The 57,600-nt window shown below is 43.9% G+C and overlaps 1 protein-coding gene across 2 annotated transcripts; it reads right to left on the bottom strand.

Annotated features, from left to right (window-relative positions):
• On the bottom strand, window positions 3,346–22,549 carry LZTFL1 (leucine zipper transcription factor like 1). Of its 2 annotated transcripts, XR_310978.3 has the most exons (11): window positions 22,392–22,549; window positions 17,759–17,883; window positions 15,547–15,741; window positions 12,094–12,154; window positions 10,986–11,057; window positions 9,870–9,935; window positions 9,710–9,787; window positions 7,557–7,733; window positions 6,701–6,804; window positions 5,353–5,433; window positions 3,346–4,270 (listed from the first exon to the last, which is right to left on the bottom strand). XR_310978.3 is itself a non-coding variant. In XM_005696047.3 (10 exons), the coding sequence occupies exons 1-10, from the start codon at window positions 22,392–22,394 to the stop codon at window positions 5,415–5,417; spliced, it is 900 nt and encodes a 299-aa protein (XP_005696104.1). In that variant the 5' UTR covers window positions 22,395–22,549; the 3' UTR covers window positions 4,991–5,414. The 2 variants fall into 2 exon arrangements, 1 of the variants encoding a protein (XP_005696104.1); XM_005696047.3 differs by lacking the exon at window positions 3,346–4,270 and having other exon boundaries at window positions 4,991–5,433.

The following is a 57,600-nucleotide window of genomic DNA, read 5'->3' as shown; positions in this document are numbered from 1 at the left end:
CCGGAACTCCATCACCTCCATAGCTTTGTTCATAGTGATGCTTCCTAAGGTCCACTTGACTAGGCATCCCAGGATGTCTGGCTCTAGGTAAGTGATCATACCATCATGATTATCTGGGTCATGAAGATCTCTTTTTACAGTTCTTCTGTGTATTCTTGCCACCTCTTCTTAATATCTTCTGCTTCTGTTAGGTCCCTACCATTTCTGTCCTTTATTGAGCCCTTCTTTGCATGAAATGTTCCCTTGGTATCTCTAATTTTCTTGACGCGATCTCTAGTCTTTCCCATTCTATTGTTTTCCTCTATTTCTTTGCGCTGATTACCGAGGAAGGCTTTCTTATCTCTCCTTGCTATTCTCTAGAACTCTGCATTCAAATGGGTATGTCTTTCCTGTTCTCCTTTGCCTTTTGCTTCTCTTCTTTTCACAGCTGTTTGTACTTCTTCAGAGTTTTGCTCAAAAGTCAGCTTCTCCGGAGGCCTCAGAGATAAGCTTAGCTAACAGGTCAACCACCACCCCACGTTTTATGCCCTTCTTGCCTGCTTTATGCTATCTCCTTGGCCCTTATCACCATTTAGCATACAATGTGAGTTTCTGGTTTATCAGGTTTGATTCGTCAATTTACTTAGAGGTAATTACTGATTGCCCTTCTGTGCTGGGTGTGCCCTGCTCTAGGTACTGGGCAGGCACGAGTAAACAGGACAACCCAGACCCCAGCTCTCTGGGACGGGCATTCTGGTAAGAACACATGCTGTGGCTTCTCCAGCTCAAGAAAAACAGTCTCTCTGCTTGATCCCCCTTTTCCTTCGGGCCTCTACCCTGTTTCTACTTTATTTTCTAGGAAAACTCATCAAGAGATGTCTATGCCCACTCCTGTCTGCAGACTCTCTCCTCCCACTGGTGCTAACAGGCTCCCGCTCCAGGCCAGCCACTGCCGCTCTGACAAACTGTCCAGGTCACCGATGGGCCCTTGTGGCTGACCTGGGCGGCCCGTTCTCAGGCCTCCCTCCCCTGGCCACCCAGCAGAGTCTGAGCCAGGTGGTCACTCTGTCCTCCTGGGGGCCTTGCAGGCTTGCTGCCAAGGCGGCACTGTCTTCTGGTTCTCCTCCTTGCTCTCCTCTGCTTATTCCTCCTCTCTCCACGATCCGTGATACTGGAGGGCCCTGGGGCTTCTCATCTACACCCACCTCTGTATCTTTCGTAATTGTGTTTTAAAAGCCACCTCTACATTTGTAGCTCACGATGGGTGTAGCTTCAGCCCCGACCACACCTGAATGTTTGGACTTGTATGTCTACCACCTACCCAAATCCCCATTTGGAAGTCAGGGAAGGGAGGCATCTCAAATTTGTCCAAAGAGAGTGTCTAATCTTCAACTCCCATGTGAAGTGCAGTAAATACTGGCTAAGGTATTCTAAGGTTTAGTTGGGTAGATAAACAAAATTGTGAGATAGCCTATGATGGAGTACGACTCAATAACAATAGTAATGAACTATCGATACACATACCAATATGGATAATCTTAAATACGTTTTGCTGAGCTAAAGAAGCCAGGCACAGAGGACGACACACTATGTGAGATCATATGAAAATTCTAGAAAAGGCAAATCGAATCTATCATGACAGACAGCACATCAGTGGCTTCCCAGGGCCCAGGGTGGAGAAGACCATCTGTAGAGGGGCGGGAAGGAACTTGTAGGTGATGAAAATGTCTGTATCTTAACTGTGGTAGTGCATACACAGGTGACTCCATCAACCAAAATCCATCCAACAGGACCTTAAAATGCATCAATGTTATTACTGTAAAGTTTACCTTAAAAAGGTGATTAAAAGTAAGATGGCTTATTTGTTTGGAATATATAATGACCTAAGTGGACTCTGGAGCAGCTCTGAAGATGTTAGAGTACCGAAACACAGGGCAAGAGTGTATTGTGGCAGGAGTGTAAACTGGTGCGGCCACGGCAGAAAACAACAGAGCGGGGCCTCAGAAAGCTAAGGACAGAACCGCCCAGTGACCCAACAGTTCCACTCCAGGGTACGTATCTGGAAAAAAGCAAAAAGACTAATTCAAAAAGATGCATGCATCCAATGTTCATCCAACATTCACAGCAGCACTATTTACAACAGCTAAGACATGGAAGCAACCCAAGGATCCATCAACAGACAAATGGAGAAAACCGCGCACAAAACCCTCAGAATGGGAGAAAAGATTTGCAAACGACGTGACCAACAGGGATTAATCTCCAAAATTTACAAACATCTCACATGGCTCAATGCCAAGAAGAAAACAAACCACCCAATCAAAACAGCGGGCAACATTTCTCCAAAGAAGATACACAGGTGGCCAAGACGCACAGGAAAAGATGCTCAACGTCATTAATTATTAGATGGTCAGAATGGCCATCCTCAAAAAGTCTACAAACAATAAATGTTGGAGAGTGGGTGGAGAGAAGGGAACGCTTCTACACTGTTGGGGGCAGTATGATTGGTACAGCCACGCTGGAGATTCCTTGGAAAAAAAAAAGCCACCGTCAGATCCAGCAGTCCCACTACGGGACGTGTATCTGGAGCAAACCATGGTTCTGAAAGGATACGTGCAGCCCAGTGTTCATTGCAGCACTGTTTACAACGGCCAAGACATGGCAGCGGCCTAATGTCCACTGACAGAGGAGTGGGTAACGAAGCTGTGGCATGCGTACACAGCCATTAAAAAAGAATGAAATGCTGCCATCTGCAGCGACAGGCATGGACCTGGAGATGATTATACTAAGTGAGGTCAATCAGACAAAGGCAAGTATCACATGGTATCACTTATATGTGGTATCTAAAGAAATGATCCAAATGAACTTACCAAGCAGAAAGAGACTCAGACTTAGCCAACAGACTTGTGACTCCAGTGGGGAGGTGGGGAGGGAGAAGGATGGACTGGGAGTTGGGGGTTAGTAGACGCCAACTATCACCTTTAGAACAGATAAGCAAGACCCTACCGTATAGCACAGGGAACTGTATGCAGTCTCCTGGGATAAGCCGTCACGGAAAAGAGCACAAAAAAGTACTGCATGTGTGTGGCTGAGTCACCTTTCTGTATAACAGAAATTAGCACAACACTGTAAACAACTATACTTCAACATTAATGAATAAATAAGTAAACATCTCTATCAACTCTTTTCAACTCATCAGAGTGGAATAATAAATAGCAAAGGTTTTATCACACAGGATAACAAGTTCAATGTAGAGCAGTATTTTCCTTATGAGTTATATAAGCCATAAACAAATGATCATTAAACACTAATATGACTCAAAATGGATCATGAGGAAAAAATGAACACTTAAATTCTGAGCAGAGGAAATTAGTAACAAAAACCCTTTACAGTTTATTTTTGTCCATAAAGGTCTGAGTCGTAATTTAGCAGGAGCCTTGAGTATTTACGCTAAACTAAAGCTGCATTGTGGCAGCCACTGTGCACAGCTCGTAGAGCTGTGATTGAAAGTTCACTCAGGGCTTGAGGCAGCCTTCTTACAAATGCAAAATACAACAACTAAAAAGGCTTTCTTGGTTAAATGAGATAAGTCTTAAGACCAGGAAAATGTTAAAAAAAAACACATTTCACTACTGCATTTTGCTAAGCACATGAGTTACACACAGTGACACAACCAGGCAAAAAAGTATTTATATGGTGAAGAATCATCATGTTAATTTATGTCAAAAAATGTCATGTTTGTTTATCTTAATGCAGGGCATAGTTAGGTTTTACAGGATCATAAAGACTTTTGATTTATTATTGAACTGGATATACAGAATATTTCAAAGTTGCTATCAAAAAAGAAAAAAATACTAAGTTGAAATTCTACCTAGCGACATAGGTTTTTCAACATAACTTTCTTCCCTATGCATCAAACTAAGGCAAGAAGAAAATATACGGTTTTTAAAAGATACCAAGCCATTAAAAAAAAAGTCTCTCTCTGAATTTAATAGAATCTCCTGGCCCACTAAATAATGGAATAGTTTTTGGGGAGAGAATGAATTCTGGCCTGAAGTAGTATGGTGTGTGACTGGAATCCTCAGTGGAAGCTCGAGAAGGACACAGAACCCCAGGAGCGGCCTGCATAGCGGGGACGGTGAGGCGCAGCCATGCAGGAGTGCTGACTCACGGCCGGCTCCTTCCCCCTCGCTTCTCCCATCCTGCCACCTCTTAAACACTGCCTTCTGTGTTCTTTTTGGGGGGAGTTATCTTACCCTTTATCATTTGTTCCTTCAGTATTTTAATATAAAACCTACAAGAAAAACAACAAATTCAAGGCTAGTATTAAAAGCTTGAAAAAAAATAACAAACCTTTTCCTCGAATCAGTAAACTCTTCTTGGTGAATAGAATCTTGTGGAAGTGGGAATGATTACTTTCTAAATACTGTGTTATAAGCAAGTACTTTACTTCTGAAGCATTAATGCCTTATGAACTTTATTTTTGTTTATCCTTATAGTATATTGATGCATCATCCAAGTACAGATACCAGATACCTAATTTCTAATGATTTATCCCAAAACAAACACAAGAAAAGCAGGCCAACGGAAATATAATCAAAACCTCTTGAAAATGAAGTTACTGTACATGTACCTAAATAAACTATAATCAAAAGCTGAATCTCAAGTCTAGTAACTGATTCTATGTTGAATAGAGATCTTTTAAAAAGTGTTCTCATTCAACATATAATTTAATAGAATATTCTGTAAACTGAAGTGTAAAGATTACATTTATTCTGAGCCCAGATACTTTCTCAACTGTAGAAGTACAAGGATGCCTCTGCCTTCTTCATCAGTAATATAGATTTATGAAAACGTATGCTGCAAAAAATGTCTGACTGAAGGAGTTAATCAAATCCTCACGTTCACTGTTAACTTTCATTATAATTGGTAAAAATGATGCCTATAACAGATGGCATTCACATTTTCAACAAATTTATATTTTTTGTTGATCACATAGAGAAAACAATTTACATTTCATTTTTTAAAATAAGGTTTATTTATAATAAACTATCTTTAATAATTCTATATTTTTATTCTAGGGAATGCATAACTGTAGACAAAGCTAGCTTTAACACGTATTGAAAAGGTGTACTCTTTATATTAACACAAAACGTTAAGTCTTTCTTTACTATAAAGAATTCTCACTGTCTTTGAACTAAGAATCTGGAGCACTCGCAGAGAGGAGTTTGGGATGACCAGCCAGAATCAGTCAGGAGGTTTTCTCTCTTCTCAATTAGGTAACTGAAATAGGAACTCTAGCTCTAAATATCATAAGCAAAGTCTAAATCTTCGAAAAATAAAGAGGGAATATAACAAACTGCTTCAAATACATGCCTGAGGTGAGAAAGGGCTTGTACTTTCATATTGTGGCAGCTTCCAGATGAAATCATCAGTTTTTAATCTTCAGGTTCATATCTGGAAAGAGATATGTATTTAATTAAGAGCATAATGTCAATTGTTGTACCAAGTGAGTCTACCTGAAACACTTCCAGTGATTAAGCCAGTAATGTTGCATCCTTCATCTAAAATCACCGCTGTGGTACAAGTCAGATTTGTTCAAGGCATGATGGGGGTGAGCTGGAGGATTCCTGGACCAGAGAACGGACCAGATAACCACTGACATACCATCAGGCTCTAAGTCTCTACCATGTGTGGCATCTACACCCATGTCAGCTTAGTAGATTCTTATTTAATCGAAGGCCTGATGGACACAAACAGCTGATATGACCTTGTGAGTACAAGGTTAACCAATCCCCTTCTCTAAGGAGAAGTTTGAGCTGGGATTCACTTTTCAGCTCTGGTACCCTGGAACTCTGATAAAAGTAAAATGTCAGCTGAGTTTCCAGGCAGAACCACTGATGGCAGAAATGACCCTGATTAGAAGACTCCATCTGGACCACAAGAACTGTGGCCAACCATACATCCACGGCAGAAATCAGCGCTTCGGCTTCGCCGTGTGCAGTGAGTTCCTGGACACATCCCCGCCAGAGTGTCACGCAGCTGTGCCAGAGACAGCGTTCCTACATGGGGCATGGACTTCTAAGGCACGCGGGCTCTGGCATCCACACACGGACCTCACTTGGTAGCACCTGGATTGTCACGTGGGGGCTTCTCTGGTGACCCAGATGGTAAAGAATCTACCTGCCAATGCAGGAGGTACAAGAGACTCAGGTTCGATCCCGGGGTTGGGAAGCTCCCGTGGAGAAGGAAGCAGAAACCCACTCCAGTATTCTTGCCTGGAAAATTCCGTGGACAAAGGAGCCTGGCAGGCTACAGTCCACAGGGTCACAAAGAGTCAGACACAACTGAGCAATTAAACAACAAAAGTGTCACGTGGGAGCACAGTGTGAGCAGGCCCTGGACTGCAGCAAGGACACCACTGAGCAGCAACGCCTGGCGCTGCCCTGTCCAGCATCCTGCTGAGAGAATGCGGGGCGAAGGCAGCCCAGTGTGGCCCTGAGTGACCCCAAGGGTCCAGCTGAACCTGAAAAGAAACCCAAGGGGGTGTGGCGAGTGAGGCCTGGCAGGAGCCCCTTTGCCCTCCCCACACAAGGCCGCTGGACTGGAAGACAAAGCAACTCCCCACGGGTCTGGCCTCTCCGGACACGAGATCAGACTTAATGGAGGACAGACGCCAACCCGGCAGGGGGACAACCCAAGGGGCAGGATCAGCACAGCTTACTTTGCCAGTCTTTTCCTCAGGTCTTTGATTTGGTCATTCTTCTTGGTAAGAATCTCCTTCATGTTTCGAAACGCTGCTGTTTGTTGGAATTTCTTCTCTAATTCCTACAAAGGGAAAAATTTCAGTCCACTAATAAGAAATAGTTAAGGAAAGAAAGAACACATTTGATGAAAATATACAGTTTTGCCCTAATGTACTAATATTCTGCTTATTTTCTAATTCATTTTTAATGTATTTATATAAAATTAAGACTATTGAAACTTTAAAAATACATTCTTTCAAGTGAGAAGCCAATAAAATGGTAACATTTCCCAAGTACAATATTAACAAATAACTCAAACATACTATGCCACAGAGATAGGAAATCTATTTGAAACAGTTAATTCATTTTTAGGTAAAATAGACATGCTCTTCTTTCTAAATCCCAAAGTAGTGCCAGTATTTTAAGAAGAGGATTTTAAATTTAATTACAGTTTAGCTTGTATATTCATAAGAGTCTAATCCCTAAAGTGAAAAGAACAGTTCTTGGCATACTGCTTGTAAATTAAGAAACAGGGACAGACCCCTTCAGGCAAACACCCGCCAAGCCTCTGCCGACTGTGAGCGGGATGGTCAAGAAGAGCAATGCAGGGGTGCCGGGTGCTGGGTGTGCACGTGTACCAGGAGGAGCACAGGCTTTCCATCACCTCAGGCACTCTGGTGTCAAAGAGCAAACTTTCTACCAAAAGGGGTCAGTCTTTTAGAACACAAAGTGCCTAACACCTTGAGAAAAAATAAAGAAAATCTGCAGCTATCCGCATTTCCCTCAGTCACATGGCATTCATCGCTCAGGCCCATGTGGACAGACAAAGCTGACCTTCTCAGCCATGCTCAGCTGCTCCTGGACCCTCAGGAGGTCGTGCTTGGCCGTCGCTAGATTCTCTTCCAGGGATTTCTGGTTTTCTGTCTGGTCATTAAGTGTCTTCTGAAACTCACTCTTCAAAGCAGCAACTGTGTTTTCCAAGTCACTCAAGTCCTGGGCCTTTATAAAATCCTGTGAAAAATACATACATCTGCATAAGTTCACGCTGACACCCTAAATAGCAATGGCTTCAGACGCAACACCTCAGCGATGAAAAGAGGGGAGGCTGTGTGATGCGCGTGCACGCCAGCCTCCCCCGCCGCTGCAGTCCCGGAGGGTCACTCGGCACCCAGTGCCTGGTCACTACACACACGCACGGCCACTCAGCGGTCACGGATTTCCAAGTATGTCAAATATGATTTATGAGCTGTTGGGACTCCAAAGGGAGAACGAGAGAGGTGAGATCCTAAATTTGACAAGGCTGTGTTTCCCAGAGTTGGGGTGACATGTTTCACAATATTATAAGAGCCTCATTAATGCTTATTGAGTATATGGCTTGCTACATTTATAAGACTAAATCTTTTACCTTAATTTGAGATACACATATTCATACACTTTGTCTGTGTAACATAAGCAGTTGGATCTTCTCTCTACTTGGATCATGTTTTCTACCAGGTACCATTTATAATGTAAAGAAGAGTAATATTAATAAGACAAGAAAATGGTCTCTAATTGCTAACTACGAAGATGGAGCACTACTATCAACAAAAGAAAAATTCCTTATTTCTGAAATCTGGTCTTGAAATGATTTTACTTCACTGTATCTCTGTACACATTTTGCTTTTGCCAAATCTTAAAACAGTAAAATTGGAGCAAAGTCTTCAATGGCTTATAAAACAAATTTATCATCCAAAAATGCAACTGTTTTACAGAGTATTCAGCTGTTTTATAAATTTATGGTCCTTGGTATATGATGATTGAAAATCATATATATTTCCTTTCATTTTAGCCATGTAAGAAGTATCCTTTTATTTTAAACAAGTATCTATAGATGAAATAATGTAATGCCTGAAATTCGTTTCACAAAAACATGGGGGAGACGAGAAGAATCTAGAGGTTAGCATCAAATAGGCTGGCCACGCCGTGGCGACTGAGTGGGAAAGCTGAGTGGCGAGTGCCTGGCTTACATTACACTATTCTTCTATTCTTATACATGTTCGAAAGTTTCCACAGAAAAGGGGTAGCCAACGTCTAATGAAGCAGGTTCGGGGATTATTTGGTAGACATTTACAATGGCACTAAACCCACTAGGAAAGTCAGTGCTGCAATGAAGATTCAGTCAAACAGCCCTGCTGATGGGGTCCTACTACAGCATCTCATCTCGGTGCAAAGGCCACACGAGGCAGAACTGTGCCCACGATGACTTCCAGGGTGGCGCGGGACTCGGGCACTCCACTCAGACAAACCTGCAGAACTTTACCACTGAATTTCACTGTTTCACCCAAGCTCTGCTAGATACAGATGGATCTGAAGATGCACAACTAATAAATTCATTTCATTTTATCATACTCCCAAAGGGAAAATTTAACTAAAAATAAGTTCTGTATAATAAAACCCAAATTCAAATCCCTGGTGGCACAGTGGTGAAGAACCCACCTGTCAAAGCAGGAGGCCTGGGGTTTGATCCCTGGGTCGGGAAGATCCCCTGGAAGAGGAGATGGCAGCCCACTCTGTATTCTTGCCTGGGAAAGCCCATGGACAGAGGAGCCTGGCGGGCTACAGCCCATGGGATTGCAAAGCATTGGACAGGACTTAGTGCTAAACCACAACAATAAATCCAATTAGCTAAGAATCTTTCCATTCTCTCTTTCCTATTGGAACTGGAATAGGAAAGGGAAAGGGAAAAAACTTAAAAAAAAAATTAAGCAAATCTGAGATGCCCATGTGCTCTGGGACACGTGGAGCACGTGAGCCATGCATGTCCCCCTCTGCCCTGAGCAGGCGCTCACGCAGCCTTTCCTGGACAAGTCTGTCTCGATGCGGGGCAGCAGTGGCGGCCTCTTTCTCAGGGAGTGGCTGGTGGTGGGGCATGATAGTAACTAAGACTTCATATAAGTTTCTAACTTGATTCTATCTGGAAAATGTGAAAAAGCTAAGACTGATTTCACCTTTTGATTCCCGTGCTCAAGCTGTAAATCTTGCAGTGCTCTCTCCAGCTTTGACTTCTCATCCAATGCATCTGTTGCCTAAAATCAAGAGTAAACAGAAAACATTCAATATCCAATCTGTAAGGAATGCTTTCAATAATTTTAAGTATTTCTCAGTTACCTGGGATTCAATGGTCTTCAGTCTTGACTTCAATTTCTCATTCTCTTCTTGAAGTCTTATAATTTCCTTTGTGAGTAGATTCAAGTTTTACTATGTTAGCCAAAGTACTTTTCATCCTTGAAATTACTTGTTTCACTCATACTTTTAATTTTTAAGTTACATAGAAACTCCAGAGTCTGCATGCCCTGGCTACTGGCAACATCCCAGCTTCACCCAGCCCACCAGCCTCAACATCTATTAGTCACCTCTGGCTCTAAGACTTCTAGTTCCTTCTTTCACAGTCTCTCAGACGTTTTTCAGCCCTCTGTTCTCAGCCTTTTCCCAAAGTCCCCTCCTCTGCCATCTCTCACCTAGCTGATCCTGAAACTCTTGGTCTATTCTTGGCCTACACAGCACGAAACCTGCACTTATCCTCAAAGCACAGCCGCCACCATTCCATACCCTGTGTCCAGCCCCCAACGGCCCCTATGAGCGGAGACCCACGGCCCTGGCTCGTCAGCAGCCCCGCCACGAGCACCGCCTGCCAGTGCGGTCTCGGCACGCTCTGCCGCACACACCACCGCCCGGCGGAGCCTGCGCTCTGCTCCCAGGCACGCCAGCCTCCGCCCTGCCTCGGGCTGCTGCCCACTCTGCTCCCCTGCTGCTCGTGCCCCTTCTCTTCTGACAATTCACTGCGCCTTCGCCTTTCAGCCCAACTTGGCACCACCGTACCCAGCAGCCAGTCCTCCTCGACTCTCATCCACATGGCACTATGTCTTCTCTGCCACCCTGTGGTACAAAGGTTAGCAGTTTCCTGTCTCCGTTTCTAGAATGTTAGTTATCCCTTCCCAACGAGACTGTAAGGTCTTGAGGGCAAAAGGCCAGGTATTACTTTTCTTTTTATGTAACAACATCTAGCATAACGTTGAAAACACAAGAGTCAAGAAAAATAGCTGTATGTTGGTAATCATTTTTTATAAACCTCTTACTAAGAACCATTAAGGACAACTACTTTGACGGACTAATCACCCTCAGTGGACAGAAGCCGGGCCTTCCACCCGGTCTCCAGCTGGAGCTGCGCAGGCGGCCAGCACACACCCTGAGAGCTGCCGCTCCTCACGGTGACGGCGACATTACCTTGTTCAGGAGTTCTGCCGCACCACCTTCGTGAAGTGGAGCGAGTTTTGGCTTCATGCTGTCTATGATGGACTGAAACAAAACAAACCGAACTGAAATCACCACCAAATAAAGCGCGTGTAAGCACTGAACCCTTGTCCTTTCTAAGTGGCAGACACTGTGCAAACCTACCAATGGGATGTCAGCTAGACCTTTACTGGTTTGCTTCTCTACCACGCACCGGTGCTTAGGACAGAGCCTGGCCCACAGGGCCCAACGAAAGTTAGATAAAAATGAAACCCATCCTCCTTGTATCTTAAACAAACAAACAAAACAAACAGGTGGAAGAGAAAGGTGGGAGGGACGGTAGTCAAAGCCAGAGCAGATAAAGATCCTAGTACCTAGGAACTGAGGTGTTAATACCGTGGGGGCTGGAAGCGAGATTTCTGCACAAACCCCCCAAACTGCAATAATGATGAGGATTTAGGTAAACTACATTGCAAATGACTAACTTGATACAACTTGATACATACATTCTACAGTATGTATTAAAGCAAAAGAATTCATGCCTCTGAACCAGGAACTTCTGAGCTAGAAATAAGTTCCAAAGGAACAATCAGAAAACTCCTATGTCTGTGTACATTCATGGGTTCATCTCGGCAGGGCTTTACTACACAATGCCAGAGCATTCACGGTACGTGCACACAATGGAAGGGTCACCGTAGATAATAAGACTGATTAAAAAGAGAAGTAGGTAATGACTAATGCTGTCTCAACTCGAGAGACCAGGAGAACGAGGCTCAGCCGTCTCAAGGTCACCCGCTCAAGGTCACCCGGCTGGGGAGCGGCAGTGCCAGGATGCTGCAACGAAGCCTGCACAAGTGAGAGGCAGGTGGGCCGAAGGGGCGTTGTGAGCGTGCACATGCTTGTGTGTGAGGCAGCAGACAGAAGCAAGCTCTTCACAGTAACGTCCAAAGCTTTTCTTTTGCCTAAAAATCCACAAGGCAACTTTTGAATTCTGGTCTTGAGCTGAATGCTTTTCCTTGAGAGTTCTCCCTTCAGCCTCTGAATGTTCGAAGCAATTTGAGGAGGCTAAACAGTGGCTATTAAGATATGGACCCAAAATTACCTTTTTACTTGAAGATGTAAATTCTGCTTTTTCAAATTCTGCAACTTGCTCTAATAATTCTCTTGAAGATAAAAAGAAAATATGAAAAAATAATTGTTTAAAACAGATTTGTATCATATGCACAAGACAAATAAAAGCACTGGTATCAACCTATTACATGCCAGAGACAACAGGGCAAGATGAACAAAACTTCGTCACATCAAATATGGTACTAGTTACTAAAGGCAGAAGAACTAAGTTCCATGCACTCAACTCTGAATCCCCATAGCACCTGGTATTTTGTACTTACTGAGTGTACAATATAATTGCCAGAACTAAACTACAATGGTAATACAACATGTCTGAAGTTTGTAGTTAACACTGTATTTTTGAAGTACTAAAGGGAAATTGAAGAAAGTAGGGAAAACCACTAGACCATTCAGATATGACCTAAATCAAATCCCTTACGATTATACAGTAGAAGTGAAAAACAGATTTAAGGGACTAGATCTGATAGCCAGAGTGCCTGATGAGCTATGGATGGAGGTTCATGACACTGTACAGGAGACAGGGATCAAGACCATCCCCAAGAAAAAGAAATGCAAAAAAAGCCAAATGGCTGTCTGAGGAGGCCTTACAAATAGCTGTGAAAATAAGAGAAGTGAAAAGCAAAGGAGAAAAGGAAAGATATTTCCATTTGAATGCAAGTTCCAAAGAATAGCAAGGAGAGACAACAAAGCCCTCCTCAGTGATCAGTGCAAAGAAATAGAGGAAAACAATAGAATGGGAAAGACTAGAGATCTCTTTAAGAAAATTAGAGATATCAAGGGAAAATTTCATGCAAAGAAGGGCTCGATAAAGGACAGAAATGGTAGGGACCTAACAGAAGCAGATTTTAAGAGGTGTCAAGAATACACAGAAGAACTATACAAAAATGATCTTCCCAGCCTGGATAACCACAATGGTGTGCTCACTCACCTAGAGCCAGACATCCTGGAATGTGAAGTCAAGTGGACCTTAGGAAGCATCACTATGAACAAAGCTAGTGGAGGTGACAGAATTCCAGCTGAGCTGTTTCAAATCCTGAAAGATGATGCTGTGAAAGTGCTGCACTCAATATGCCAGCAAGTTTAGAAAAATCAGCAGTGGCCACAGGACTGGAAAAGGTCAGTTTTCATTCCAATCCCAAAAAAAGGCAATGCCAAAGAATGCTCAAACTGCCACACAACTGCACTCATCTCACATGCTAGTAAAGTAATGCTCAAAATTCTCCAAGCCAGGCTTCAGCAATACGTGAACTAGGAAATTCCAGACGTTCAAGCTGGTTTTAGGCAAGGCAGAGGAAACAGAGATTAAATTGCCAACATCCATTGGATCATCGAAAAAGCAACAGAGTTTCAGAAAAGCACCTATTTCTGCTTTATTGACTATGCCAAAGCCTTTGACTGTGTGGATCACAACAAACTGTGGAAAATTCTGAGAGATGGGAATACCAGACCACCTGACCTGCCTCTTGAGAAATCTATGCAGGTCAGGAAGCAACAGTTAGAACTGGACATGGAACAACAGACTGCTTCCAAATATGAAAAGGAACACGTCAAGGCTGTATATTGTCACCCTGCTATTTAACTTAAATGCAGAGAACATCATGAGGAAAGCTGGGCTGGAGGAAGCACAAGCTGGAATCAAGATTGCCAGGAGAAATATCAATAACCTCAGATATGCAGATGACACCACCCTTATGGCAGAAAGCGAAGAACTAAAGAGCCTCTTGATGAAAGTGAAAGAGGAGAGTGAAAAAGTTGGCTTAAAATTCAACATTCAAAAAATCTAAGATCAAGGCATCTGGTCCCATCACTTCATGGCAAATAGATGGAGAAACAGTGGAAACAGTGGCTGACTTTATTTTTTTGGGCTCCCAAATCACTGCAGATGGTGACTGCAGCCATGAAATTAAAAGACTCTTGCTCCTTGGAAAGAAAGTTATGACCAACCTAGACAGCATATTAAAAAGCAGAGACATTACTTTGCCAACAAAGGTCCATCTCATCAAAGCTCTTTTTCCAGTAGTCATGTATGGATGTGAGAGTTGGACTATAAAGAAAGCTGAGCACTGAGGAATTGATGCTTTTTTCTTTTTTTGAATTGATGCTTTTGAACTGTGGTGTTGGAGAAGACTCTTGAGAGTCCCTTGGACAGGAAGGAGATCCTACCAGTCCATCCTAAACAAGATCAGTCCTGAGTGTTCATTGTAAGGATTGATGTTGAAGCTGAAACTCCAATACTGTGGCCACCTGATGGGAAGAACTGACTCATTTGAAAAGACCCTGATGTTGGGAAAGACTGAAGGCAGGAGGAGAAGGGGACGACAGAGGATGAGATGGTTGGATGGCATCACCGACTCAATGGAGATGAGTTTGAGTAGACTCCGGGAGTTGATGATGGACGGGGAGGCCTGGTGTGCTGCGGTTCATGGGTTCGCAAAGTCGGACACAAATGAGCGACTGAACTGAAAGGGAAACTGCTCTAATATAACATACACTGTTATCTGGTAGAGATTCAAGGAAAACTGGTTTTAATAGAATAGCCTGGGGAAAATGGAATTAGTTCACATCTACTGAGTCTGGTAAATTCTCAAGGAAGACGGATGGTTTCCACCTGAACATTCCCTCTTATTTGCAGAAGTACACGGATGCTTACTATACAAAAGCTTTTACAGTGAATGGTAGTTAACTACTCTTTTAAGCTTCTTAACGTCAATTTCTCAAAGTTTTCTCATCAATTACCTACTGACAGTTGGTGAAGCTGGACGGTTTCCTCCCTTACCCGAGGCCACAGTCAGTGACGCTCAGCACGGACTGTGAGCCGTGCTGCCTCTGTGGTTAGCAAATGGCCCCCGGGCTCCAGGTCAGTCTTTCCAGATGTCTGGCATGACTTTTCACAGAATGAGTATCAATTTCACTGATTTTACCATGTTTTTAAAAAATAAGGGAGCTTTTTGATGTTGTTCAGATTACGAAACTTTCTGCGAAAACTTTCCCTGTTCTAAAGAGTGGTACATAATTTTAATGCAATTAATAAAAGTACACTTCCCATACTACTAAGTGTGATTTGATGGCAGTTGAATTAATTTTTCAAATCTGTTTCATAACTGCTACTTCTTAGCTGACCTATCTCTAAAAACTTAGTACAATATTGATCAGGCTAACCAGAGCTGCTGTGAGGAATAATTGCTAATCACCTTCAGAGCAGTCTCATAGACCTCGAGGCCTTTATCACAGTGGAAGCAGGGCACTCTGAAGAGGACTCTGAGTGGCACCTAAGAGATGACTCATTAGCTGGATGCGTTGCTGTCAGGCTGCCCAAATTTTCTCGCACACTATGCTCAAGAAAAACAGTAGCAGAGACAGGCATGTGCTCTCAACTTCATGCTCGGGCCTCTATGGTCACAACTGCGGAAACAGATATTATTACCTGTTTTCAAGTTCAGAGATGTCTGTCTGCAGCTTGAGGTACCACTTCTCGGCTTGTGAGAAAAGCTGCCGCAGAAGCAGCACGTTGGTGTAGGCCGTGTTGATGAGCTCAGACTCCACCTCGCTGTGGACCACAGCCTGCAGCCCATTCAGCACCTCAGAGACCTCATCGACGGTGAAGGTCTCCTCCACAAGCCTGAAAAACAACCACGACCCCAAACCTCTGCGTAAACAACAGAAACCATTTACAACGAAAAACAAAACTGAGAAGCCCCCAGCGTGTCATAGGAGGGATGAAAAGGTTACAGTGAAAGTCTCTCTGGGAACTATCTTCTTTATTCGTAAAACAGTTTGAAAATAATTTAGATTCAATTAGTTTTTGATGTCTGGTTAAATGATTAAACTGCGGCTCGCTCCTCAAATGTGCACATCCTTTCATACAAGTTATGTGCTCAGAAATAAGCCCCGAACTACCTAATTTTTCTTCAGCTTTTCACTGAAAATTAGCTTTATCACATTTAATTATTTCATAAGTCACCTAAAAGGTGTTAATTCCTCCCTTTCTTTGTATTAGTTGTCTAGCATTTCAAAGACCTTACAGGCTATTCACAAGTTAGTAAACACCTATAAGAAAATTAGTGCTAACTATGTATTGCTTTTCTTAGCATCTTGAGACCTGAAAGAAAACACCCCGGAACTTAATTAAAGCTCCATAAAAGTGAACATCATCAAAAGTATTAAAACCTCACTCTTTCACAGAGAATGTCTGGGTTGGAAGGGATCTCCAAAGGCATTTGCTTCAATCCCCTCACTTCGCAGATGCAACAAAGGCTCAGGAGGTGGAGGTGACACGCCCAGCGTCCCACTGGGGTGTGACTCAACCCCACAGTCACTTCCAGTAATCTCGGAAACATGCCCAACAACTGAACCCTTGAGAAAGCATCCTTGCAGGCCTCCTACTGTCAGTGAGAGGCTTACAGGAACAGTCCTCTCCACTCCCTGCCTCCACCCCCAAGGTCCTTTATCCTTCAGACACCCAGTGGATGGAGAGCTACAGCCCTGATGCTAGTCATCCTCTCCCTTACTCCAAAAGGAAGGACATGTTGTGTCCAGAAGGACACAACGCAGGGAGCCCCACCAAACTTCTCTCACAGTTATACTCAAGGTAATATTATTTGCTCTAGCAAGCTTTAATGTTTTGTTTACCAAGCAGAATTTAACAACTCTTTAAAACCCAGAAGTTTAAGTCCCTATTAAAAATATCAACAATCTTCCTGTATTCTTTAATAGAACAAACTAAATCTGCTTAAAAATATGTTGCTTTTTGAGCAACCCAAGTTCATTACTATGAACAGCAATTAAGGTGCTCCAAACTCCAATGCGTAAAGTAAATAAAGCAGCACCTTCTTTGGCTATCTCACAGCCTCACCAACCAAGACTGTGGCGTACAGCTGCTGTGAGTCAGGAAGCCAGATTATCAGACTAGATTAATAAACTGAACAGATAAGTCTACAGCTGATGGTCTCTGCCGCTGAGCGACGTTAGAGCTTGCCAGAGTTGCAGGTCACCTAGAGACCCTTTTTATTTATGTCCCCACATCGAGGTGTGCCAAAATCTGATCCCTGAGCAGCCTGAGGTCTATTATTCAGTCCTTTTGGCTGCTTCCCATTATCCTCTATCACTAAATTTTCTACAGACTTTTATTATCTCCCATTATCGGTCCAAACAAGCGAATTATCACCTCTTGCTGCAAGTCGGCTAGCAATTTTGGCACTAGTCAGCAATCTTTTCATGGTTTCCTGCTGTTTTCTCCTCGTCTGTTTCAATATAAAACTGTATAGGTATTTTCTTGCTAAATGCCATGTCTTATGGTTCTACTCTTTTAATTCATAACTCAAGTAATTAAAGTTCTGGAATCTCTACTATAGCAAGCCAATTATTAACCCACTAGCACTTAACAATTTTCTGACTGCCCTTCTGAAACTCTGCAATCTCTTAACTATCCTATGTGGATGTTTAATAACAGATTGCTCCCACCACAATCTGATTTCTTGAATTTTACATATCCGTAAGGTTACGTGTAGCTGCTCACAATGGATAACTGATCGTATCCTAGCAGTGGTTTGTATGGCCTCTGCTACAGCTGCCCCACACTGGCCACCAGAAAGGATGACTGTCACTTCCCACTGGGTCTCCTCAGAATTCTCTGATACCTGCTCTCCTTGAGGTCTTGGAAGCAGGAATCCACAGTTTTGAGTCTCAAGCCTCTTTTTGAGCGAGCAAAACGCATATAATTAATAACTTCATTTTGATGGTGCTCATTTAGACCCAACTCTGCCTGAAAGAGAGAAGTAATTTGTTAATCTTGAAAATATAATAAAAGAACCAACAATGAAAACGTACAGGCTCTCTGTGGTGCAGACTGCTGGATGTCTACTAAATGCTGTTCTTTCCATCTTTCCAGACACATGGCTTGCTGTTGTTTAGTCATTAAGTCGCGTCGACTCTTTTGTGATCCCTGGACTGTAGCCCATCAAGCTCCTCTGTCCGTGGGATTTCCCAGGCAAAGATACTGGAGTGGGTTGCCATTTCCTTCTCCGAGGATATTCCTGACCCAGGGATCAAACCCACATCTCCCGCATTGGCTGCCCAACTAGAAAACACTCTCCAGCACTCTTGAAGCCAGGCATGATCACGTGACTACTTCTCAGCAACAGATGGGAACAGAGGAATGAAAGCTATTTCTAAAGCCTTAATACACAGGGTACATGTCTGCCACACCCTATTTCTCTGAAACCTGGAGGTGAGACTCTGCTGAACCATGCAGACAGCACAATGGCCTCAGGGCTGGGGGAGCAAGATGAAAGGGAACTGTGCCCCCAATAACCTCATGGAGCAGCACAGACCCACATACCTGAGATGAGCAGTGAGAAGGCTGTTAAGTGTGAGAGAAATAAACTTCTGTATTCTTTAAGGTACATTTTATAAAAAAATAAAATAAAAACACCTCTATTAGAGCAACTTAACCTTATTCCATCTCACACAGCCTTAAACAGTATATCTGGTTTTGAAGCAGCCATCAACTGCTCTTGCTTTTAAACCAGATGAGAGCTTGACAACTATAAGCTAGAGACTGATTTTTTTTCATGTTATAGCTACACTGAAAATTACAGAAGGAAATTATAAAATTGAACATCTAATGCAGGGGACTAATTCAGCTGGAATTCTCTTGAAGAGTAATTTGATGTGTCATAGCATTCTTATGGGAGACAACGGTATCCTCTGCAATCCTCTTCTTCAGGCTTATCTCCTACTTCCAGCACGCAGGGCTGCCTCCAGCACTGTGGAGGACACCACCAAGGTCACTGGGCACAACCTCCTTCACCCTCTCAGCCCCTCACCATGGCTTCGTTGCATCTACATACATCCTTACCTGCAGATGTGGGACATAAGACCACAAGGGCCATGACCTTGTCCCTCTGGTTCCCTGAGGATCCCCAGGACTCCTCATAGTGCCTGTACACAGTGGCCATGTGCCTAACAAGTGAACTGAAAGAGTTCCTTCTTTTGAAGGTCATTCATGGCTTTAATCTGTTCTCTTTCAAGCTCCTGGGGGACTTCAACCAATCACTTCTCCTCTCAACACTCTATAGAGGTTTCTTCTTCCCTTCAGACTACAGACAAGGCTGCACACAAACCTCATTCGTGTGAAGCCAAAACAAAACCGTAGGCTCCCTCCAGCTACCACTGCATTTCTCTAGTTCTCTTCTGCTCGTGTCTCCATTCTAAATGCTGCTCCCACCACCTCTGCAAAGCTCACCAGCAACTTAATAACAAGTCCAACTACTGTGGCTGGTGCTTTGCTGTCTGCTGACCTGCTCCATTCTCTGCCTGCTAACCCCACCTTCCCTTCTTGATCTCACCGGTAGCCTTCTCTTCTTGAGCTTGCCTCTTAAGCAGCTGCACTTCCTAGGACGCTGCCCTTAGACCCTTACTCTTGTCGCTCTATATCCTCTTCTGGATGACATGATCTCTTTCAAGGTGTTACCTACAAGCATCTCTCAAGTATCACAGCCTGGCCTACAGACCAGTACCCCCAACCACATGAACGGCTCCATCAAGTCTTTTTCTCCCCCACATTATTTGTAATACTTCTGTTAAAGTTCAGTAAGTTAAGAATCACCCAAGATATCATGATGCTCTCTAATGGTTACCTATCCAGTAGACTGCTTCAAAACAACCAGCTGAGATATTCTGGCCAAGGTAAACCAACACACTTGCAGTATGTACTGACATTCCCTGACTCTACCTTATTTGATTAAACTGGTAAATTAACTTTTTGCCTTAGGGCTAGACAATGTGAATGGAAATAAGTTTCTTATGTTTTAGTTTACATGGATTGTTAGCCAACTCCTGGAACTACTTCAAATGTCAATGTCAAATGTCTAATTTCTAATGTTAAACGTTAGAAACAGCAATGATGACAACATCTAAAAGTCATTCGCAAGTTACAAAGTGCCTGGCATGATCTCATTTAGTCCTCAACACAACCCTATGGAAAAGTAAATATAAACCTACTTTACAGATAGAAAACTGAGGTCCAAAGAAATTTTTTTTTTCTATGCTATTGAATTGGCAAGTGGGAGAGCACAGACTTGAACCAGGAAATCTAACTCCAAAGTCCACACTCTGCTTTTCAAATCCTTTTTAGAAAAATGGCATGATTTAAATAAATAAAAGAACACAGATATGTTACAGCTGCAAATCAACCTGAGTTGTGACTCACAAGAAGACACATCTCCACCAGGCATTTGAAATAAACCTCAATACCTATGTTAGAAATGATGTTATCTCTATACTCATGTAAGTGTCAGCAAGAATATCCTACAATTGGAAATCTCAAAATGATGTCACAACTTGCTAAAAAAAAATCTCATAAAGTTTCAATTATTCTTGCTTACAGTGTTAAATCTATACTCATAAGCCCTCCATACTCCCCAAACCCTTTCTCTAACCCCATTTCCCAAGATTCTGTTAAGAACACTCCTATTCAGTCAGATTAGTCTGCTTACCAGCCTTGAACATCCTATACTTTCACCCTCATTACCCCAGTCCTTGACTAAAAGCACCTCTCCATGCCTATTCAAGAATCTGAGTCCCAACCCAGTGGTGTGCTGGTGAATGCTTAACAGGCACTGGTGAGGGTTGGAGTATGAAACTGATCTGCAGCCCTTGCTAATTTCCAGTGTAAAATCTCCCAGCATGGCGGGTCTCAAGCTATCAACATGTCACTGCACTGCAGAGGTGACAAGAAATGCATATAATTGGCTCTCAGAGGTATAAGCATGCTCCATAAATCCACCAAATTCCTACCCATCCTTCAAGATCAAACCTTTTTTACCTACTCTGTGGAGCCTCCCAACATGCCCTCATTAACTCTAGTTATGCCTTCCTCCAAAAATTAGCACATAGGTGGATGAGATGGTTGGATAGCATCAACGACTCAACGGACATGAACTTGAGCAAACTCCGGGAGATAACAAAGGCCAGGCGTGCTGCAGTCCATGGGGTCAAAAAGTCAGACACGACCTAGGGACTAAACAAAAACTATCAGCAGTCTTTTTTTCCTTAGGTATTGCTCCTTCAAGTAGACTGTAAGCTCATCACAGCATGAATCATTTCTTACACCATACAGTTTCCTCATATAGTGCCTTGTGCAGAGTAAGTGCCCAATGCATGTCTGTTCTCTTCTGTCAAGTAAAGACTGTCCCCAGACCAAGAAGAAAAATTACTGAAACTGAGAATGAAATTTATAACAAAAGACAGAAAAGTTCGTCTAAAATGGATGGGAGTGAAGAAAGGGAGCAGAAATAAGCAGCTGATTTCAGTAGCAGAAATAGCATTAACCTGGGAAATGGAATGACAGCAGGTAAGAATGCGCGCAGCTGTCAATTTTCTTGTGACATCACCATTTTTTCAATTTGTTCATATTTTATGGAAACCAACAGAATGTGTGGGACAGGCTCCAAGAATGGTAGGGAATGGTTTGTTTCGTTCACAGTTGTACCCTCAGCGGCAAGAGTGCTTTATACCCCGTGGGCTAAAGAGGAATTCTGGTTGCTGAAGTATTTCAGTAGCCTATTTTGGTGGTGCCCCCAACTCTGGATTCATCTTTTTTTCCTCAACACTTCAGTACTGTGTCTTGTTCTAAGGACGGCTGCTGTTTAAGTTGGCATTCTGTATCCGCTGGAATGACAAATGGGATTACGTTCAAGCATCCAGGAAAAACATGCCTTCTTTTCAACAGGTCAGAACACAAGGAATGTCACTCAGGTTTTCTCAGGTGTAATATGGGACCTGGGGATTCTTGTATCACTCTCACATAAGAAAGTTGTATTCAATCACGTTCTTCCTCCTCGGCTCGTTAACATTATACTGCCAAAGGGTGTGTGTGTTGGGGGGGGGGGTATGCGTGTGAGTGTGTGCGCGCGTGCATAAACTTGAGTTTCTGGAATGGAACCAGAAACCGCTTTGCGCCTTCTGCTGGCAGATGGTTCCCTCCAGCTCTCTCGCCAACCACCTGAGGTGTGACTTGGCCTAGGCCCCTCAGGCAGCAGCGAGGAATGGTAACGCGGCGGAGAGCGGCTGCTAGAAGAGGGCTCCACCGAGAATTATCCCGGAAGGGCTTCGACCTTGGTTAACAGTCTCTAGCACCCGGCGTGGCGTCCCCTTTTCAGAGAGGCCCAGGGCCGGACTAAGTTCTGCCGCAAGGCAAGCCATCACTCCGAGGCCCCGGCTCCGCGTCTCTCCTCGGCGCGCGGTGGCGCCGACAGGCCGGCTACTCACCATTGCGGCGAGGAGGGAAGTCAGCGGTCTGGAAAAGCGGGAGAGGCCAGGCTCAGCCTCACCAAGCCCGGGGTCGTCGAGAAACACTGGACCGCGCCAGACGCGAGGCAGGGCGGGTTGTTTAGAAGCGTTGCTAACGGGAACAGACGCACGGGACTAGGGAGTTACGCACTTTGATTGGTTCTCAAGATCACGTGACAGGAAGTGCGAGAGACCGGCCGACCGCCGCACGCGCATTTGCTCCTAGGCGCGGAAAGTCCGGCCCTCACGCGCCACGCCGACTGCGGGAGCGGCCGCTGTTGCCAACGGCAACAGGAAAGGCGCGGCTGCCTGGCACCCAATCGCTACCGAGAGCCGCGGGGCATTCTAGCCAGCCTTGCTGCTCAGGCCTTGCCCAGCACTTCCTGTGGCGTTGCGGCCCCGACGAATGCCCGTTGCCACGACTGCCGACTCCTGACCTTCCAACGGTCTCGTGGGGGCGTCCCAGACTTAATTCTCTCCTCTCCAAGACTTCCTACTTGGCAGAAATAGGCCACCAGCACCAGAGCTTCCATATTCCTGGACAGAGCTTTGAATAACCCGCTCCCCACTGCTATTTCTGCTTTTTACATTCTTGGTAAAAAATCTCTAATAAAGTGCCTTTTCCCTTAAAAAACAAAACAAAACAAAAAACCGCAAACGGAAACTGGTGAAAGAGCAGTGTATTTCAAACTGTTATGCCTAGAATCATCAGGGCAAAGCATTGTACAAATGCTTTCCGTGGCCTCACCTCCAGAAATCCTGAATCACGAAGTCAAGCTTGGGCCTTTGGAATCTGCAATTTTTACCAACCTCCAGGGCTGACTGTGGACTACTCTTTATGAAGCACTGTCCTAGGGACTTCCTTGGTGGTCCAGTGGTTGGAACTCTGGACTCCCAATCAGGGGACATAGGTTCTATCCCTGGTCAGGGAATTAAGATCCCACATGTTGCATGGTGCGGCCAAGAAGACATAAAAGAACCACTGTTCTGGGAGAGGCTGAGGTCTAGAAAGAGATGGACTATGTCAGTGGGGTAGGGGGAGTGTTGAGCTTGGGTAGGTGAAAGCCAATGAATGGGCCTAGGCCATTCAGGGGGCATTTCAGAGGCTCAGAGACTAACACAAGAGGATACAATCACTGGGGAGGCAGCCTGTAAACTAGAAAGAGAGCCCCACATGATAGACACTGAAATGAGAAGGAGCATAGAACCAGACACTGGGACACTCAAAGCTGGAGGAGGATGATAACCATCATCCCTATCTCAGGAACAGACAAGCTAGTGTAGATAATGCTTTGGGAGCTTAGATTGATTTTGGCTCCTACACAGTACAACTTAAAATGGGTCACAATTGAAAAAAAAAAAGGAATCACAATTGGAACCTAAAAATCTAGACAGGATTTTAGAGAGCTGGTTCCACCTGGTTAATTTATGGATGAAGAGATGGAGGGGCAAGGTCACATGTCCAAGTCTTCAGAAGACTAGGTGGGGGCATCTGAAGCTTTGAGTCAGTGATGAAACTAATACAAATATGTTTCTAAAGAGCAAAACAAGAAAGCAGGTGTGAACTATTCTGGTATGGTGCATATTCAATCATATTCTGGTTTCAAGAATTTCATTTTTCTTTTCGTTTATCACCATATTCGTTTTATTTAATGTAAATTGTATACAGAACTTAGTAATTTTCCCAAGAACTGAGTTCAATACTTTTTTAACTTGACACTTTTAACTGCCAGAATAAAGTAGTAGCAGATAAATTCTGTAGAATAAAGCTTACTTACAAATGGATGACGTCTTTAGAAAAAGAGGTGGAGCAATGAAAACGTTTAGTAGTTAAGTGGTCAATACAGTAAAATGGAAGTAATTTAAATGGATAATTTTAAATTCAGACAAAGTAGGAGCTAGAAGAATATAATACTTTCAGATGAGGAAAGACAGCTCAGAAAAGTAAAGTGTCTTGGCCAGGAACAAGAGCAGCAGAACCAGGTCTGGAATTCAAATCTCTCAGCTTCTTGGCAAAGGTTTCCTGACCATTTAGTTCCACCCAAATACAGGTGACAGAGCTTTTTCTTCCAAATTTATCCCCACCCCTCTGTACATAAGGCCCTCTCACCCTCTGTGTAGGGGATCTTGAGTGTCCCATGACTGCTGAAAAGCAGGGGGTGAAAGGGCAGTTTTTCTGTTTGGATGGGGCATGGTTAGGAGTCCTTTGCTTGGATGATCCAGGAATGATATGCAGGCAGTTGCCCATGGAAGGATCTCAATCCTCAGGGACAAGAGGTTGCTCTGTGTGTCACCTGGAGCACTCCCAGGCATGGAAGGATGGCCTGGGAGCACTTTGACCAACTTGACTGGCCTCCCAGTAGTATCTGGGCAGAACCACTGTCTCCCTGCAGGATCTAAAGGCAGGTTCTCATCCCAAGACCCCCATGATGACTCCCTCTAAGATCACTTAAAGTTCTGCTTTGCTATGCCATTCCTTACATTTCTGTTCAATGAGTGTTTGTCAAATTTGATAATGAGTGCCATTATTTAGTGCCTACACTAGGCTAGACATTCCATTTCCATAATTAATCCTCCAAATCTTTAGTTTTTTTTTTTCTTACTGTAATAGGTACTCACTAAATTCACACAGAGAGGTCACTTTACTAGATGATGTAGATAAAGAAGGAATTTCATAAACACTTTTAAGAAATTTAAGTAAACAGTTGTTCACCAGTTTGCATTTCTAAGGAAACTTAAGTGTATTTTCTTGCTAGCAAACTCCCATGCTTACTGAGTGTTATTAATGCAGGGGAGTCAAAGCAGTGGGTAGATGATGCAAATATTTCATTGGCGAATACGTCTGGGGCTTGGTGATTTTTTCAGTTGTTTTGCAAAGCTGCATCAGTCATTTTAATTTAAAATTCTACTTTAATCTAAAATCTTCTGTACCAAGGTTGTTAACAATATCACTGTTAGCCCATCTATCCAGCTGAGCTAAGTGTTATTACATAAGCTGTCTAAATAGTGTCAGCAAATATGAACGTGTATTTTGGTCTTAAAGTGATGAATCTGGCTCATGAAAAGGCTGAACCCGTGCTGCCTACTAGCTTGTGTTGATTACCAGAGCAAATAATTCGAGCTGTGAAGGAGAAGAGCTCCACCCTACTTTAACTGTGGGTTTCTCAGCCTCCTTCTATTTTTTTTAAATCACTGTGACAATTTAAAAAAATGTGTGTGTGTGTGTGCACACGTGAGTGTCACTCTGGACGGATTGGATGAGAGGCATACAACCAAGGCTGTTGTATACCTTTTAGCAGCATGCATGCTCAGTCACTCAGTCATGTCCCACTCTTTGCAACCCCATGGATGGACTGCAAGCCACCAGGCTCCTCTGCCCATGGAATTTTCCAGGCAAGAATACTGGAGCATGTTGCCATTTCCTCCTCCACGGGATCTTCCTAATCCAGGGATCGAACACACATCTCTTGCATCTCCTACACTGGCAGACAGATTCTGTATCACTGAGTCACCTGGGAAGTCCACCTTTTAGCAGAGCTCAGTGTAAATAAAGATCAACTCTTGTCTTTTTAGATTGTTGCAAAATGAGACTTTTATGAGTTTATAAATGACTAGTCTTAACACCAGGTCACCAATTTGGGGGTGTTTACAACCTAGACTAGGCAAAAGGAGGAACGGGAAGGTGACAGATTTGCTTGGTCTTGACATAGTGACTTCTTCTGCCACTATTTACAGAGCTCCCAGGTTCTGTGGCCAAGGTAGCATCTCAGGGAAGAAGTGGAGGATTCAGTCCCCTACTCTATAAATCTTTGGGTAGGGTTGAGGGACTAAGGTGTGGCTTTACTTAAAAGAGAAAGTAATAAAGAAAATCATTAAAAACTATGAATCTTGAATGTAGTAGGCAGGAAATGGTAGCGGAGAATCATTGCAGGGGAAGGGGATTATCTTGAAGGAGGAATATGGCTTTGTCCATGTGATACTACCAGGGTCCTCTGTAACTCCCCGCACCCTACCCAATTACAACTGAGAAAGTAGTCAAAACGTGGAAGAAGGGAAGAATGCAGGATTCAAAGAGGCTTTACAGGAACTATGGCATCTGATTGGGTTTCCCTGGTGGGTCAGTGGTAACGAATCTGCCTGCCAAAGCAGGAGACAGGCGTTCCATCCCTGGGTTGGAAAGATCCCCTGCAGAAGGAGATTGCAACCCACTTCAGTGTTCTTGCCTGTGCATGGAGTCGCAAAAGAGGTGGACATGTCTTAACTACTAACAACAACAGCAACTAGTGGGCATGAGGCCACTTTCTGCTCTTCTATTTGCTCGTTCAGTCAATTGGTTTCAAAATGCTCCAGGTGACCACAGAATATTAGAGGGTGCTGACAAGTTAGATTTGTGAAATAAATATCATGTTTTAAAGGAGGTCAGGCAAGGAAGTGGTTCACCATAAAATACTACGACTCCCTTTAAGACTGTGTGGATGACGGTAATGTCTTAGCCCAAGTGATAGATTAGCTTCACTGATCTAAATCTCCAAAATTAAAACAACCCAAAGGAAAAAAACACCAAAAACATCGAAAACTGAAGACTGACTAAGAAATGTTAGGAATTGGTTGGGACGAACACCTCCTTGTGAAGTACAAGAATAATTTACTGTGCATATGGTGTGCTGGTGGTTTAGCCACTAAGTCCAACTCTTGTGAGCCCCAGGCTCCTCTGTCCATGGGATTTCCCAGGTAAGAATACTGCAGTGGGTTACCATTTCCTTCTCTGGGTGGATCTTCCCGACCCAGGGATCAAACCCTGGTCTCCTTCACTGCAGGCAGATTCTTTACCCACTGAGCCAACACAATGATATGCACCAAATCCTCATTCCACAGCCTCAAGGGCATGTCTGCATCTGAGTCAGACGCACAAGCTCAATCCCTGCATTCAGCAATCGTTTGTGGGAAACCTGATACACAACAGACACTCTGGGGAAGGCAACAGTAAGCAAGATGGGATTCGTCCCTTTCAAACAGGGCCTTATGATCAAGTCAAGGGAAGACGCAAGCTTACAAAGGGATCTCAGAGCAGGCAATATGGGGAACGGGAGTTCAGAGAAGAGAAAGTCAACTCTCTTGAAGGTAAAAGGAAGTTCAGGAGAGCCTTTCAGGAGGCAGAAGAATTCCAGCTGGTCTTTAAAAGGTGTGTGCGAGAGTTGTGAGTGAGCATGATGATTGAGGGAGAGAAGGGTGTCCTGAGCAAGGAACCAGAATTTTCATCAGGTGAGGCAGTAAAACTGTCCAGAGATGTGCTTTTCGATTTGTTATTTCAAGTCAGACTGCAAAAAGAGATACACAATGTACACAGTGATGGAGTATCTATACTAGTGTCTTATTCAGGAATGTGGGCCTTCCTAGATCTAGGATCTTTGCTACATGTTTACCTGGACTAATGTCAATGGAAATATGTTCACCAACTGCATTCCATCTTAGAAAATGGAAAACTTAGATTTGCTCAGGAAGTTTTGCTTACAGAGATAGGGCTCTGCAGTCCCTTTGCAAAGTCTGAATGGCCTAGTGCAGCTGTGTTCATGGATGGAAGTTTTCTCAGTGGGGTGGGTGTCATTCTTGGTCGGTTTATACTTCTCTGTCTTTCTCACTACTATATTTCAAGCTCCTTGAAGGATGGAATCTTTATTACATGATCAACCTGAATTGCCCCTCCCCTGCCCCCAGCAAGGGCTGGTCTATAATACCTCTGAGCAATGCTTAAAGAACTGAATTGAAATTAAACGGGAACATCTCAACAAACATTTGTGAGTGCCTGCTGAGTTCCAGATTGGAGAAGGCAATGGCAACCCCCTCCAGTACTCTTGCCTGGGAAATCCCATGGACGGAGGAGCCTGGTAAGTTACAGTCCATGGGGTCATGAAAAGTTGGACAGGACTGAGTGACTTCACTTTCACTTTTCACTTTCATGCACTGGAAAAGAAAACGGCAACCCACTCCAGTATTGTTGCCTGGAGAATCGTAGGGACGGGAGCCTGGGGGGCTGCTGTCTGTGGGGTCGCACAGAGTCGGACACGACTGACATGACTTAGCAGCAGCAGCAGCTGGGTTCCAGATACTGTGTGTGTTCAGGGGGCAGGGAGGGGTTGCTGTGGGCAAGCCTTCTCCTGGACATGCATCATATATTATCAAACATCCAACTATCCCTTCCCTGGTGGCTCAGACGGTAAAGCGTCTGCCTGCAGTGCGGGAGACCCAGGTTCGATCCCTGGGTTGGGAAGACCCCCTGGAGAAGGAAATGGCAACCCACTCCAGTACTCTTGCCTGGAAAATTCCGTGGACTGAGGAGCCTGGTAGGCTACAGTCCATGGGGTCACAAAGAGTCGGACACGACTGAGCAACTTCACTTTCACTTTCACAGCTATCCCTATTTTCTGTGTTAAATGTTATTTTGAGTTTGGTTTATATAACTTTCATAATCGTGAGTCTTTGAGAATGAATTATTTAGTTCTTGTGACTTAACCCTTCTGTTTTTATATAACTACAAATTGAATTCTAGTTGGTTGGTTGACTTAATGATACATTTTGAAGAGATCTCATAAAACTATTACTAATTTAGCTATGTGGTTTTCTTTTCATTGTCATGGACTCACATTATTATGTGTGCATGCATGCCAAGTCACTTCAGTCGTGTCTGACTCTTTGTGACCTCATGGACTGCAGCCCACCAGGCTCCTCTGTGCATGGATTCTCCAGGCAAGAATACCGCCTACAGTGGGTTGCCATGCTCTCCTCCAGGGGATCTTCCCCACCTGGGGATTGAACCTGAGCCTCTTATGTCTCCTGCATTGGTAGGTGGGTTCTTTACCACTAGCACCACCTGGGAAACCCTTATTATATATTTTATCATATATCATACTATATATTATATATTGAATATATATTATATAATATCCATAGTCTTTTATTTCACATATTTATAGGGCTTGGTCCCTGTGCCTTAAATGTCTGTGGATGTTGGGAGAGCAAAGAGGATTGAAACCTCTGCTCTCTAGGCTCCTAACTGTGTAGCAAAAGAGCTAGACCCATTAGAAGGTCACGTTCATATAACTGGTCACTCTCTGGGAAACTAGATAAGGGGCACTTAGTTCAATCTAGGACTTCAAGGAAACCATTGAGAAGATCCCTGAACTGAATCTTGAGGGACTGGCAAGAGCTAGCCTGGAAAAGCAAGGCAGAGAGGGTAGAGGAAGCAAAACCTCAAACAGTCCAGTGCTTGAATTCCTAACAAAGCGTGAATAATATGTCAGCATCTAGCGTAGGAGTTACTGCTGCCCAGAATGTCACTGCTTTGCTAAAAGTATTGACAAATAAGTCATGACTAGAAAAACTATCTTCACAAGGAAAAAAATAACCCAACACTCTAAAAACCAAAGGGATATAAAGATAACTTATATCTCTTTATCTGTTACTGTCTAAAAGGGAGCACAGGGTGACTTCTGGGGTACTAGGGCAGTGGCACTATTCTGTTTCATGATCTGCATGCAAGTTATATATTTTTAGTTTGTGAAAAATAATGAGTTATATTCTTATACGTATAACTTCAATCAAGTCTTTGAAAATGTAAATGCTTATACAAATCTGTATGTATTTGTGTATAAATATTTCAATAAAGAGTTCACCTGCCAACGCAGGAAACACAAGAGACATGGGTTCGATCCCTGGGTCAGGAAGCTACCCTGGACAAGGGAATGGCAACCCACTCCAGTGTTCTTGCCTGGAGAATTCCATGGACAGAGGAGCCTGGTGGGCTACAGTCCATGGGGTGGCAAAGAGTCAGACACGACTGAGCGACTGACACTTTCCCTTCAACTAAAAGGTTTTAAAAATGAAAAAAAGAAAAAAGGTAATGTACCTGGTTTACTGCTACAGTGGAGGCTCAGAAACCCATCTGGTGTTCCCCTAAGGGGAGGATGTCTTTCCAGGACTGAGTGTCTCTATCTGGCCTGCACTCAGTCAGCCTGCACACCCTCCCCAGCACCAGCAGGTACAGTGGAGGAGAAATGTGGCTGGGGCTTTATGGAAACAACCCTGAAGAAACCTGTGGAGGGTAAACGCCGAACATCTAACACTCACAGAATTGAAACTTTCAGTGAGCATAAGCGGAGATCTATGATCCCCAGTTGTTCTTATCTGGTCTTACTGAAAAATAATGAGACCTGAATATAAGTCAGAAGACAATTAGACGTCAATAGCCGCATGTATAGGACAGAAAAAGTTTTGCATTGTAAGAAATTTAGTGTGAATCTACATATCTAATATTGTGTGAGAGAACCCATTGAAACCACGGAATTAGTTTCTTCCCTAGGATCTCTGCTTGTATCCACAGAGAAGGTTCTATGTGTTGAGAGATTGTCCATCGGCCCCATGTATTTTTCAGTTAGAATTTACAATAGTGTGAAGATTTGCTTCTTTAAAGTAGGTATGTATTTTAAAACCCTCTATGATGTGAATCATCATAGCCTTCAAAATCTTTTGCACAGTGAACTGTTTCAGTAACAAAGACTTCATGTTTCAAAAGTGATATTTAGTTTAATCCTCAAAGCAATCCCTGAAGATAAATACTTCCTTCTTCCCACCGCTGCGCCCCTCGATACACAGACCCTGGGAGGGACTACTAGGCTTGCCTCCTTCGGTCACTTACTGGCCTTTGCCTCAGTCATCTCTCGTCTCCAGTCACCCGCTGCCGCCTGTCTCCCGTCAGTCATCTTCACCAACCTCCAGATCCCGCGTGCACTCAAGCACACCCGAGCATGGCCTGGCTAGCGCCCCTTTGTCCCGGCTCTGCCTGAGCCCGAAGCTGCTTCACTGCCATGCTGACAGCTCAGAAGTGACCCTCTCTGATCATCACCAACTCTCTGAACAACGGAAGTGTTAGTCATGTCCAACTCTTCGCGACCCCATGGACTACAGCCTGCCAGGCTCCTCAGTCCATGGAATTTTGCAGGCAAGAATACTGGAGTGAGTAGTCATTCCCTTCCCTGGGGGATCTTTCCAAGCTCGAACCCGGGTCTCCTGCAAAGCAGGCAGATTCTTTACCATCTGAGCCAGCAGGGAAGCCCCAGCTATCTGAGTTTCTCCAATTCCTACACTTTCCTTAAACCTTACCTCTGGCCTGACTGTGACCTAACCGTGACCTTGTGAACCTTCTATGTCTTTCTGGTCTAGCATCTCTTCTCCTTGACTCACTCCTCCAGGTCATCACTCCACCAAGAGAAGCTTCTATTTCCTACCAGCTGACTCTGTTACAACACCAACTTGATCAGCCTTTAATCCTTCCAGCCATCTATTTGTTGTTGTTGTTTTTCTTGTTCCAAAACAAGAGAACTCACATAACTAACTGTATTTACTGCATAAAAACTTTTGAACTATGTTTTCTCAATTTCTTCTGGCCTTTACAGCTGCTGATATTCAGGCTCAGCTTCTCTTCCACATGACCCAGGTGGCTGTCCGCTAAAGTTCCCTAGTCCTCAAGCATCATTCCCCTCCCTTCTCTTCAACCCCCACAGATGATCCCCTTCGGCTTTTCTAGAAGGGTAAGCTCCCTGGAAGTCCCTGAATTCATGCTCCCATTTTCTTCATCAGTAAGTGAGGAAATAGTAAAGATTACACACACCTGGTATTGCCTAGGGTATAAGGAAATGACATGCTTTAAAACTTTGGCTGGAGGATAAAGAATGGAGTAGGTCTTCTCTTTTTTTGAGGACACACTGGAAATTAGCATCAAAACTGAGAATGCACACGCCCTTTGACCCAGTGATTTGTCTTCACTTCTAAGAATTTATTTATGAAAAAAACAAGAGGGTGAAGAAGTATGTACAGAGATGTTTACTGTGGCTTTGATGTGGTAAAAACCCTGAGACTGTTTAAATGTTCCTCTTTTGGGGGGATGACTAAATGAACTGTGCTGCAATAAAGTGGAGTCTTCTGCAGCTGTCAAAATGCCCAGGAAGAATCCATGTGCACTGACATGGAAAGATATTCATAATATATAATAAAGTGACAAAGTCAAGTTGGAGAATCGCAGTCACTGAAAGATTCCACTTAGTTACTTATAAACACAGTTATAAATACAGACTTAGTCAGAAAGGTGATGCACCGAACTCCTTATACCCAAATCCAGGCCGGGGTCATAGAATGGGGATAGGTGTGTGCGGTGGTTGATCCCTACACTATACATTGTAGTCTGTAATTTTAATTTCATTATTAACTCTTTATTCACTGGGGGGTTTCTGAAACTAATGTCTGTGGCCAGCGACTTGTTCTGTAAGTGATACTGAAACACTCCAGTCAATAAGGCCCAGCATGTGTTTATACGCCTCTGGTCAATAACGTGTTAAGTGGATATTACTTTTATAATTTAGTGACATGAGGAGAAAGTAAGATAAAAGCCAGTACAAAGGCACCCTTGTTACATTTGCCAGTGTTTTATGTGTCCACCACAATCAAGGCACCCTCCTTCGAAAGGTCAGGCCTCACGCCTGTTCTCTATAAACAAGAAAAGAGGCAGAAATGCCAGGTCAACAGTAGACCTGTATGGAGACCACCCAGAGGTGATCACTCCAAACACAAGGCCAACATTTAGATATTTTCACTTTGGTTGCAGCCCGCTGCTGTTAGCTTTCTTCCTCTTTTTTTTTTTCTTTCTCCAGATGGCTGAGCAGATATTTTATAACAAAATTAAACAGGAAACCAGCATATGTCTTGGACACAAAGATGCACTGTACAGGAACGATAAAACCATTAGGTTCATTTTCTTTACTGCATTACATGTAACACCTTTTATGGGAAAGGTGCATATCCATTTTGATATGACTTACACCAAAATGATCAGTGATTATCAATCATGGTTTATTATTGCCACCCTTTATTTTTTCCAGAAAGAGAGGGCAAAGTCATTAAATGCATGTAAAGTATCTCAGGGGCTACATAATCTAAGTTCTTACCTCATCTTCTAAAACACCCACATAACTTCTTTCCCTACTGATTCTCAGGAGAAACTCTTGTCTAAGGCTAAGTATGACCCAGATTTCATGGTCCCATCCACCACCTCCTACCTCTGCTGGGTCAACTCCACTCATTATATATAAATATATTTCCTGATGGCTCAGACAGTAAAGAATCTGCCTGCAATGCGAGAGACCCATGTTTGATCCTGGGTCAGGAAGATCCCTTGGAGAAGGGAATGGCTACCCACTCCAGCATTCTGCTCTGGAGAATCCCATGGACAAAGGAGCCTAGAGGGCTACAGTTCATGGAGTCCCAAAGAGTCAGACAGGACTGAGAAACTAATATTTTCACGTTCATATATATACATATATATAAATGCTTAGCTCCTATATCCCTTTCTCTCTCTTTGATTCTCCGTCAGGTTCAAATTATGCTTGTCTCCTCTAGATTCAGAGTGAAACAAAACAATAACAAATATTAACCCTAAACCAACCCTTCCTTTGTCTAAACTTTCCCTACCGTCCGCTGCCCTGGCTTCCTCCTCCTCTTACTGCCAGCCTCTTTGAGGAGAGCACTCCCTGATGACCGCTCACGTGCCACAGCTCACTCACCCGCCCAGTCTGGCTCTGTTCCCCTGCTCCCTATTGAAACAGACTTCTCAGAAGCCATCGGATGAGCTCCACTTGCCAAACCTCACGCCTGTCCAAGTCGGCTGGCAGCGTGTCCCAGGGTGGGCCGCTTCCTTCCTTATGCTTTCCGCGCTTCTGCGGCTCTTCCCTCTCCTCCCTGCTGCTTCCCTCTCCGTGGCTGACCCCTCTTCTGCTCTGCTCTGGAAAGTGGTGTCTGCTGGCATCTCTCCTCAACTTGTCTTCACACTGTACCTTCCTCATCTGTGTAATTTCACTCATTCCTGCGGTGTCATCTCTCATGTAGGAAGATGACCATCAAACCTGCACCCTTAAGCCATGCTTCTCACCTGCCTACCCAGCTTATATTTCCAGAAGCTTACAACTTACATCTCTAGGTTTTTCCATGTGCCCCCAAAGCTGTGTAAATTCAGCACATCTAATGATAGTCCGGCAGTCTGTCTTAGTCCTGTTCCATCACCAGTCGCACCAGTGAGATGATTCAGAATCCTCCATGAGTTCTGCATTCTCTCCGCCTGCACATCCTGGGGCTACATCTCCTGAAATAACTTGCAAAATCACTGACCCTCTCTTGTTCTTTCTAACAGCTACTCCCCAGTCCTATTCCTCTTAACTCGAATAATACCAAAAAACAACGTCAACAAAACCAGAACATAATTCTAATCTGTCTAAAGCACGTACTAATTACAGAGCTCTTACCTCCTGGAATTTAGACCAGCCTCATGGAAAAGTTGTGGAAGGTGGATGGGTGGGGTACAGATCCTTCCCCATGAAATGGAGTTCAAAATAAAAATTTAATTGTGACTTGGAAAATCAAAGCGATGATTCTCACACACATCTAGTTTTAGTTTTCAGTTCTGACGTGAAAAAAATAGTTTTGTGAGTTTTAGTTTTGGGGCGAGTCAGTTAATCATGATAATTTTATCAAAGATGTACCAGTTTGAATACTGGCTATGTTTGCACTTTTCTTGTGAAATGGGTGAAATGAATAGCCGTCATTCTTTTGTTTTATAAAAAAGCCTTTCCAGGTATTTCACACTTTCACACACTCAGTTTTCAGGAAAAAAAATACTGGCTAATACATCTATTTCCAGGAACAGTGAATAGGTATATAAACGGTGGATTAAAAATAAATGCTTCCATACATGGCTCTTCTAACAACTGTCAGGGTGTGCCGTCAAGAAAAAAACACCAATGTTTCACAAAAGAATTATTTCATGCTTCTCTTCTTTCCTCTGAAATATTCTTGACAGGCTTGTAAGTAGTTTAGCCAAAATATGAATCAGCCCTTCAACATCACCTCCGAGGTCAAGGGAAGATTTGGGAGACTATAGGGTACAAGACTGCTAGGGTATAGTCACAGAGAAGCATTCAAAGCGGCAGGTAAACTAAATGTACTTACTTACATTTTTGCCTCAAGTTTTGAAGATAATCTGTTATTATACCTAATACCTTTTTTTAAAATCCTTTGTTAAAGTTAAAATCAGACGGCATATTTTATAACTTGTATTTATATGCTATATATACTATAAAAGAAAAGCAAGCTCAATGTAAAAATATATAAAAATTTTGAGAGAATGAGAAGCTGTAGACATGACTACTTTGAAAGTACCTTATTTAGATCTAAAGGAAAAGGAGAGTCAATTCTGTTAAACACGGGCTCATATTCTATCTCACCAAAAAACTGAGTCTGTGTTTACCAAAAGAGCAAAGAGTTTTCCGGTAATGTCATTATTAAAAAACATAATTCTAAAAGCTGTCCTTTTGAAGCTCAAGGTTGAAAATGTTTGCTATGGGATGTGTACAGTAGCAATCAGTGTTTGTTCATTTACAGTTACAAATCGTGGGTTTCAGAGGGGGGTGATTTACTTTACCAACCTGTTCCCACTAGCTGGGAGCTCACAGGCCCCCAGGAAGCTCTCTGAGAAATGACAGCTGGAGGCATTGCTCCTTAAATAAGTTATTTTACAGGTAAAAAGTATGGTTCTAACAGTTGGACTTAAAAGCAAAATGCAGGATCTTGCTTCTCTGGAAAGCACAAGTTGATAATACAAGATGTGGGGTAGAAATGGGAACTAATCTCTTTCTGTATTAAAAAAAATTGCTTTACATACAGAGGTAATTTTTAATCTTATAATTAACCTAGAAGTCTGGTCTAACTTTTGTAATCCATTCACACCTATCAGAAAAATGTCTGACCCCGTCCAGGCCTTTAACTTATGCTGGAATTTTCATCTTTAATTGGCAAGAAACACCAGTGCCGTCTAGTTCTCATTTTCCAATGGTGAAAAGTAATAGGTGAATGAATGGGAATGTTTCACAGAGAATATTACGTGGAATACTTATTAAATAGTGTGAAGAACTGAAATAAAGTTCACTTCCTTTTTGAAAAATAAGTGTTTGGGAACCTTGGAATGGCATATAAATCATATGTTAGTCACAGAATAGAGGGGCCACCCTGATAGCTCGAGTCTGCCTGCAATGCAGGAGACCCCAGTTCGATTCCTGGGTTGGGAAGATCCACTGGAGAAGGGATAGGCTACCCCCTCCAGTATTCTTGGGCTTCCCTTGTGGCTAAAGAATCTGGGAAGATCCACTGGAGAAGGGATAGGCTACCCCCTCCAGTATTCTTGGGCTTCCCTTGTGGCTAAAGAATCTGTCTGCAATGCAGGGGACCTGGGTTCAATCCCTGGGTTGAGAAGATCCCCTGGAGAAGGGAAAGGTTAACCACTCCAGTATTCTGGCCTGGAGAATTCCATGGAATGTATAGGCCACGGGGTCACAAAGTGTCAGACATGACTGAGCGACTCACTTTCACTTTCAATCACAGAATAAGGCTCTGGTAGCCGCTACGGATCACAGCATGATGAACAGCCACTGTTATTTTTGAGGGAGAAAGTGAAGATTTCAAGTATATTTTAAAAATTTGCAGCTGAAAGTAATAACTGATTCAAAAAATGATACCAAGAGAATGAAAGTATATGTCCATGAATGTAAAGTATATGGTATATGTGTATGTGTGTGTGCTAAGTGGCTTTAGCTGTGCCCGACTCTGCTACCCTCTGGACTATAGCCCACCAGGGTCCTGTCCATGGGATTCTCTAGGCAAGAATATTGGAGTGGATTACCATGCCCTCCTCCAGAGGAATCTTCCCGATCCAGGGATCAAATCTGTGTCTCCTGCGTCTCCTGCATTGATAAGTGGATTCTTTACCACTAACACCACCTGGGAAGCCCAGTATATGTGTATATATTTGCATATATCTGTGTGGTATATGGATGTGTGTGCATTTGTGTATATGGGTGCATATGTGTCTGTATGTATATGCATGAATGTATGGGTATATGTGTGTGTATGCAGGAAAAGAAATGAACAGGAAAGGACTTTGAGGTCCTAAAATAATTCTGATGGTGGATTAGCATTTATCAGGAACTGATCTTAATAAATGCTTTTTGTAGGTGATAAAACTAATAGCATCAGCCAACAAAAATTATAGTTTTTCTCATAACAGAATTCTGGAGTTCTCATTGGCAGGTAAAGATTTTCTTTCCCGGAAGCCAGTCTTTTATTATTTTAGATTTTGTGAAAATACTTAGGCCCAGGTGCCTATGTTTTCAGTAAAAGGTACTATGTGACTTTCAGAGCAAGCGGAACACAAGAATAATCTGGAAAATGGATTACCAAGGCCTGACAGAGCTCCAGGGGAGCTTTACAGTGTAAAAAAGGTTGGTTCTCATCTGGTCTCATTAACACTGGCACAGTTGAGGAAGCTCAGCTCAAGGGTTGTATAATAAACGTGGAATAGTTGAGCGACATTCCTGCCCACCTTACTTTTAAAAATCACTCTTTTTCTGCTACTAGGAGAGATTTTCAGCTCAAGTCTCTGAACTGACACCTGGTCTAGTCCATTGCCAACATTTTCCTGCTTACCTCTCATCTGGGCATATTTCTTCTGGGCCTTTTATTTGGGATTGTTTTCAGAGAGAAGGGAAAAAAAATGTAACTCTATTTAACACAAGGTCCAAGTACACTGGCCTTATAGGAAGGAGTTTAATTAGGCCAGAGAGATAGGTGTCATTTCTGGGAAACCAGAGAGGGCCTGGGAATAGCATTTATTCCAAACCTGCTTAATCTCAGGACAGATACCCTTTGTGGGTAGTAGAGTTATTATGAAAGAATGCCTTCAGAGATCAAAACTTTAGAGGGCAAAAGTTCAAGGGAGGATTTATTTTTACTGTTAAAAGGGAAGATGGATTATGAGTAAAATCAAGAATGCTGATTAAAATGCCAAAAGCTCAGAAAGCCCAGAAGTGCTGTTTGGTTTGCAGACTGTTTGTTTTTTCCTGAGCCAGACGCTTGCCGAATACATCTGTCTTATTCCTCAAAGGTTTTTCTAACTGGCTGCTAGTCTCACATAAAATCATTTGCCCCAGCTAGTGCATATGTGTGTGTGTGGGGAGGTGGGTATGGGAGAAGGTTTAGCAAAGAAAGTCCTATGGGTAAGGTGACCCTACCTATGAGTGAACTGTATTTGCAAAAGCGTGTGTGTGTGTGTGTGTGTGTGTGTGTGTGTGCGTACGTTGTCATGCCTGATTATTTGCAGACACAAGAAGCAAAATCATAGGTAAGACCTCATGAGAACATACTGGTGTTTCATTGCAAGATATAGTGCACAAGTGATTTGAGGTCCATCAATTTCTTATGCTTCAGCAATGACATCTCTCAGGGTGACTAACTGTAAGAACTTATCACCCTTTACCTAAAAAAAGCAATTTATTTTTAGAAACTGAAAGCTGTGAGGGACATGCATATGGTTTACTACAACCTTTCTTGGGGACAACCGAGATCCACAACAGCCCCAGGGCCTGCCTGAGATACAAGGCACTGTGACAGCATTTTCTTCCCCAGCTGGCGGTTATTGCCACTATGACTGTTACGGAGTTCTTTTTCCCAAGGGAAAAAAAATTGATATATGGCCAGCAACGGACTTTTGGTTATCAAGTTCATTTATTTGCGCATCAAATGATAATGAAATGGTTCATATGACAGGCACTATCTTAGGCTCTGGGGTCACACTGATGATGAAACAGACACAGCCTCTACTCTCGTGAGGTAAAGTGAGTCTTGTTTAGTTGTTAAGTCGTGCCCAACTCTTTGCGACCCCATGGACGACAGTGCCTGAGCTTTCTTCATCCTTCACTATCTCCCGGGATTTGCTCAAACTCACATCCATTGCATCAATGATGCTATCCAACCATTTCATCCTCTGTCGCCCCCTTCAAAGTGAGTCTTACAGCTATAAAATTTGGTTCGAAGATTTTGTTCCTCTAAATACAGATGGCCAATAGGCACGTGAAAGGATGCTCAACATTGCCGATTATTAGAGAAATGCAAATCAAACCTACAATGAGACACCACCTCACACCAGTCAGAATGGCCATCATTAAAATCTACAGATGACAAATTCTAGAGAGGGTGTGCAGCCCTTCTACGCTACTGGAAGGAATGGAAGGCGGTACAGTCACCGTGCAAAACAGTATAGAGGGTCCTCAGAAAACAAAAAGTAGAATTCCCATGTAATCCAGCAGTCTCACTCCCGGGCATACACCCAGACAAAACTGTAACTCAAAAAGGTACATGCATCCTTGTGTTCACGGCAGCAATACTCACAACAGCCAAGATATGGAAACAACGCACATGCCTGCTGACACATGGATAAAGAAGACGTGTATACACACCACACCTTCTTATGTGTATATACAGCGGGCATCCCCCGGTGGCTCAGTGCTGAAGAATCTGCCTGCAACGCAGGAGCTGTGGCAGGAGCCACGGGTTCGATCGCTGGGTTGGGAAGATCCCTTAGAGAGGGAAATGCCAACCCACTCAGTATTCTTGCCTGGGAAATCCCTTGGACAGAGGAGCCTGTAGAGTTCATGGGGTCACAAAATGGTTGGACACGACTTAGCAACTATACAACAAAAAGTGTGTGTGTGTGTATATAAAACGGAATACTACTCAGACATACAAAAGAACAAAAAATGCCATTTGCTGCAACATGGATACCACCAGAGATTATCATGGTATGTGAGTTAAGTCAGAAAGAGAAAGACAAATACCATGACTTCCGCATGGGATCTAAAATATGACACGAATGAGCTTTATTATGAAACAGAAACAGGATCACAGACACTGAAAACAGATGGTGGCTGCCAAAGCGGGGGCTGGAGGAGGAATGGGGTGGGAGGCCGCAGTTACCAGATGTAAGCTTTTCTAAACAGAATGGATGAACAACTAGGTCCTACCGTGCAGCACAGGGAACTGTATTTAATATCCGGTGATAAACCATAATGGAAAAGAATATTTTAAAAAGAACATATATATATATATATGCATATACACACACGTATAACCGAATTACTTTGATGTACCATAGGAATTAACGCAGCACTGTAAATCAATGCTACTTCAATTTTTAAAACTTATTAAAAATAATATAAACCTCTGTTCTTCCTTTGAAGAAACGTGCAGACTAATGGCAGCCTCTGCATTTCCCATCTGAAGCATTATGGCACAAGAGGTGGCCTGGAAGCATGCCTCAGCCTCTGCCGAGAGCACACAAAGCAGGGCCAAGTCCCAAGCGGGGAGCAGGAATGCCCTGGCTTCTCCCCAGATGCATCTGCTCCGCAGGGAGAAGACCAGGAGTGAGACAGGCCAAAGTCAATCCAAGAGCATCCTGCAGGACCGTGGAGGTCAATGAGGGCAGGGAACTCTGTGCACACACCTGTCTCAACAGCCATTTTAACAATAACAACATCAGTCTCCTCCTTGCTTCTTCCACAGACTAGGGTGGGGAAACCATGACTTACTGAGGGATGGACTCTGATCTTGTTTCTATATGCTGTTACGTGAGGAAAAAAAAGAGAGCCTAGGTCAGGCCCTCAGCTGCAGGTAGGAAAAAAACTTTTTAAAATGTGTCTTGGAAGCCTCTTAAAGTAGAGGCCAGCCAAGTAGATCCTGACCTTGGATACAAGTTTATCTGTGTGGCATCGGTAACAATACAGACCTAACTCGCTGACGATCGGTGGACGGGACCATCCATCCGGTGCACATCTGGAATTCTCCCACATCTTGAAGATGAGGAGCGGACACGAATGCGAATAATAATAATTAATTGTCTTCCATCCTTCTCTTAGAGAGCAGCACTTCCTCTTTCCAGAATGTGTAAAGGTTATACTTGGAACCACTCTTGTTTTGAAACTTTGTTTTAAATTACACTCAGTTTTGGCTTATTGGTTTCTGATGAGAATATTATTATTATGGGAGTTGAAAATAATTCAATAAAAACACACCCATTGAATATAGTAAAAGTCATGAGTCCATAATGATACTTTAAAAAGAGAAAATCAGAAGAAACTCATTTGAGGCAGTTAGTTCACAACCTCTTATTTGGAAACTATGTAATTAAGGGGAAAATACATTTAATGCCTTTCCAGTAGAAACTATATTGCAGGGTAAACAAATAGTTCCAGTTGATGAGATAAAGCTCTATTTCAGAGAAGAATGCCTGCTGAGTGCAGAAGGATGAGACACTTAGACAATCATAATCTTGCAACTCCTTATGGGAAGGCAGGTCCAAGTGAGGACTACCCATGTGTGTTGAAGACACTAGGGGAGCAGCAGATGGGGCCTGGGAGAGTCATATGGAACCAAGTAAAACCGCAACAATATGCTGGTCATCAGGAGAAAATCAGAGCTGTACAACGGATGATCAGACTGCCATCACCCTAAACTAAGCATTGATTTTAGCCTCAGAAACGGTGGCGCAACCGGATATTGTGTCTCCTGGTTGGTGTCATGCATTCTGAATCACAGCATCACCTGGGATGCAGTCTTCAGTGCAGTTCAGTCGCTCAGTCGTGTCCGACTCCTTGCGACCCCATGAATTGCAGCACGCCAGGCCTCCCTGTCCATCACCAACTCCCGGAGTTCACTCAAACTCACGTCCATCGAGTCAGTGATGCCATCCAGCCATCTCATCCTCTGTCGTCCCCTTCTCCTCCTGCCCCCAATCCCTCCTAGCATCAGGGTCTTTAACAATGAGTCAACTCTTCACATGAGGTGGCCAAAGTACTGGAGTTTCAGCTTCAGCATCATTCCTTCCAAAGAACACCCAGGACTGATCTCCTTTAGGATGGTCTGGTTGGGTCTCCTTGGAGTCCAAGGGACTCTCAAGAGTCTTATCCAACACCACAGTTCAAAAGCATCAATTCTTTGGTGCTCAGCTTTCTTCAGTCCAACTCTCACATCCATACATGACCACTGGAAAAACCATAGCCTTGACTAGATGGACCTTTGTCAGCAAAGTAATGTCTCTGCTTTTGAATATGCTATCTAGGTTGGTCATAACTTTCCCTCCAAGGAGTAAGCATCTTTTAATTTCATGGCTGCAATCACCATCTGCAGTGATTTTGGAGCCCCCCAAAATAAAGTCTGACACTGTTAGACTTTCCACTGTTAAACAGTGGAAATAAAGTTTCTACTGTTTCCCCATCTATTTCCCATGAAGTGATGGGACCAGATGCCGTGATCTAGCCAAAGATATTTACTTGTGGTCTAGTCATCTTGTAGGTGTTAATTTCCTGGAAATGAAGGGAAAAGAGGAATCAGCTAAATGACACACGGAGATGCAAGGAATCTCTACAGACCCAGTAGTTGCATTAAAAGGTTCAGGAAAGAAAGAGACTAAAGAAAGAGGCTGGATTAAAAGACACCAAGGGGACATGATAACCAGGTATAACGTATCTGAATTTTGGGTCTGAAATTTGTTTTTGGTTTGGACAAATAAGCTATAAAGGACACTTGGGGGAACGTTTGTGGAATTTGAATATATACAGGCTATTAAATAATGCTAAAGAATGATTATTAATTTTTGGTGTGATCATGTTATTTTTGGTTACAAAGGAAAGTGTTCTTATTTTTTAGAAATGCATTTTGAGGTGCTTTGAGGGTAATGTGGGCTTCCCAGGTGGTTCAGTTGGTAAAGAATCTGCTTGCAATGCAGGAGACATGGGTTGGATCTCTGGGTACAAAATAGCCCCTGGCAACCCCCTCCAGTATTCTTGCCTGGGAAATCCCATGGACAGATGAGCCTGACAGGCTGCAGTCCCTGGGGTCCCAAGAGTCAGACAGGACTTAGCGACTACACCGCCACCACCACAGCGGGTAACATCACAATGTCTCTAACTTATTCTTTGCCGGCGACGTACAGTGGAACATCATGTGTGAAACAGACTATGACATCCAGGTCCCCGACAGAAGAGCTGCACACACACACACACACAGACCTTTAACCTACCACACTCATCAGAGACTAGCAAGGAATGTGTAATGAGAAGCTGCTATCAAATAATGAGTAAAAATTTTGTACATTTTCTAAACATTGAAGTCTTTAAGATGAGTAACGTTAAAAAAGAGTAGCATCAAATATTTAATTTAAGGATAATGAAGAAAGCATTATCATCAGATGAGTTAAAAAAAAATTCAAGACTTGATAGCTAACAGTATAGCTACCAGAACCTAATTTCCAAGAATCGTGATGAGTGTTTTCATAACTTTTCTTTGCTTAGTGGTACTTAAAATCTTCATCTATTAGCAAAAATCAATCAATCACAAGGGGATGGTTAGAAAATTATGGAATATCCATATCTAAAATATTGTGACATTACCAACAGTTGGATTTAACTTGTGAATTGATATTTGACAACATGAAAACATGTTTATGATATAAATTTAAGTGCAGATATACAACTATATTATAAGATAGTCCTAAGTTTATGCATGTATAAGTGACTCAGCCTCCAGATAATTGTTGAGAGAGGTATAAAGAGGAACCATTTAATGTATTCCCAGCAACACTGGACCGTTAAAATAATTGAAAAAAAATACACCCGGGGAAGGCTGTGTTCTGCCTTTCTGTCAGGTTCATCAGGCATAGATTACATTATATTCTGTTTTAAACCAGAGAGTAAATTCTCTCACCACATCGGGCAGGTGTGGTAAATGTTCTGACATGATAAAAAAGAAACTCCTAATTTTACTCATCTCCGAAGCTGAAAGTTGAAGAGTTGAAGCCCTTTTGCCCTTCTCAGAATGACTAAATGTATGTGTGCCTTCTCACTGACACAGCCTTCCCCGGCTGGGGCCCAGAAAAGGCAATCCTGCTCTGACAGACACGAGCTATGCATACACGTAACACGAGGGCAGAGCTGTTTAAATCTGTGGCATCCAGTAAATGTTCACAGAATGTCCTCTCACCCTCCAGAAGGGCGGCCAAGCCTGTGCTGCTACCAGGAGACCAGGACTGACTGCAAGAAACTCAGTCCTTCTCCGGCGGCGGCCCTTTCTCAGTGTGCGAAGAAAAAGAAACTCCACATTCATTTATAATTTCCAAGAGGCCTGCCTCTTTCATGCGACAGGTAAATAAATTCTCACTGTGTTAAAAACCTCTTTCCTGATGTGATGATTACAGTATGATGCTCGGTGACCACTGAAAAGACCGACGTAGAGCCGCAGGCACCAACAAGGAAGGTCTCCAGGCTTCACTGTGCAGGAAGGAAGCTAGAGCCAGAGCAGCAGGACCAGAGCATCCACACACATTTGCACGTAAAAATACACGTGCGCACACACACGTGCCTGCCCGAGCAAAAAGAAAAGGCTCAGGATGAACACGCACGAGCTCTTAATGACAAGCGTGTATGAGGAGCTAGGAAAGGAATGGAATGAAAGGGAAATTTACCGTTTCTTACTTTAGATATTTCTGACTTTTCTGAATCTTCTCCGTAAAGCAGAAGATAGTCACTTACTTCTCAAGTAATTTTTAAAAGAAAGCAGGATGGCCTCATATACTCCTGGTAGAAATGTAAATGTGGTACAGTTCACTTGAAGACAATCGGGCGGTTCCTCAAAAGCTACAGAGTTACCGTGTGACCCAGCCATTCCACTCAGAGCTGTGCACACAAGGACACATGAAATATCTATAGACATAAAGACACGGATGTCTAGGGAAGCGTTACCTGTAAAAACTGAACAGCGGAAGCAGCCGAAATGCCCTCTAACCAGGGACTGGATGACGGGCTGCGCTGTGGCCAGATAACTGGATACTCAACAGGACTAAACAGCTGCTGCCACACACAACGGCGTGCGTAAATCTCAGAACGCCAAAGCTGAGTCAAAGAAGCCAGGCCAAAATAGAATACATGCTATACGTTTCAATTTATCTAAGATTCTAGAAATTGAAACCAAACAATGAGGGACAGCAGCTTGGTGCTGGAACGGGGAGGGGTGAGTGGTCAGGTTCACAAAGGGCACGTGGGAATTTGGGGGATGAGGGAAAGCTCATCACCTTCACGTGGAGACAGGCTCCGTGATGCATACTACATCAAAATTTATATCCACTTTTACGCTTTAAATATGAGCTTCCCAGGTGGCTCCATGGTAAAGAATTTGCCTACTGATAGAGGAAATGTGGGTTTGATCCCTGAGTTGGGAAGATCCCCTGGGGAAGGAATGGCAACCCACCCCAGTACTGTTCCCTGGGAAACCCCATGGACAAAGGAGACTTCCAAGCTACAGTTCATGGGGTCGCAAAGAGTCGGACCTGACTGAGCATGCAGGCGTGCCTTAAATTGGTTCAATTTACTGTGGCTGATTATGTATCTTGATGAATCTGTTTTTTAAAAAAGGCAATACATATTTAATATAGAAAATCTGGCAATTACACAAGAATGAAAGACAAAATTAAATACACTACTACTTAGCACTTCTTTAGAAAACTCATCTCTGCTAAAGATAAAGGCTGGTCCCAGTGGAATGGATCCCAAGTTCTGGCCGTGATAGCTCTGGTCATCAGCAGGATTCAGAGGAGCAATTTTCTTTTTGAGTGGATTTTCCCTAGCTTTCTGCTGAATTTCAGGGCTAAGTGAAATTTGGTTGAAACCATGAGCTTCGTAGAGTTGTGGTAACAAACCATAAATCATTCTGGGGTCCTTAAGAAGCTCTGCAAATCTTAGACAACCAGATGGCTCTTAACAGAGCTGTTTGATTGAACAGTTTTGGAGTGGATTTTTAGCCAAGTGCTGGTTCCAGATTCTCAGCATGTAGCAGAAATGTTTAGTGAGTTAAACACACACACAGAGGCACATAATAAATACACGCATGCACAGCTTTTGTTCATTTCGATTACAAAGAGAAGTGTGTGTATGTGTTCAGTAGCTCAGTCAACTGTGCCACCTCACGGACTGTAGCCTCCAGGTTGCTCTGTCCAAGGGATTCTCCAGCTAAGAACACTGCAGTGGGCTTCATTTCCTCCTCCAGGGGCTCTTCCCGACCCAGGGACCAAATCCACGTCTTGAGTCTCTTGCATTGGCAGGTGGGTTTTTTACCACTAGTAGCACCTGGGAAGCTCACAAAGAGAAGATGAATATGCAACTACATTCACTCAGAATATCTGCAAACGTATCTTTCTTTAAATAATATCATCCCATTTCACAGCTAAGGAAACTGAGATTGACTGACTGGCTCAGCCCTCACGCAGTGAAATCCAAAGTAAGCATATAATATACTTTATATGATATAAAGTACAATAACCATCAAAATTTTCCCCTCACACCACAATTTATGAGGTTCTCTAGGTACATTTTGTCTTTGGGCCCTGACAAATGCTCTGCTATTTAGGTGACTACTATGATACAGGCTTCTCCCCACATCTCCCAAATCTGGAAATGAGACTGTCCTCTGATGGCAGGCTACTCAAGTGTAGTCATGGCCCAGCAGCAGGGGCATGACCTGGAAGCTTGTTAGAAATGCAGGCTCCCAGGCTCCAGGCCGCCCTGCCAACTCGGAATCTGCATTTGAACAAGGTCCCCAGGTGACTGGTAGACACATTCAAGTCTGAAACGCCCACTCATCAAGTCAGCCGTCGAATGATGAGCAGAGATGAGCGGAGTTACTGGGAAGACAGCGTCCCCCACGCACGTACATTTTGCATGATCCGACTGAAGATCTGAGGCAAGCACATGCCCATTGTAATGGGCTGGTCTGGCAGGGAGGGACAGAGAAACCAGCGTCGTGGAGGCTGCCACTGGCAGACACTGCCAGCATCGCTCAGGGGTGGAGGGCTGTGGCTAAAGGCCAGAGGCAAGGGCCAGGCCTGCTGAGCCAGGGACACGTGAGGCGTCCAGATCCGCAGGCACGGCACGTCGATCATGGGGGCTGTTGGGTCACTGGGATGGGCAGGCTGTGATCCCTTCGCACTGTCAGCCTTCACGAAGACCTTCCTTGAAGACAGGGCGAAGAAGATGCCACGTCTGGCATCGACGTAAAGCTCCTTTTCGTTTCCAAGTCGCATGTGCCTACTCTGTCATGTTTCCCAGAGAACGTGGTCAATGTCTGATGGAGGAAGTGGTTGGATGTTGCCCTGTGCCCACAAGTTCCATCTGCCCCTGTCAGGGATGGCACACGGGCATGCCAAGGAGCAAACCTCCTCTCACCTGCAATTCTTAAGGAAATTCAGCCCATTCTGAGTCTACAATAGTTCATAGCACAGATGAGCCCCTCCTCAGTGGAAGGTGGCCCGAAGCAATGTGGATAACGTCTGGAGGAGGCCTGGTAGGAAATGAAGGTCCCAGGTAAGCTTTGTTTCTGGAGCCCTAAAATGTCCATCTCATTGGACTAAAGAGGAATCCATGCATGTCTCATCCAGAAAGATGAGGTCACCCCCAACGTCTGGAAGAATGAATCCAAGATGACATGTACATCATCTTCTAACCTCTGCTCTGAAACCATTTCCTCCACGTTTACAATTTGGCTTCTCCTTTGGGTCGGCCCATGGGCAGAGGGAGTGGTTATGCCAACAAAAGCAGATGGACCCCAGGGATGCTTGGCTTTGTATTTTCCTCCATGTCTTTCCATTCTACAATGCTGCCTCGTTCAATGGGGTGATGAACGAGGGTTGGAGGGCTGTAATGAAGATATTCCTGAGATGAATTCTCCCAGACCGGCAGCCTTCTGAGCTCTCACCATCTCTGCAGGGCCCACTCTCAAGCTCAGGCTGGTGGGAGGGACAGGGCAGCATGTTACAAAGATGCTCATGAGGCCACATGGGGAACCGTGTGGTTTGGGGTCAGGAAACCAGGTGCCTGACTGTCAGGCTACACCCACAGACTCAGGCACCACCACCAAGTCAGGTGTCTCTTGGTTTTGGCAGCTCTGAAATTATGAGTTGACAATCAGATGGCACGGAAGCCTGGAAACAAAGTTATCAGTTAATCAGAAAGGCGTGCTTGGATGTGGTTTAGATATCCTGAAAGTTAGCACAGTGTGGCATTGGGTGGAAATTGCTATGCCCAGGATGAGTGATGGTGTATGTGTGTGTGTGTGTGTTTGTTTGTGTGTGGTTGTGGTTGAAGATAGAGAATCTGGCTTTGTTTTTAACTCTCAGGTGAACAACGAGAGATTCTGACAAATGGAATGACTTTAGAATAACTTTCTAAACACAAATAACTGTATGTATAGAAAGTCTACTTAACATTTAAGACAAGGGACAAGTTTTTTTTAATGCTACTCGATATAAACACTTGTTAGAATCCTAAAATGTTTAATGTTTATTATGCAATTTACTCCTGAACACTCTTTTGTAAAATATTCAGTGATTACAGACACAGCTAAATTCCTCCTTAACCACTTCGTACCAATGCCAACTTCTTCCCAGAGGCAAGTAGTGTGGTGGCCATTTGTGTATAAATCTTTCCAAGGTCTTTTCTCTACAGTTATAAACATGAACACGTTCCCAGAAACACAGCTAATGTCATTCTGATGTTCTGTTTTGTTTCTATTAGAAATATCATTATATTGAACACATTATCTACAATTTGCTTTGTTCATTCAGAAACATATTGTGGAGACTTTTTCCTGTTAGTACTTACAGACCCATCTCCTTTCTAACCACTGCATAGTATTCAGCAGAATGCATATGCCATCATTTACGTAACCATGTATCTTTATTAATCTTTAGATAATCCTTCCTCAGTGATCAATGCAAAGAAATCGAGGAAAACAATATAATGGGAAAGGCTAGAGATCTCTTCAAGAAAATTAGAGATACCAAGAGAACATTTCATGCAGAGATGGGCACAATAAAGGACAGAAATGGTATGGACCTAACAGAAGCAGAATATATTAAGAAGAGGTGGCAAGAATACACAGAAGAACTATAAAAAAAGATATTAATGACCCAGATAACCATGATCTTGTGATCACTTGCCTAGAGCCAGACATCCTGGAATGCAAATCAAATGGGCCTTAGGAAGTATCACTATGAACAAAGCTAGTGGAGGTGATGGAATTCCAGTTGAGCTATTTCAAATCCTAAAAGATGATGCTGTGAAAGTGCTGCACTCAATATGCCAGCAAATTTGGAAAAGTCAGCAGTGGCCACAGGACTGGAAAAGGTCAGTTTTCATTCCCATGCCAAAGAAAGGCAATGCCAAAGAATGCTCAAACTACTGCACAATTGCACCCATCTCACATGCTAGCAAAGTAATGCTCAAAATCCTCCACGAGAGGCTTCAACAGTATGTGAACTGAGAACTTCCAGATGTTCAAGCTGAATTTAGAAAAGGCAGAAGAACCAGAGATCAAATTGCCAACATCCACTGGATCATCGAAAAAGCAAGAGAAATCCAAAAAAAACATCTATTTCTGCTTTATTGACTACACCAAAGCCTTTGACTGCGTGGATCACAATAAACTGTGGAACATTCTCAAAGAGATGGGAATACCAGACTGCCTTACCTGCCTCCTGAGAAACGTGTATGCAGGTCAAGAAGCAAGGGTTAGAACTGGACATGGAACAATGGACTGGTTCCAAATTGGGATAGGAGTACATCAAGGCTGTATATTGTCACCCTGCTTATTTAACATATATGCAGAGTACATCATGTGAAATGCCAGGCTGGATGAAGCACAAGTTTGAATCATTGTCAGGAGAAATATCAATAACCTCAGATACACAGATGATACCACCCTTACGGCAGAAAGTGAAGAGGAGCTAAACAGCCTCTTGATGAAAGTGAGAGAGGAGAGTGAAAAAGTTGGCTTAAAACTCAATATTCAGAAAACTAATATCATGGCATATGGTCCATCACCTTTTGGCAAACAGATGGGGTAATAATGGAAACAGTGACAGCCTTTATTTTCTTGGGCTTCAAAATCACTTCAGATGGTGACTGCAGCCATGAAATTAAAAGATGCTTGCTCCTTTGAAGTAAAGCTATGACCAACCTAGACAGCATATTAAAAAGCAGAGACATTACTTTGCCAACAAAGGTCCGTCTAGTCAAAGCTATGGTTTTTTTCCAGTAGTCATGTATGGATGTGAAAGTTGGACCATAAAGAAAGCTGAGCACCAAAGAATTGATGCTTTTGAACTGTGGTGTTGGAGAAGACTCTTGAGAGTCCCTTGGACTGCAAGGAGATCCAACCAGTCCATTCTGAAGGAGATCAGTCCTGAATATTCATTGGAGGGACTGATACTGAAGCTGAAGCTCCAATACTTTGGCCACCTGATGCGAAGAGCTGACTCGCTGGAAAAGACCCTAATGCTAGGAAGGATTGAAGGCAGGAGGAGAAGGGGATGACAGAGGATGAGATGGTTGGATGGCATCACTGACTCAACGAACATGTGTTTGAGCAAGCACTGGGAGTTGGTGATGGACAGGGAAGCCTGACTTGCTGCAGTCCATGGGGTTGCAAAGAGTCGAACATGACTTAGGGACTGAACTGAACTGATGTAATTTTGTTTTATTGATGGGAATATGGGTGGTTTTGGCTCAGACAATAAAGCTTCTGCCTGCAGTGAGGGAGACCCAGGTTCGATCCCTGGGTTGGGAAGATCCCCTGAAGAAGGAAATGGCAACCCACTCCAGTACTCTTGCCTGGAAAATTCCATGGACTGAGAGGCTCCTCAGAGCCTGGTAGGCTACAGTCCATGGTGTCGCAAAGAGTCGGACACGACTGAGCGACTTCACTTCACTTCCCATTTTCACCAACACAAGTACCTTTGCTGCAACACCTCCTTGAGAACATGCACAGATAGTCTCTAAAGGAACCGCTGCAACTTTTGTACATGAACAGATCCTGCCCCCATCCCCTCCCAGTATGGCCGAACCAATTCACACACTGAGGAGTGTGAGACTACCTAGTTCCCCGCCCCAGTGCTCACTACTAAACTCATACAGATTTGCCTGTTTGAAGGATGGAAATGTTGTTTAACTTGCATGTCCCTGATGACCACTTAGAGCATCTTTTCAGGTGTTTTTCTGTCCTCATCTGGGAGCTGCCTCTTCGTATTTTTGCACACTTTAGATTTTGGGTTGTCTTTTTCTTTTGAGTTTGTAGGAGCAGAACATCTTTTCAAAGAGAAACTGCAAAAGCAAGTAGCGAAAGACAGTTTGTTTGATGCAAAAAGCTGTACAGGCACCTGCTGGCGGAGAAATGGAGGGAGCAAAAAGCCTGTGGTGTGTGTGTGCGTGCATGGGTTTTTTTCCATAGCGTGACTTTAACACCCACACATGTTTAGTAAACGGAGTGAAGCCCCCAAAGATTGCAACGGCAAAGATGAAAGAGAAAAGTGAGGTAGTTCTGCCAGATGCTTAATAATAAGGGTGATTTCCAGCCAACAGCTGTGGGCTGGCTTTCGCAGGCTGGCTTTCACGGGCTGCAGGGGCTTGGTCTGTGGCCCGAGGACCAACTCTTTCCTGCAGGAATCTTTCCTCTGGTGGGAGCTAGGGATCCGGGCTCCTGCTCATCCGTTGCCCACCTAAGGAAGTGACATCAGTCTGTGGCCCCTGTCTGGGGTTATCTGAGGGGCTCATCGACGCTGCTAGTGGTGACAGAGGCAGAGGAGCAACCAGGTGGCAGCAAGGGGTTGGCAGACCCAGGCTCACCGACTTGCTCTCAACCGCAGGGGAACTTATCTCCACAGGGCATCTTCCTGGGTGAAAGCTGAAGCCTGGGGGCTTGAGAGAACGGGCACTTGTGGGGCACAGAGGGGCCGAGGAGGAAGAGGGTAGGGGACCCAGCCTCTCTGCAGCTGGTTCTGCTGTGTCTGTGGATGAGGTCGTGGATAAACCGCCATAGTTTACCCACAAGGATAAACCCCAAAGATGGGGTGTGGTGTGGGCCGAAGAGCTGGGTCTGTGTGACATCATCCCTCGAGCCCTCTGTCATCAAATCTTGTTTAAAAAGATTGGAGAAGAAAGGCTCCGGCCATTTTTCTTTCGGAAGACAGGTCTGGAGTGGGCTGTGTTTCCAGCCTTTGCGAACGTGGCTAATAAGTCAAGGCTGTCGCTGAGGAGGTTTGAATTGCTTTCTTCTCTTTTTTTATAGAGTCTTGCTCATAATAATTCTCTGTTTCTCCTCCCAAAGCTCCTGTAGTAGATATTTTACCAAGTCCCCCTAACTCTGGAATACTTCCCCAAACCCACTCACTTTACTCCATCCCCAAATTCAAACAGAAACAAACCCTTCCTGCCTCTGGGCATTCCTGAAACCATTCATGACTCCTAATGTCATGCCTTCTCTCCCAAGATCTCCTCCACTCAGGCTTTCATGTAACCCCCTGAAGGACTATCCGTTGCTTAACACTCAAAGGGTAACAGGACCTTCTGCAGACAGGTAGCGTCTCTGCCCCCGCTTGCAGAAGTGTCTTTCTCCATTTCCCTTTATCTCCGTTATTCCTCCATTGCATGAGTGCACACATACACACACACACACGTATTTAGCTCGTGACATTTTCTTATTCTGTCTTAGATTATTTGTAATGTGTTTTATCTTATGCCGCAGACAGCGAAGTCAGCCATGCATGGATTCTACGAGTATCTGTAAGGGCTCACCACATGCCAGAGACTGCTCTACCCTTGTGTTTCTTATTATCCTCTCCTGTCTTCCTTCTTCATTCATAATCCTTCTGCCTCCCTCTTGCTCCTACATCCTCATTTTCAGGGACATTTTTCTCTAAGGAACCAAAACTACCTCATGAAATTATCAGCCACGGAAAAGCCCTCAGGCTTTCTGCAGCCCTCTGTGGGTGGAGGGAGGTGAACGGCTGAGCAGTCTTATGCTATGTTTAAGCCACGTTGCTCTCCCATGTCTGCTGGTAGGTCCTTTATTTACTATATGTCTGCCTAACAGGTCTGTCTGCAGGACACAGACATTTTGCTTTGGGGACTGTATATTTTATAACTGCACCTTAGCGGAAGCCCCTTGCCATCTCAGGCAACGGCTCTTCCTTTCCATACGTCAGCATACATGTCACCTCCTCAGAGAAGACTTCCCTGTTTGCCCATCGGAAGTAGCCCCATCCTCTCCCTTTTCACGACCCAGCCACCCTCGATGACAATCACCTTGTGTGGGAGATGAACGTCATTGATGTTCCCGGTTAATGGTCTCCCTCCTTCCGCATCCTTTAAGATGGAGTTTGCAGCAGTTTCCGCCAAGAGGTAGAGTCTGTTTGCATCCCCCAGCCCCCTGAATCTACGCTGACCACGTGCCTTGCTTTGACTAACAGAGCGTGACAGAAGTGATGGTGTGTTAGCTCGGAGCCCAGATCTTCAGAAGCATTGCGTCCTTGTGCTCCCAAGTGTTCTCTCTCGCCTTCCCTCCCTCCTGCTGTTCCCCCCTCCCTGCCTCTCTCTCTCTTAGAACCTAACCATCAGCATGTGCACAAACCCAGGCGACTCAGAGGGAGGATGGGAGACCACTCAGATGAGAGCTATGTTCATCCTAGCCAGCCAGCCCCTCATCAACTTGTTAGCTGACCAGACACATGAGTAGACCCAGCTCAAGTCATCTGAGGTTGCCAGGGATGAGAAGAACTGGCCAGCAGAGCCCAGCTTACACGGCAACTTACGGAATCATGAATTAAGTAACAACCAATGCTTTAAGCCACTAAATTATGCAGTGGTTCCTTAGGCAGCAACAGCTAACTGATACATCTTGCTTATCTCCTTTAGAGCCCTTCTTGGGAAACTCGGTTAGCTCCTCAAAGACTCAGCTTCGTTATATTTCAAAAGGACACCACACTTTATCTTGTAGCCTTCTATGGGATTTAGATAAGATGATGCTGTAAAGCTCTTGGCACAACTAGGAGCTCAGGACATTTATTTATGTCCTTTTTCTCTGGAGAATAGTGGAGAGTCTCAGTCAAGAGAATGTCTGAGCCATTCTCCTCCAAGAAAGCCCTCAGAGGCCTTGGAACCATTAAGAAGAAATGTTATTAGGAAGGGGACCCAGGGTGAGATAGTGAAGCAAGCCTGTTAAGTGGGTTGAATTTGGTCGATAAGTCCTGCATTGTCATTTAACAGATTTCTCTGCAGTGTTTAGAAGAGAAATTGTTTATCACAAGAAGGGCCAGTACTTTTGCTTTGGTGCCTCCCAAATGCCAAGCTCTCAGATAGCAACATTCATAGCAACCTTACGGAATAGATATTAACGTCTTGTCTTACAAAAGAGGAAACTGAGGCTTTGAGACAAAGGCCACCCTGTAAGTAAGTGTAGAACTGGACAGACCTCAGTCATGGCCGTGACACCAAGTACCTTCACTAGAAAGTACTGCTTGCTGAGCACACGCTGAGTGCTAGGCCCTTCTCGGCTCCTTTTATATACTAGCTCTTTTTTATCCTCACAGCAGTTGGGGGGGCTACGGGTGGAGGGGAGGTACTGTCACCACGTTTCAGAAATAAGTCTCTTGCCCCAGGTCACACAGGCATGGCGGTCATCCCAACCTTGTTCTAGTGGGAGACAGTTTTCACCCTCTTCCATGACCATTCCCAGGGATGGAGGAAGGTCAAGATATTAAGTCAACAGTGAGTTTAAAACAGAGAAGTGAGCTAAATCTTTGAGGCCAACAGAAAGGAAGGGCAGGTCGTCACAGAGCAACTTGCAGGACAGCAGAGTGGGAGGCGGCTTACCTCCAGCCTCTCGGCAGAGCCCCCCGCATGCAGGATGGTGGGAGCCCAGAGAGCAGTTGTCTCCCTCTGGAGTCATCTCGAATGTGGGGGGGAAAGGCCTCGTCAACACAAGGGTGAGGGGAAGGAATGTGAGTCCCAGGTCCCGCAGCGTAGGTACTGAAACACAGATTCCAAGTTGAAAAGATGGCAAGCAGATGTCTTTCCTGCAAATGCCTCAGAACCTTGGATGTGCTGTTTGCCTGTCTTGCAAATTTGCGTTGTGCTGAATACTCACTCACAGCTCTAGGCCACGAGACTCAAGTTTGGGAAAGCTGCTACACATTGATTTGGGGACATATTTTTTCAAATGTGGCTGATTTTGAAAAGCGGGTTGTTCTCAGAAGGAAACCTGTGGCCAATCTGAAGCCTGGGATGGGGTCTTAATCCATGTTTCTCTCTGCCCAGCAGGTGGGAACTCGGTAAGTGTCTGTGTGGTCCGCACGTGAGAGACTCTACAGAGAGAGCAACAGACTGGAGGCCTCAGGTCAGCAGCCCCCACGGAGAAGTGCTTCTCCAGGCCTCTGTGACAGAGACTCGATCTTTGATGTGGTTGCTCTGATGTGGCCATTTTGAAACTGGGGACATTTTGACACAGCTATTTTAAAGCTGTGGAAAATTTCTGACTTTTTAAAAACACCACCTTCAAGCTTCTGAAAAAATCAGCAAGTACCAACGCAGTGTGGGCTCGGGGACACGGTGAGGATCAACATCATAGAGAAAACTGAGAGGGGGACGAGGCTGCGGAGGAGGGGCCTATTTTCTATTCACATTTCATATAGGAAAAGAGTTGAAAGTTTAACGGACTGATTTTCAGGGTTGCAAAAAGCCTCCAAGTTAAAAAGAAGCCTTTGAGTAATCAAGATAGTGTGGTATTGGTGAAAGAAGAGACAGACAGATCAATGGGACAGAACGGAGAGCTCAGAGCAGAGACCCCCATGAATGTCGCCAACAGGTCTTGGACAAAGGAGCAAAGGAAACACAATGGAAAAAGACAAAGATTGTCTTTGCTACAAATGGTGCAGGAACAACAGGACGTAAAGGTGCCCAAAATGAATCCAGACACAGGCCTCACGCCCTTCACAAAATTCAACTCAAAATGGATCTTTGATCTAAATGTAAAACACGAAACTCCCGGGAGGCAACACCAGGAGAAAACCCAGATGGCCTCGGGCAGGTGATACACGTTTTAGATATAACAGCACAGGGGCAGCCGTGAAACAAAGAACTGAAAAGCCAGACTGCATTAAAAACTGCTCTGCAAAGAAGATGTCAAGAGACTGACAAGACAAGTCATAGACTGGGAGAACAAATTTGCAGGAGACATGCCTGGTAAACGACTGTTATCCAAAATATACAAAGGACGCTTAAAACTCACCAACGAAAACAATCTGATTTTTAAAAAATGGGCCAAAGGCCTTAACAGACACCTCACCAAAAAGATACAGAGATGGCAAACAATCATATGAAAAGATATAAACAATCTTATGAAAAGCTCTTTATCGTATGTCATCAAGGAAATGCAAATTAAAAAAACCAGTAAGATACCACCACAGAGCTATGCTGCTGCTGCTAAGTCGCTTCAGTCGTGTCTGACTCTGTACGATTCTAGAGACGGCAGCCCACCAGGCTCCTCTGTCCCTGGGATTCTCCAGGCAAGAATACTGGAGTGGGTTGCCATCTCCTTCTCCACCATTGAGCTATGCAAGTGGCCAAAATCTTCAAATGCTGGCAACGATGTGAAGCTTTAGAAATTCTTATCCACTGCTGGTGGAAATGCAAAATACAGACACCTTGGAAGGTTCTTACAAAACCACACATAGTCTTACCATACGATCCAGTAATCAAACTCCTTGGTATTTACCCAAAAGAGCTCAAAATTTGTGTCCACACAAAAACCTCACATGAATGCTTGTAACTGCCCAAACCTGAAAGCAACCAAGTGGCCCTTAGTAAGTGAATGACAAGGAATATTGCGAGAAAGAAGTTATCAAGCCATGAAAAGACCTGGAGGAAACTTAGATGAATATCACAAAATGAAAGAAGCCAGTCTAAAAAGTCTATATGCTGGATGAGTCCAACCAAACGACATTCTGGAAAGGCAAAACTATGGAGACAATGAAGAGATCACTGGTTGCCAGAGGTCAGAGGGGAGAGAAAGATGAACAGGTGGAGCAGAGAGGATTTTTAAGGCAGAGAAACCATTCTGAATGATTCTATAATGGTGGACACACGTCACTACACATCTGTCAAAACCCAGAGATCGCACACCACCACGAGTTACCCTTCATGGACTTTGGGTGATGATGATATGTTGACGTAGGTTCATCGGTTGTTATAAATACACCACTGTGGGGCAGGATATGGGTGGGGAAGCAACAGGGGATATGTGGGAACCCGCTGTACCTTCTGCTCAACTTTGCAGTGAACCTACAAATGCAAAAAAGTGTGTCTGCTTGTCTTTTACAACGCTTGTCAGC

This window comes from Capra hircus, chromosome 22 (assembly GCF_001704415.2).
Source record: "Capra hircus breed San Clemente chromosome 22, ASM170441v1, whole genome shotgun sequence".
Classification (NCBI taxonomy): domain Eukaryota; kingdom Metazoa; phylum Chordata; class Mammalia; order Artiodactyla; family Bovidae; genus Capra; species Capra hircus.
The sequence above is the reverse complement of the archived record's forward strand: the minus strand, read 5'-3'. Positions and strand labels throughout refer to the sequence as shown.

Bases quoted from the DNA above. Each gene is read 5' to 3' on its own strand.
- LZTFL1 (XM_005696047.3), bottom strand. The intron at 7,734-9,709 runs GTGAAATCAGTC...TATTTTTCACAG, and splicing joins TTGAGCACGGGAATCAAAAG to GATTTTATAAAGGCCCAGGA. The intron at 6,805-7,556 runs GTCAGCTTTGTC...TTCCCTTTGTAG, and splicing joins AGCTGAGCATGGCTGAGAAG to GAATTAGAGAAGAAATTCCA.